The 72,089-nt window shown below is 40.6% G+C and overlaps 1 protein-coding gene across 1 annotated transcript; it reads left to right on the forward strand.

Annotated features, from left to right (window-relative positions):
* Positions 1 to 5,165: 5,165 nt before the first annotated feature.
* Positions 5,166 to 53,775, forward strand: LOC139285091 (leucine-rich repeat and fibronectin type III domain-containing protein 1-like protein). The gene is made up of 7 exons (XM_070905540.1): positions 5,166 to 5,361; positions 6,758 to 6,909; positions 7,073 to 7,326; positions 7,514 to 7,757; positions 7,932 to 8,089; positions 9,344 to 9,724; positions 53,019 to 53,775. Exons 1-7 carry the CDS (start codon positions 5,169 to 5,171, stop codon positions 53,773 to 53,775), a joined length of 2,139 nt encoding a protein of 712 aa, XP_070761641.1. The 5' UTR covers positions 5,166 to 5,168.
* Positions 53,776 to 72,089: the final 18,314 nt, after the last annotated feature.

Genomic DNA, 72,089 nt, shown 5'->3' on the forward strand with positions numbered 1-72,089 from the left:
GGCATGCTGAATAGAAATGCTCTCAGATTCCAAACCCTGGAGTTACTTTTGCATATGATTGGGATAACATAGTCTGTCAGGCCTCAATATGCACGGTTTAATATAATTTAGTGAACTGCAACTCTATGTTGATGAAGCTAAAAGTGTTGAGTCACAGCCTGCTTACCCTCAGTCCTGTTCTTTTAAAACTACTGCCACCCTTCACAGCACACCTATCCCCACTATAAGGTCCCCATCTTCCCAGTCAGAAGTGGGCAGTTTTCCATGTGGGTACTAGCTGTATTAAAAGTGCTGCTGATTAATGGGCTGTAACTAAGTTTGCTAGTGGGTTTCATTGATGCCCCACTTGTGTTTGCCCAAATGGGTACTGAGTAGGTTCTGTTTTGGCTTAATGTGAGGCCACCAGGACAATTTTGTACAATAAGTGCATGTATTGGCACATGACATTTGTCCAACATGGGCACAGTTTGGGTTTTAAGTTGGCAAAAGCTCCATGAAGGACTTGCGTTTGCCACGGAGTTCTAATTATGGCCACAGTATTTTGCCCATACTGTAAGTCACTCACATATGCAGATGAAAGGGACCCTGAGTAAAATGCTCATTCTAAGCCCACATATAAGTGTACCATTTAACTGATCTGGGTTCCACACAGAAAACCCTGATGGCTTTACCAATCAAGCTAAGCTAAGCTTAAACTGTGATTTAACCAGCACCCCTCCGGTATTGATCCAATTCGACCATGTGGTATAATTGTTCATTATCCAAAAAAAATTCTGAAGTTGTGTAAATTTAAATTTGGTAATTACGGCATTTACAAGCAAATCCTGGTGACTTTTCAAATCCAAGTTGTCATAGGGCACAGGCCTATTTGCAGCTGACTAAACCACTGGCAAATACAGCCACCAATAAACATCGAAAGCTAACTTCACAGTCGTGCCACCTTTCTCTGTGTAGTTGTTTCTGGAATCTTTTGAACTGTTATTTGGGCAGCTCTGAAAGAAAGTTAGATGCATAATTGTGGCCAACATACCAATGCTAGATTAAGTCTGGAGGGCTTCCAGGATGTCTGCCACATGATTAATCTATTTTGAGTAATGTTTGTTTCAGCAGTACAGTATTCAAACTATCATGCGGTATGTCACTATCACAGCTGATTCAAACCAGGTGGAGTTTCATTGGGTTTGGACAGAACTGTCAAGCTCTACCAGTTTCAACAGTTAGCATTTGCAGAGCATTAGATTGTCATTCAAATAATTGCCAACAACTATAATGGCCCAATCTGACTGGTAACACGGGCAGACAGCCTGGATCTGTTTTCTCTTGTGTTATTAACTCTCCATAGCTGAACAAGCACGGCGGTGAGTAATGGTGGGTGACTGATCGCCATCATCCTCACTGAATTAAACAGAAAAACCCATACGTCCACAATTGAACAGCCTCAAAAACACACATAGTCTGGATGTGTGGGAGAACCAAGCGAGGTGTGTCTAAATGTTTAAAATAGAGCTGTTATTATGTTGTAAACTGATGCTATACACATTCAAGCTGGACAAGTGGGTGAACAAAGTGAAGGATGTGTGCGTTTAAAATCACCGTTGGTAACAATTTCTGCAACATAAACGCATTAAAGATACATTACAATAAAGCCATCATAAAACTGAGTGAGACAGGGTGAGGGAGGGGTGATGGGGGGGAAAACAGGAAGCGAGCATGGAGAGATTGAGGAAAGGGGCCTGCAAGATAGATGATCATGAGAAAAGCAGGGGAGTGAAAATGAAAGCAAGAGTAGAAATGAGACATCCTCTGTAGGAAATATGCTATATAAATAAAGAAAAAAAGGAAAAAGAGCCAAGATGCAGGTAGGAAGGCAGAGACAATGACAAAAAGAGAGATGTATGATACAAATTGATTGACAGCTATAGACTGAATCATAAAAAAGTGAAGGAGAGCAGGGGTGGACTGACCAGGAGTACATATATAATGAGAAGACTGGGAAATTGCTAGCAAATGGCGTTACATGGTTTGTATAATGTAATGTATTCACATGGGTATAAAAATAGGGAGATGGAATAAGTAAAGAGTGAAGAGAGAGCACAGGGAGTATGATTGAAAAACAACAGGTGTTGTATGAGGGAAATGGGATGGGGAGGTCTGGCGGGGGAATAATCAAGAGTAATGGAGAGAAATATATTGAATGACAGAAAAACGTTGAGAGGGAGTAAAATAGAAAGGCTGATTGAAGAACTGAAGTGTCTGTGTGTATGTGAGTTATAGCAAATCATTGTTTCTGCTCTGCGTTTTACATTGTGGGAGGATGGAGAACATGAAGTATCAAATTACAGCTCATCTATTTTTAGCCGGCTCATAAGATTGCACGCACCTTCATTTGTTTGTTTGTATGTATTTGGCAGATTCGCTTTGCTGGATAAGACGCAGGGAAATCTAAGTTAAAGAGAGAAAAGTGTGTAGCAAAACTGGATATTTTCTTATCTTGAGATGCTGGAGTACATTGTCATACCTTGATAAAAACTGTTCTGTTGAGGGTTTTAGGAGGATCAAGGGAGGAGCGGAGTGAATGAGTAGTACAGGCCTCCTATTGAATACAGGTTCAATGCTATCGATTAGACAGGTAGTCAAACTGGGAAGGCTAATATACTGCTGCCAACTGGTACACACATGTATCACCCCATGAGTTTTGAGTTGTGTCTGTAGTGTTTGAAAGTGGAAATGGTTCCATATTTAGCCACCTGGTTAAACCTTGACAGGTAGAGTTGGATCTTCAGTGACTTTGGTGACACTTTGAGTCCCTTACTCTTTCACAGCAGATGGCATGAAGACAAATCATACTGCAAAGAGAAGGTGACCCTTTCTATCTGGGTAATGAAATTGAAATAAATTCAACGTAGCCCAGGCAAATATATTTTGTACAACAAAACAACTTGCCTTATGTAGATTGTGCTTTGCAACAGTTGCTGACTGCAATGCAAGGTGATAAACCACAAAATTGAATGGATTCAACGAGAGCAGGTGAAATAATTTCAAATGGATGATCCCCTGTGATTGCCTGTTCTTGCTCATTTGTATAGGATGTGCATTACAAGAAATAGAAAGAGTTCGTGATAGTCTCAAAAATTAGGATTTTGAAAAATGCTGTAAGGTATGGCAGTCCCTTTAAAAAGCCAGGTTAAATTTCATATTATACTGAGTAATGCTTACTCATGGTAGCCATGATTTGGGTATGTATAGTTACTGCTCAGTGGTCAAAACATTCTTCACATTTATAAAATTAACTCAATAACCACATTTGTGATTCTAAATGACATTAGAGAACAATTGAGAAAACAAAAGTACTAATAAGAATGTAGTATTTTGCTGGCTGTCTTGACAATCAAATAGGGAGGCATAAACAGCCTATTATTAACCATAATTAGTTTATTGATCCACAAATAGTTGGATTTATTAACCGCTATGGAATTTCATCATTACAGTTATGAGTAGTCACGACTCTGCTCTACCACATCATGTTATCGCTGACAGAGGTCAACATCTATTGCAATTATAAATGTCACGCTTCAGATGCTGCTTTTGCCACATCTGTTGGAAATTAGTAGACAGGTGTTGTGGGAAACACACACTGAGCGAGGAAAGGGATGGCCCTGAGGGGGTCTAAGTGGTGTAAACTGCAGAAAGTTTTGTCTGACATTTTTTGATGGAACTGTGTTAAACTGTGTGTGTCCCCAGTGTCACCATGCCCAGCACTCCTGCTAATTTGCACTGCATATACTAAAAAAAAGAGAAATGACAAAGACTGAGAAATAACAAACCAGTTTGATGGGGATAAGAGCACAGGCTCAGCTCAGTGCATGACTGGGTTTGACAAAGTGCATCACTCAAAATGTGTGACTGCAGACAGAACACAATCCTGCAGCCTTGTGTCAGCTGAATAGGGAGTTAATGAACTTAAAGAAGCCTTCATTCAGCAGATAAGCTGTTGTGGATGAGAGGTGCAAGTAAGACTGTTACAGATGTTAACCTTTTCTTTGCTTTGCTGCCATTATTGCCATAGTCAGAATAAAGAGACTCTGTAGGTGGATTCTGTAGCCATAATGCAAAACTGCAGTTTACCACTGGATTGACAGTGACACTCCACTCCTTGCCAAAATATCAAACAGGTACTAGCGAGTACAGAATCAACAGTGTGCCTCAGGAAAATGCCAGCTCACCATGCACCCCGAGATGGTAGAGCCCATTATGAGCTCACAGTATTGTGTAACTTAGCTCCTGAGCAGAGCCATGATCTAGTTCTCACTCTCCTCTCTCTATCCTTACTTAATTGTAAAGTAAAACATTTTTTTTTTTAAAGGGAGCATTGTGCTCAATATCAGCCTGGCTGTGGAACTACATATTTAGGTCAACTGTGTAAGCAGAAATCACAAAATTGTACAGTATATACCTACACAAAAAATATGCTAGTGGTATTGGTCAATTTTTTTTTTTGGAAAACCTCATAGACATTTATTTTTGCCAAGCATAGACAGGAACTATTCCAATGTGGCTCAGTATGAAAAGGCAAATAAACAATGTGAACAAGAAGTACAGAACCACATTACTCACCAGTTATTTCCTTTGCTGTAAACTTGACTTGGTACATTATAAAGCTTTTAAAACTCTGTATATAAGACCACAGTTTTAGATCAGCTCACATTACTCTTTTAATGTCCCTGTGTCATGGCACAAGTCAAGTTGTTACAGTGCACCGCCAGCCGTTCACCTACAGAGCTATGTTTAACAAGCTAAGTTTGCTGCGGGCTAGCCAATTTACCATGCTAGCAAAGATATAATTTATGTTAAAAAAAGCAATTTAGTGCATGTTACATTTAAAGAAATGTGTACTTTAAATGTGTTTGATGTGGCTTATAGTCTCTTGTGCTGTTTATGTTTCACAAATGCCTCGTACTAACCTCTCATTTAGTTGAGTCCACAGAGGGCTTTATATATCGATAAATGCTTATATGTTTAAACAGTTTGTCTTCTTTGTGGCTGACCAAGTTTCTCTGCAGGTCAGTGATCCCCCCTGCCTTATCTTGAGTGATCCTATCTTTGTTTCTACTTCAATTCATTGCTCCTTTCCCTCTGTCTTCCAGTTGCCCTGTTCCCAGTGGAGGATAATGGAACGGCTGTGGTTCTCTTTGCTGTTGCTGGCAGCAGCATGCAGGGGACAGCCGTGTCCAAAACGCTGTATGTGCCAGAGCCTTTCTCCATCGCTCGCTATCCTCTGCTCCAAGACAGGCTTGCTGTTTGTTCCTGCTGCCATTGACCGACGCACCGTGGAGCTACGGCTTCAAGAGAACTTCATTACAGGTAATGTACCTGCCAGTCTGTCCTGTGTCTCTACCATCAATCAAGACAGGGCATTAAGACATTTTGCATGGTCCAGTCAGTTCATCCTCATCAACCATCGGCTTAAATGATTTCCTCAAGGGGGAATTTACAATCAGTGCCTACAGATGTATGCAGGGTTTGACACAGACCTGATACAATACTATAATATTGAGCAGCAGCACCTGCAGTCACTGTTTGGATACTGAGCGGTGAAACAGCAGCATAGTCACAGCAAAAGAGTGAGAAATGAAATGGCAGGTTAAATATACAGCTGAAATTTAAAGGGCACATTGGATGCAGTGAGTAGAGTATGACACATGTGAATGTAGCAACATGCTATGGTTGGTATGCAAATACTGGCTTTAGTCACAATTCTTTTTTTGTTGGTCTCTACATGACAATAAGTCATATTTCTCATGAATATTTCTTCTTAACTTTAATACTTTGAAACTTTTTTGTTTTGCGGTTCAGTCCAGCAAATCTCATTCATGATTCATCTCCTCCATATATCAAAGAGTTCTCTTGGATACTTTGAAATGTACTTATTTTTAAGAACTGAAGTGTTGCCTTATCCTTTTATTTTAATCTGGATTCCCATTAGCTCCCACCAAGGCAGCCACCTAATCTTCCCAGGCTTGACTTAAAAAGAAATTCTATTCCATGGTTCACCAAAACAAAAGACACACATGCTTAAAAAAAGACAGCTTTCACAGGGTCCAGAAAGATAATTTGATGAGCTATTAACAATATCATACAGCTATAGTTATTTAAGTCACATTGTTCACATCCAAATCAATTTCCGTTTAGCACTACCCCGTGCAACACCAAAGATTCTGTATCTCATTTTGGGGGGCACCAGATTCTCTCTGCTGTCGACTGAGGTTCTTAGTGTATGTTGCCAAAAAGTTAATTTTAAAGGAATTAATAAAGGCACACTTGGTATCATAGGGTCCAGGCTCTAAACGCTAGAGGCTAATTAGGCATCAACTCGTCAATCTAAATATAAACACGATGTGACAGCAGTCAAATGGTTGCCTTGACAAATGTGATCATTTGCAGCAGTGCGTTCAGCAACACCAAGTAAAAGTAGACATCATTTCTGCTAATTGATCTTAACCCCTTGACCTTTTTCCTTGTCTGTCTTATATTTCTTCTCCCTATCCATCTCAGAAAAAGATTTTATAAAAAGAACACAAATCTGAGTCATCCACTTTTTTGAAAGCTCTTTGCTCAGGCAAAGATTTGTGCTTTAAAAGCTATTAAGTGCATGTCCTGACTTCTATTGTTTCCTTAACACCATACCTATGTAATGTATCTGACCACCTGGGCCTAAGTTGATGGAGTCTTTATTTGTGTTTATTCTGCTCACTCCCAGCTGTCCGAAGAAAGGACTTTGCCAACATGACCAGCCTGCTACATCTGACCCTGTCCAGAAACACCATTAGTCAGATTCTCCCCTCAGCTTTCAGTGACCTGCGGCGACTGAGAGCGCTCCACATAGACTCCAATAGATTAACTGTGATCAAGGTGAGACTGATGGATGGATGGCTAGATGGATTAATGATGTTAAATGAATGGAATGAACAGTGAGATTGAATGATAAAGCTACAATGGCAGATAGATATCTAGTACCTTTATGATGATGGTACTGTGATGCATCTCACAGCATTTTCACTTTTTCACCAACCAGGATGACCATTTCAAAGGCCTGACCAACCTTCGTCACCTAATCCTGGCCAACAACCAGCTCCACTCCATATCTCCCCATGCCTTTGATGACTTCCTGTCCACACTGGAGGATCTCGACCTCAGTTACAACAACCTTGCCCAGGTTCCCTGGGACACGATTGGGCGCCTAACCAATGTCAACACCCTAAATATGGATCATAACCTCATTGAAAATGTTCCCCAAGGGGTATTCACCAACCTACACAAACTGGCCAGGTAAATGGATAGATAGCGGAAAGGACGGAGGAATGAGCAGATGATGTGTGTAAAGATAATGTATACTGACTGGTTTACTGGTCGACTGAATAAATTAGTTAATCTAATGACAATATCTGTGTCTTTCTCTTTCTCCCTATCTCCTCTTGTTCATCCTTCATCTTCTCCCTACCCCGTCCTCTCACAGGCTCGACATGACGTCAAACAAGCTGAAGAAAATTCCCCCAGACCCGTTGTTCCTGCGAATCCCAGTTTACGCCAAGTCCAGAGGCTCCCCCCTCTCCTCCCTGGTGCTGAGTTTTGGTGGCAACCCCCTTCACTGTAACTGTGAACTTCTGTGGTTGAGGAGACTGACCAGAGAAGATGACCTCGAGACATGCGCCTCTCCCCCAGACCTCAGTGCCAAGTACTTCTGGACAATACCTGAAGAGGTGACATTTTGAGCTTATCACTTGTGTCATGCAGGAAACTAATAAAAAAGTTGTCTCATAACCCTGAAACCAAGACAGACCTTTAATGATTTAATTAATTAAGACAGAAAATTATTCAGATTTGGAAAGTAAATGTGTCCGAAGTATGAATTAGTATTCTTTTTTGCCCTATAGGAGTTTATTTGTGACCCACCAGTTCTGACCCGGAAGTCACCTCATACAGTGGCTATGGAAGGCCAGCCTGCCAGCCTGAAGTGCAAAGCAAATGGCGACCCAGAGCCTGAAGTCCACTGGATCAGCCCTGAAGGGAGACTTATATCTAATAGCACGAGGTGCTAAACTTCTTCCTGTATAGTCTTGTTTGACCTACAATAAGCCACTTTTCTCCATAGGCCAAAAGATATAGGCCACAATTTCTCAAAATTAAAGGCAACTTAGGCAATATCACACATTCAATGATGTCAGAAACCTGGCAACCCAGTTGACAGGTGCAAGAGAGGAGTTGTTTAAATATTATTTCCTGTACTACTCCAGTTCAGTGCTATGTGCCAATGTGCAACCGAGTCAGAAAGACAGTGTGTCTTACATAATTTTTGTCTTGGCCGTAGTAGTCGGGCGTAGGCACATGACTCGTGTGGGCCAACTCTGAATCAGGATTAGAAGGTAGTTGTTGAGGTCACACCTCTCTCACATTTCCATCTGGAAACCTAGTTGGCATACGTGTCAAATATGTGGGTTTCTAGTTATGGTTTTGAATATACAATATATCAGTTATAAAATCGTTGATAATATCTTGAAATATAATGTCACAGCTCTTTAATTCCTTTCCTACACATTGTTTTATGTGACATTTCTGTTTGCATCTTTACATATTTTGATCAGAAAAGGCTAGTTTATGGATATTGTTATTGTTGGATTTTTGGCAAATACTATTTAGGTTAATGCCTACACTTATGGGGATGATGCCCACATCCAGTCAGCGACATAGCCCCTCAGCCTGGCAGTAATTACATTGAGTCTGGATGCTGGTGGTGGAAGTTGGCATCAGCATCAGGTGCTGTAGGCAGCAAAGTACAGGTGCGACTAAATGGTTTGATAAGGAGAACACTGATAAGCAGTTGGCTCCTGTGTGGGTGACAGAGAAGGAGGGCTTACGTGATTGTGGTGTGAACCAGACGGGAGTTGCCCCTTGATATAAAACTTACAGAATAATGGTGGCTCATTTTGTAACCAGAAGTGAATGTGTCTGGCTCCTTTCTTCATTGAAATGAACGCAAAGTAAAATGGCCTGGCCCATTTTAAAATGAAATTCTAACTGTGCAACCAAAGTTGCAGTCTGCACTGGTAAGAATTACATTCGGATCCTATCCGAATGGCTAAGAGCCAGCAGATGTGACTTAGAGGGGAAAATGAAAAATGAAGGATTAGGGGGAAAGGAATTAACAATAAAAAAAAAATAATCTTACTGCCTGAAATTTTGTAAAGCTCCCTGTATGTTTGTTGTAACATTTATATTCCAGTTAATTTACTGATTGATTTATTGAGTCAATTAACGTTTTGATATAATGTATGTAAATTTGTTTCAGAACTTTGGTTTTCCCTAATGGAAGCCTGGAGATCAATGTGACATCCCTGAAGGATTCAGGAAACTTCACCTGCATTGCCTCCAACGCAGCAGGTGAATCCACAGGGAGGGTGGAGCTAGTTGTCACGGCAACGCCCCATCTGGCAAACAGCACAAGCCGCAGCCGAGACCCGTCCTCTGAAGCAGCCCTCTCTGACATCCTAATCTCCTCGAAGGCTGCACTACCTAACAACGAGACAAGAGGGGTGGACCGGAGGGTCTCATTGGTGGAACTGACAGGAAACTCTGCCCTCATTAGATGGAGCAGTCAGACTCCTACATCTGGAGTCAGGATGTTCCAGGTCCAGTACAACAGCTCTGGGGATGACACACTGGTTTACAGGTCTGTCTATCTCCACTGTCAATATGTGATGTGTCTGTCTGGGTGATTTAATGTTCTACCTATAGTACAATCTCTATGGTGACTTCTATGAATCGCATTAGTAAAAAGCACGTCTGTGACTGTATGAGTGTGTAATTGTGAGTGTGTGTGTGTGTGTGTGTGTGTGTGTGTGTGTGCGCAGTTGTGTGTAAGTTAATCGGTTGCTGCTATGAGGATGGGAGCAGATGATAGATGACACAAGTGGAGATTAGCCAGTCATCCAGTCCTAACAGTCTAATCAACTGAAATGATAAAAACATCTGTGGTGGAACAAAGCCATTGTCGGGTTCGCTGAATGCAAGGAGGCCTGGGCCAAATGTGACGAGTGTAGCTGCTGAACAAGTTTTAATGCTTGTCTGTCAGTTTGCTTCAGTGCTGCAGTGATGTGCTGATGTTGCCGCATTGATTCATTGCAGTTATTTACATTATCGCTCTATAAATATGATAATTTCCCATGTTTTGTGGGGTTTGACTTGACTTGGACATTTGTTGAGTCTTTGTTATTGCTTCGATTTGACTGACTGGCACCCATTAAACTAGCGTCTATCAAACTGCTGCAACATTTGGTAAGATGTAAAAGTTTCAATGCAGAAAGAAGGAACGTTTAATAGATTATTGAAACAAACAGGTAGGTTTTCTGCTTTGTGTGCACAACATGCTACTGCACACACAGCATGCTGTCACCCCAAGTGTAAATAAAATTAAATGAACACCCACAGAATTTCAATGGATAGAAAGAGCAGTTCAAGGTATTATGGTAATTCTCTTGATAGTGATGCGATTGCAGGCATAGAATTCTAATAATGTTATCATTGAAATGAGCCTCGTTTAATGCACAGCATTTGAATACGTAGAAAGGTTATTTTGTGGTAAATCATGTTAATCAAACTTCAGTAAGGGCATTTTAGACTTTTGTGGACCAGTGCGTGAGACTCAGGGAACTTAAATGAATGGCCCAATTGGTGCTTTTGACATATATTGACGAATCAGTTTTCCTGTGCCATGTATCATCATGATGTTCATTCCCATAACAACAGCGACACAAGTATTGTTTTTACACAACTATTGAACAGAAAAAAGCATGGTTTAACTACCACAGAGCACTTGCATATGTTCCAGTTGTCTTCTAAATCTTTGTCCTCCTGGGGAATCTTCCACATCCTCGCTCTGTTCCAAAACCCAAAGCACTGGCAACATTATTGCCTAAATCTCTCGGAAAGCCTGGTAAAGCCTGTTTATTTTCAGTTCTGAGGAGTTTTCATATGCTATGGTGTTGTCAGGGCAACAGGTTAGGAAAATATCCTCCTTGTTATGAGTGACAGGTGGCTTTAATACTATCAGGGATGAGTACTGCAAACTATTCATTTATTTCATAAGTGCAAATGAGATCTCCAAATATATCCCTCTGTCTTCTGTGATTACAGAAGTAAATCATGAATGTATTCAAATCAAAACTGCCATACAGAAGTTTCGGATAACCAATATAGCTCTTCATGGCCCGTTTTACTCTTGATCAACATCTGAAATTGTCTCTCGAGGGACAAAATAATTCTTGAAAGAAGACCCTGTGATAGAGTCCGTCAAATCCCTTCATGTTGACAGGAGAATCTGACAGTTCCTCTAAATTTGTGAGAAGGCGACACTTCTGAGATATGGAAGTGGGGGTCTCTACTGAGAAGTGATCATGATGTTATTTGTAAACTAGAGAGGACACTTGTTTATTCAGACGGTTCAGCTAACAGTGTGTGACAAGCAGCTTCTTACAATTCTAAGCATGGCAACCATTCTCCTGCATAGCAACCGTCCATCTGCACCTGCCCGGTCAAGGTTGGATGCAGTTAGTGGGCACGGCAGGTACAAAATACACTCCTTACTGGTCAAGTGTAGGTGAAAATGTATCTACAAATTTCCTGCATTTATTCGTTTTAACTTTTGCACACTTCCTCCTTGGGAAGGTAACTAACTCACTATGTCCTGCCGTTGTGTGGAAAACAACTTGCACTGCGTGGAGCACCAAATCATATTGCGGTTGCAATTATTAAAAATTGCTCTGCTGTTGTATTTCTGACAAAGTAGCTGGTTACGGAGTGTATGGTGTAGCATTAAACCATTAAAGTTCTCACTTGTTATCACGGTAACCACGAGTGTCGCCAAATCAACCAGGACTAAAATCCTAAGGATTACAACTTTAAGTTTGGAGTTTGACTATTTCAGTGCCTTAAAACCTAGACACTGTCAAACTAAAGAGGATGAGACATTGGAGATAAGACACACATGGAATGTGCTACAGCACAATGTAAAAACATGACACATTGTCTTTGTATGGCAGAAAAACACATAGATGCGTGAGCTACACTGAAGCTTAATAAATGTCTTGCCTATGTCACCGGTCCATTGTCTGATCCTAATCTGCATGTGCTCATGTTGCAGTTTATATGTTGTGACAATAGATTGATTAATAAATAAGTAGGCAGGTAGGTAGATTTAAGTTTTGTAATCCATAATGCTCATTCATATTGAAGAGCTTTCATTCATAAGTATTTTGTTCGCACCATGAAAACAAACAACATCGTATCAGTACAGTATTACTGTTCACCATTTGAAAGAAAAAATATGTATGCCTAGAAAAATGATATCATGTTGCCTAAGCATTATTTATCGTAATCTTACTTAATCACATGAATCCTGACTCTGATACCATACACAGAAGCACATGGCATCGTGAGATTAACATCCATTAGAAGGCATCAGCATTGCACCAGCTCCGTCCTGAGTAAAATAAAAAAATAAAAACAGCCCTGAGTGTGTCTGTGAGCACATATGTACAGTTGCTCTCTTCTGTCTTTCTTTGGTCAATATCCATTAGGAAGGGTGAGGCACAATGCCATGAAGAGAGAGGAGGTGGGGGGAAGAGATGGGGGAGAGGGTACAAAGTGCTGAGGAGCAGAGAGGAAAGGGAAACACATTATGTTGAATGTGTGTTGCCACACAGCATATCTCTAAAACTGATCCATGTCACCCTCTTTGAAGTTTCATCAATGCTACTGATTAGAATTGAAAGAGAAAAAAAAAAAAATCAAAGTGTGTTCCCTCTTCATCATCAGAAGGTGGAAAGATTGCAACACAAGCACTGATGAGAACCTCTACATGCACATTTAGAGTGGTTGGAAAGACGGGTGTGGGACCGAATACTGATTTTCAACATTCAAAAGAAAATAAATCACACTTCTTTTGAAAAACATTGTAGTTGTTATGTAATAATTGTTAGTCTGTATTTATTTATCTTTGTTACACGATATTTTAATCAGATCAGAAAACATTTCATTTTTCTGGTGTTTCAGGCACATATAATGCATTGTAAATTCATGACATCATAATTGAGGAGCCCTCTTTATGCTCTGAGGAGTTCAGAGCATAAAGAGGGCTCTCTGACGCAGTCTCAAAACCCCCTGACTACTTACGATCAATGCCATTATAGCACTGTGTGTGTGTTTGTGTGTGTGTGTGTGTGTGAGTGTGTATGCGTGTTTGCATTTGTGTGTATGTACTTGTAAACCATTGGTTGGCAGTGTATTAGTTAACCCTATGTCTCAGACATGCTCTTCAAAAACCCCCTGACTAATATAATCAATGCCTATTCAAGTGTGTGTTTGTGTGCATCAGTGCATGTGTGATGAGTGTTTATGTGTGTATGCACACTGGACCAGCTGGCTGCTGTGCATTAGCTAAAAACCCAATGTCAGTTTTAGTGCCATCAATCGCAACAGACCTCTACAGGAGGCTTCTCTAAGAGTCTCTAGTGTCGACGTCTGTGTGTGTGTGTGTGTGTGTTATCTAAAGTGAGATCACAAAAGCTCACAGGGATCCTCATGTCTCCTCCTTGCCTTAAACACAACTACATAAGGTACAAAAAAATTGCTTTACTCTGTATATATGCAGAAAGTAACAAGACATAATAAAAGTCAAATCTAAAGATTCAATTCCAGCAACTACAGACACAACTGCCATTTCTGTTAAATGCTTTTCTTTATTTAGTGGTGCACATCACCATGTTTGGGTGTGTTTTCCTTCTCCTAAAAAAATACTTTTATTTTATTACTTTTAGTAATTGCAAAAGAAATATGTTTATTATTCTCATTCTTTTTTGGACATTTTATGCCTTTATTTAATAATGATAGTGGATGGATGATAGGAAACAAGGCAGAGAAAGACCCGACAAAGGTCCCCGAACCAGAACCTTGCAGTTCATGGCCGGCTTCTGAATCTGAATTGTGAGTTTCCTTCTGAAATTGCGTCCCCTGGAGTGTGTTGCAGAAACGCTGAGGCAGTGATGAAAGCAGCAGACAGTTGAAGTCATAATCCCCGTCCACTTTTCAGTGTTTCTTCAGTTTGACATACAGGGTCTTTTTATGATCTAGGTCGGACACAACCATCAGACAGTGGAAGTGACACTAAAACATGTTTAATTGTACAGCAGTACACTGGATAGTCGCCTGAATGAATGAGACAAATCTACAGATAAATCTCCTTAACGTGCCATCTTGTTAAGCTTCCTTTTTATGTTTTTTTTCCAAGTTACGTCACATTTCCTGCCTTGATTATTTCCCTTTCCCCCTCTCTGTTATCTTGTATTTTTCCCACTAATCTCGCATCGCATCTTCCAGTTCCGTGTGTGATTACTGGTGTATTTTTGGATTTTTTAGATCCTGTTATTCAATGTACAGTATGTGTTTCTTAATGAATTGGCCTTTTCAAGAGAGACAGTGCCTGTGCTTTTTATTCTAACTGTGCTCACAGATTTATAGAAGGAACATAATAAATACCTGATTGCAGTGGATTTTTTTCCTTTTTAAAAAAAAAAAAGAACCCTTAAAGCTACACGAAGTACTGGTGATTGTGTAAATGAGAGCTGTCAAACTGGCACAAATATAAAGACCCATATATTTCATTAATGTTTTGCCTGTAACTGTTTCCCCTGAATCATTATGTGTCATTATGTTGCAGTTTAACCTTGTGTCATTTAAAGAGTGTGTTTGTTTGTGTGTGTGTGTGTGTGTGTGTGTGTATGCATGTTGTTGTATGCTGCTGGTTGAGCTTTTGGGACAAGCAGCAATTTTGTTTCAAACATACTGATTTGTGATCAGTCAGAGGTCAAGAAGAATCAATAGCTTAGATTCCACCGCAGGCCTCGCCGCGGATAACACATTATCCAGCCAAACAAGCCTGGCATTAGCTTGGCTTGCACTCTGTGGCTGAACGGGGGAAAACCAAATCCAGAGCTGTATTTGCCTAAAACTATTCTTCTCATTTCAGTAGGATTTATACGTTCCTTTCAGAAAGATCTGAGGTGATGTATTGCTGGGTGTTTACATTTTTCCATTGTGTGGCCTCCCCCCATTTTTTCAATACATCTGCATTACATTTGCCCTCTCTGCCTACCTAACATTCACTCAGTCAGTGTTTGGAATTGACAGTTGCATTTCCTACTGAGAGTTGTACATATTACATGAGCCAGAAAGACATGAGCACTGTGCATATGAACAGGTAAATGGAGTCAGTCTTCATATTGCCGTGAGCAACGCCTGTAACCATGGCAATGCTTAGTGCAAACCAAAGATGGTGCCTTCTGCAGCTTGAGAAAGTGTGTTTTGGTTTTTTTTGTACTTACATGACCTCAACCAACCAGGGTGCGAGTTTGTTTGTTTGTTTGTAAGCAATAATAGCCAGTGAATGCTTCATGTGCTTTTGTTCTTGATGACTTTTCCTACCTTTAAGCCAAATGCTTTAGTCATATATTCACCCAATCTGTGAATTATTGACACCCCTACAGGTAAAAAAAATCATCTAATTGTTGCCGAATGCAAGTATGCATGCATTACATCAACCAAACCTGTAGGTCTGTTTATATCTATAAACATCTGAGCTTCACCATTCAATTTAAAAGTGGCAACTACGTTTAGCTGCAGTGTGAATATAGCAGGTGATTTCTACGGGCTACTTGTGATTCAGAGGTATGCGGAGCCACAATCATAATGCAGACTTGACCACCATAATGGGGATGTGGTCTGGCTCAACATATTGCAATGTGAGCAGAATCTGACTTGGCAGTGTTGAAATCTGCCAATCAGAGGATCCTGTTGGAGGATTAAAACTACAATGAAACCTTTAACTGCAGCATGCATTTCTGCATCTCTACCATTTACAGGAAGTACACTACAATATGTATCATGAGCAGAGCCAGCTGGACCACAGAGCTGAACCCTGCACTGCAAAAAATAAATGCTCACACAAGAACAAGAAAATCAGACTCAAAAGTATGCAAGCACTGACACAAATTTATTTTTATTGAATTGGGTGAAAAGATCTTACCTTATTTGCAGATGTTTCGGTTTGATTTAACAAAATAAATGATTACTAACATGCTAATTACTTTTTCACACAGAGCTTTTTGCAGTGTGTTGTGTCAGCCTTCAAACATAGATGCCCACTCCATCAAGCACACACTTTAATTCTGATGTGGAAGCATGACAGGGTTTTAAGGTGCATTTACAGTACATTAACCTTTTGGCATCAATACAAAGCACCATCATATACGCATGAGCACACACTCACTCCTCACAACACACACAAACACTTCCTGTAAATAGATTTCTCTTCAAAACCTACTTTTAAGCTCACACTTTCAATTCTTCTCTAAATTCACACCACTTTGTCAGTCAGGCATGAGTGACTACATTGCTGAGTGTATGTGGGATAAGATTGTGCGTGTTTGTGTGTGTTCAGGTTGATCTAAAAAATTTTGTTTGCCTCACATTTTTTTTCACCATGCAAGGGCAAAAAAAGGTCAACATGAACCTTTTTCAATCACATAGAAACTCATATACACCCGCAAACACACACGCACACACACACACACACACACTGCAGACATGAGCCCCACTGCCTGTGACCTAACTCTCTCCCCCTTGTCTCTCTACCTTTTCTGCATTGCCCATGGTTTGTGGTTCTTTGGATAATGGACTCACAGACACATAAAATCTGCGCAGACCAGCAGACTCAGGATAAAGTGACTGGAAACATGCATTAATGAGCGTTAGATCACTAGTAGTAGATAGCTGCTCTCATGCCTGTTTAGTAATGATTTACTTAAGGTGCTTTTCCGGGATGCTGTGCACATTATTTGACATAAGCAAATACAAATACACTCTTTGTACCTCGTCATTACTTAGATGATGACAAGCTTTGACACTCACGTCACTCAAGTATTCTCAATCACTTCAGCTCTGATAGGCAGAGCTATTTTCTCCACTGCTGGGGAAAAATGGGATCAAAGATAATTATGGTGTATTTTTAATCCTTTATAATACCTCCAATTCTCTTCTGAATGAACATTCATATAGAATGCTGGAACCCATTAGAGTACTTGATATGATATTAATTGTAAATTGTCAAGCATCATTAAACTGAAATATAAATGAACTGAAGTCAGTGCACAAGCAGTATTTGTGTGCGTGTTTGTGTGTGTGAGTGTGTGTGTATTGGTGGGTGGTTAAAGGGTATTGGGGGGCCATAGCATGGAGCAGGTGATGGGAGCATCTGGAGCAAAGCTGGATGGGCTGAGGTGTGTGTGTGGGGGGAGGGGAAAAAAGAAAAAGCATATGTGTGTGTGTGTGTGTGTGTGTGTGTGTGTGTGTGTGTGTGTGTGTTTGAGCAGGTGGGTGCATGGAGCTTACATATATTTTTTGACATGTACAGTATATGAAGCACAAACAAGCTTGATCATGTGTGATGTGCATCTGTCCATTTTTGAGCATGTTGTGTTTGTTGTGAGGGTTGCAGTTCATATTCTCTAATAGAACCTGTGGTAAATAAATGAAACATGCTTAGGCCGAGCCGTCGATATGCTAATTATCCTATGTCAATCTTTCCTTATATATATTTCACAACTCCACAAATCAGTGAACCTGCCTTTGACAAGCAGTTATACATTTCAACATGCAATTCAATCAGAATTCGAAGGAAATCGATGATGTGGAGCACTATAAGTTATTAAATATGTTGGCTTTTCCTTCAGTGCTTGAAACTCTGGGCATGTTTTTACAAGCTGTTCAACAAGGCTGCTGTTTAAAGGCTTTAAATGTTTTCCGGTTACACAATAGACAGGACATGCACTATGTGTAAACACATGCTTACAAGCTTACAAAACAGCTACAATGTATGAATGTTACAAACATCTAGAAACATCTAGGAACAGCACAGAAGGGAACAATTTTTTATCATTGCAGAAAATGTGAAGGACTTCTCTTTGTATTATTTATGACTCAATTTAGCTTATTTTTCAAAGAAGCAAGCTGGTTACCTAGTAACACTTTAAACTCCTTTGTTCAGTTAAAAAAAGTGGTAGAGTATTTTGATAATATTGCAATAAAAAAGTGAGATTTTACTACACCTGACAAACCTGAAAGTCCTCATGGACTATCTTCACTCATACAGTAATTCTTTTTCATATACTGTACGGAAATAACACCTACTGCACTCTATGACCTATTAAAGACTGATTTAACTGTAGTTGATGCAGCATTGTATCACATGGTTAGTGAATTGCAATTGCGTCTTTCAGATTAATGTGTTTTTACACAGATAGCAACAAAAACAGCTTCTGATATGTAACAGTAGGTAGGCTGCCTACATATTTTATTAGTGTGTGAGGATGAGTTTAGAAGCTTCACTGGACGAGATTGCACTCCACTGACGGAGTACCCACTCTATATATAAGTTAAGCCAAAGTTATAATATGTATAATTCAATTTATTTCTATACAGTTTCTGTCTCATGGCCAAATGAACATATTTACAGCTAAAGTTCAGAAGCACCATCTGTCAATTTTAAACTGCTGGAATTTACAACAGGAAGAACACATTATCCATATCCATATCACTCAGTTCTGTGTTAAATTGAGTGATATGGATAATGAGTTAGTCTTGGTTAGCCCCGTTGCGCACTAAATTACAATTTAATGAGTGAGCCCTGGCCACATACGTTCGACCTTGGAATGGGAAATAATATATTATATGACTCATAAAAGCACGAGGGCCAATAAACCGTTGCTTTTTGTGTGTAGCAGGTTTCTTTTTTAACATCTAGACTCATTTTGAGGAATTTAGTAGATTTAAGCTTGTTTGTGTTTGACGTATGGCGTTTTAAAGGCCACTGCTGACACAAACATCTGTGAACTGAAGCAGGTGATAGTAGTTATTTTGTCCTGATAATTGCACTGTTTTCAAGTCAGACATTTACATGTATCCAGACCCTCCAGTTAAAAGAAATGGAAAACCTACCACTGCCACTATCAATTGTCCACTTACAGTCGAATATTGCAATTGTAGTCAATGTAGGTTAAGGCCATGAAGAATGACTGTAACATTCATTAAATTCACATTAAACATGGTATGTTAGCAAACAAGCTATATATCACATTCTTCATAGTGAATGTGTACAACACCAAAGAGAGGATATTCAGGCTCATACTCGCATAACATACGATACCACCTGCCAAATATCTGCCAAATCACAACGCACACACATTCATGCATGTTCGTGTGCACAGCCCTTCAACCACTGGTGGCAATGAGCGGTCAGTTTGCTGTAGGTCATTGTCATTTAATTGAATGAATCACTGCGTACGGACTAACGAGCCTAAGGGCCTAACAACAAATGACTGTCCGCACACACGCACACGCACGCACACACACACACACACACACACACACACACACACACACACGCACACGCACGCACACACACACACACACACACACACACACCCTTGCATTGCTGGCACCTGCCGTATTTGTGCCAATTAAACACAGAACTAATGAGTCAGATCAGAGAGGTTAAGTTCAAAGACGCTGACGACAGGGTGTATTTAGTCATCTCTCCTTCTTTCTGAAGTCTCTTTCTTCTTTCTTCATGTAAGCTTCTTCTATGTCTTTTTCTCGTCCCCCATTTTGTATTTTGTGTTTATTTTTTGCTCCCCCTCAGTCTGTATCACTTCCCATTTGTTCCCTCTCTTTTCTGCCTCATTCCAACTCTCTTACTTGCTTTTCTTATGCTCTCTTTCGATGTCCTTTTTTGCTTTTCTGTCCTTCTTTTTCCTTATCTTTCCTTGTCTCCATTCCTTCTCCTCTCTGTATTCTTTTATTTGCAGTCTTTCCCTCTCTGTGTCTCCCTCCCTCCATCTCTTCCTTGCTCTGCCTCCCTTCCCTCCTTTCCTCTCTCAGATATTTGCAGAGCTCAGCAGAACGCCATCGGCTACCCGACCCATAATCCCCTTATTTGGCGTCTTGTTGCCGTTTTCACCATCGTCCCAAATCGATGTTTAATTACCCCCCCCCACCCTTCTCTTCCCCTCATCATCCGTCCACTACCCCCCTTCCCTCTCCAGCCCCACGCCCAACCTTCAGATCTTCAGGGATGTAGGGAAGAGTAATTAAAACAACACATGACACACAGTGGGAGAAGGAGAGTGAAGGGAGGGGTAGAAAAGCAGTAAATGAGAGGAGAAAACGGAGCAAGGGAATAAGGAAAGAGGCAGTGGGTCAGAGGAGGAGACTGTGGGGCAGGATGGGGAGGGGCAGAGCAAAGAGAACAGGAGAAGATGAGGGGAGAGTAGAAAAGGGGATTTGGATGGTAAGTAGAGATAAAAGATGAGAGATGGTGGATGGATTGCATCCCGCAACACTCAATGAAATATGAGTAAACAAACTCATTCATTAATGATTGAGTATCCATCATGTGCTTGCACAAGCTTAATATTCAAGCATGGTTTATCTATTTTTTGAGCTGCCAAGTCGTGTTGAACTCAGACTTCCTGATGCGACAGCAGCAGTGAGAGGCTAAAACATCATAACACAGTCCATGATGTCAAATATCAATATTTAGAAAATGCTTTCATTTATTTAGTAATTTATTTATCTCCGACTCGTCCATATTGTGACATTATTTTGCGGACATGTCAAATTATTATTTTAGATCAATAGAAATCCATAACACAGGTTTTGTTCTTAACTCATGCATAAAAAGCGTGTTGTCAGTGTTCTGATGGAGACGTGAGGTGAGGGTTGTGCATGATTGAAGTGAGCAAAACTATGTTGACATTTAAAAGCTCCAGCTGTTAACCTACAAAGTGCACACTGTTGTTGTGACTAAGAAAAGAGCTCGATAAAGTATTTAATTTGCACATTACGTCTGCGTGGTGCGCCCCGCTTTTTCACTTGAATTTGTGACGTACTGCTGAGAAGTACTGAAAAAAAATGGAATAAAATAATAAGTGATTCAATGTATAGAATCCCTACTGATTTTCCATCATACAATTATACTTTAGCCGCTGTGACTATGAAACAGGTATTAAATTGCATGCTATGTAGTATCCTGCAGATACCTCTTAAGTCTAAAATGAATGGAGAGAATAATGAATGGATAGAGAATGCATTTATAGACGTAAGAATATTGTACTTCATTGAACTACTTGTCAATCTTGCTATTATCTGAAATTTAATTTGCAACTTTGATTAAGAAAAAAAAAAACAGCCCGAAAACATCAAGACAAGGATCAATAATAAACAAGACAAGTCTAACCAATTCCAATCAGTGAAACCCAATCCAATATATTGAGTGTATCCTATTTAGTTCAGCAGTAAGCCGGGATGAGATTAACAAAGTATTTGGCATTTCTGTCCTTGTCCTATTTGCAGCTGCTTTGCAACTGGCTTGGGGTGATGCATGAGCATAGGAAATGTAAAGAACTATACAGAACTAATTACAGCAAGTTTCATTATTTTTATTGGGTTAGTTTTTTTCTCTCTTGGGATGTTATGTTACTGACATTGATTACTTTCACATTTATTAGTATCACTCCCCCTCCTGATTTAAGTCTTGTCCTGTCTTATCCTTCATCCATTGGGGTGGGGGGTAAATGTTAAGGTTAAGTAGCTACTTGCTACTAGTCTTGGTATTTGCATAAGCAACTAAATAAAAAATGGGGCTCATCGTAAACTTTCCAAAATAAGAAAAGCAGGCAGAAAGAAACAGCCTTGGTTTTATAAAATAAAGCAGAATACAGAGGCTAAAAGGTACATAATCTAAACTGAAAAACAATGTCTTTACATTTCCTCATCCTCCTTAATATCAACCAAACAAACTTTTATTGTGCAGTTAGTTATAAAAGCCGGGGAGAACACCCACCCCAAACCACCGTCACCACCCCCCACCAGACTGACACTGGATGGACTGAAGGGAAAAAGAAATGACAGTGTAGCTGTGAAAAGTGCATATCTCTTTTAAACCTCCATATATTTTGAGATTAAGAAGGATCAAACGCTTCCAGGGGCAAACATCCGGTATCCTGTCCTAAAATAAAAAAAAGACAAACATCAGAAGTCACAAGAACATGAAAATCCTTTTTAACCTTGTTTGCCAACTTTGCCTGCCTTAATAGCTATTTATGAATACAGTCTGAAACAAAAATCATTAATTTCTTGTATTTTCTGCATCAAAATTCCATTATAGTGTCAGTCGCTTCCTCGCCATTGTTCCAACCTTGACTAGTTCCCTCCCTGTACTTCTGCTGTCAAATCAAACTGCCTTTCTCCTGCTAAATGAAGGAATAAAATGGTCTTTAAAAAAACATTCTTCTGTTTTTAAAATGCATTAACTTGTTCAGAGTAGCAACCACCGTACCATAAATTAGTTTATGTCCGTGCATGTGACTGCAACTACGTGACTACTTGTGTTTGATGTAGAACAAGCACATAAGATATGAACCCATAATGAGGAACATGTCTGTTTGCAGGTCGTGTGAAACATGATTACAACAGAGGTATTGATGTTATGCTCTGTGGATGTGGATATCATGGAAAGATCCATTCTTTTCCTGTTGGTATAGACATGAAACATAACTCTCTAATTGCCTTGCTCTCTCTCTTTCTCTCTCCCTGTCATTATCTCCATTATTCATACCCTCGTCCTCCTATTCCTTAGTCCAGTGTCTTCTTTTATTTCCTTCTATCATCTAATCCAAGATTCCCTCTATAAATAAATAGACACATGCCTCCACATATACATATACACTGATCCGGTATTATCATGTATTGGGTCACACTCTATGCACGCTGTTCCATCGATCTGCACCATCGGCTGTTAGCAGCTGTTGTCTGCATTTAAATCTTTTCCTCTGGACATTTTCTCTATCCATCTCTGTCTATTGCTTTTTTAATCCATTTGACCCCATTAAGATTGCATTGTTGAATTGCTGAACCCCTTAGAACTTAAGCTGCATTGCATATGTAATTGCTGTGTATCGTACCTCATTTTACCATTAGAGCACAATAGAATTAGCTGTACATTAAATAGTCTGACCCAGAGATACTGGGGGCTTATTTGAATAGATTGCATGTTTCGTGTATTAATTTGAGCATCGCCCCACACTGATCTCATTTCATTCTCTCTGATCAAACTGCACTGAAAATACTGTATCTCAGTCATTACATTTACATTTATTAATTTGGCAGAAGCTTTCGTCCAAAGATACGAACAAATGAGGTACAATCCAAACAACATCAAGGAGAAACCTTTGAGAACAAGTGCCTCAAGTGCAGTTCCATGTTCTACCTGACACAAGTGCCACAAGGTTGCAGGTGCATGAAGTAACGCACAAGTGCATAGAAAATTATTTTAAGAGAGGCAGAAAAAAACTGTGATAGAGAAGGAGCGAGTGTGTGTGTGTGTGTGTGTGTGTGTGTGTTTGAGATGGTAGAATTGTGCTGCACTGTAGAAAAGAACCTGCTGGGATTTGAAACAAGGCTCTTCTGTTTACTAGAAAGACGCTAAAACTAACCAAGCCACAGCACCAGTCATCTTATAGATGTTTGGTCCCAAAAATACGTGCAAGATCTGTGCAAGCAGCTTATTACGACTCATTTTTATTGTTAGGTGGTTAGTGGCCGTAGTAATTATGACGGGAGGTCAGGTGTCAGGTGAGGTAGTATAAAGAGCGTCATACGGAGGAGGTCGGGGTGGATGGATGGATCAAACACATGGCTTCCACCCAGGAGACCGCTGTTCGTGTCCCGTGTAAAACCAAAAGTCAACTCCGACTTATTTTAACTGTTAACTATTGTAACTACTTCAACGTGCATTCATATAAAGCTAAGTTACGTTGGTAAGTTACGTGACATAAGTCGTAAGACATGACGTAACTTACGTAACTTCCTAATGTACCCCAACTTATTTTCGTAAACCTTAGTGATGAGAAGACCAGTTCTTTGAAGTAATCCGGTCAGTGTCACTCACCCACCACCAGCAAACCGACTCATGAACGACTCCTTTGGTTCTTTATTATATTTTATCTGTATATCCCTGTGAAATTGTCCTTTTAACATCTATAAAATCAATCGAATTAGGAATGATAGATACCCATACGTGGTTAATGACAATAAAACATTTGAACTGTTTTAGCAGCTCCTTAAGAAACGAACACCTAGCAACCTTGATATGAATATTTTATCAGTATTTCTGAATAATTACTGCGCAGTATTACAGAGCACTAATCCGTTATTTATAACATATGCCTAAACCATGAGTACATGGAGATTAGGGTTGCCATAGGCAGTGAATTGTTTCCACCATCGGGAGCCTGTACACTTCATATATTTGAGTGAAGGGTAGCATTGCTGAAATCCTGCATCGTGTCTTCAATACAAGCCTACACATCCACAGTTAGTCACCTGTGTTCAGCTGTTCAGATGATATTAGCTCATATGTCAGTGTGTTAAAGTGTGATTAAAACAACTGTGCTGAGCTATTTTGTTGTGATACTTCATGTTTAATTATCGACACTTTCCAATCATAAAATGTACCTTTTCTGGCTCTCCCACTGCTATAAAGTTGAATCATGACCATGTTAATTTGTTAAATCTGCTGCGATCATTTTAAGATTTATTCTGCCCTCCACAGACATCAGTCATTGTGCTCAAAATGCAGTGTAATGATCTTCCCATAAAACACTCATTCATTCAACAGCTTAGCAACCCACATACCACCTCACAGATGTACAGACCCAAAATATCTTCAACTCAGTTCTGCATTTCAGATAGTTTTGGTTAATTTTTCCATTTCAATAATACTGATAATTAACAATATTTATAATCTTGCTGCTAATGTCAATGTCCGCCTGACATTTAAATGTAATTTTTGAGCTGCATTCCCACAAACCTCATCTCTATCCGGTCCAAATGACATCCAGCAGGAAAATATAGCTTTCACTGAAGTGTTCTTTGATCCTCGTTTACATAAACATTTTTTTAAGCATTTGCCTGATGCTCGTATCCGGATTGACTTATAATAACTTCAAAGAGGTGCATACATTCATTTTCATTTCACTTTTATTCATTAATTTTCATATTATTGAGATGCAAGGCAGAGAGGGGAAAATAGGGCAGAGGGAAGAGTGAGAAGCAAGGAGGAAAGTACGAAGAGCGAGATGCAAAAAAAAACAAACAAAAAAAAAACATGGGAGGAGTTACAGGTTAGAGTTGAGGACAGATGAAAGAGAAGAGAGGAGAGGTGGGTAGAAAGAGGGAAGGAGAGAATAAGAGTGACTGGGAGAAAACAAAAAGAAAACAGTGAAGGAGTGTGGAAGGGCAAGGAGAAAGATGAAGATGAAAAGTGGGGGAGAGGAGATGGGGAGAAGGGTAAGGGGGAGACAAAGGTTGGAAGGAAAGTGAAAGATAAAAGAAAGATGAAATAAAGGAGCAAAGGAGAATAAGGAGGGAGGGTGGAAGGAGGGAACGATGCCTCATTAGGAGTGAGGACCCTGGCGCAGCTCCACAGAGGACCTGCTTTCAGGGGTCCTCCTGAACTGGCTTTAAGACACAACTGAGTCCTCCTAAACACACACACACACACACACACACAACCACCATCTTTTATTCTTTCAGACTGAGAGAGGAGGGTGAAACAAACTCAGATGAATTACTGATAAGAAAACAAAGCTCTGTACATAGACATACACTCACACGTGCAAGTTATATCAAACTTTTGGAAACACACCGGACAGAATACTGCCGGGGAGAAATAATCAAAAGTTGATGACAGGTTGCTGAGTGTTCACTTTTTCCTTGAATTTCAGTGTATCACAGTGGTATCTGTGTATCGCTGTCTTGTGTTTTTGTGCTACGAGTATGTGGTGATAAGGATTAGTGTCAGTATTATAAAAATGAATCAATTTGGGGTTTTCTCTTGTTGGAAATTAATGAAGAGAATAAGTCTGAATGTTTGTAAACAAAAGGGGCTATGATGCACTTCTGGGTGACCAACGCTATCACAGAACTGGCTTACTGAGTCTGGAAAGATGCCCAGACGCTGGGCTCTAACAACTCCTTTGTGCCTGGAAATATGTTGGGTTTGTTTTGTGTTCCTTAGGAGAAGAGTACCACAACATGAAAACACAAATCTTTTTTGTTTTTATGAGAATAAATAACTTAAGAGAGGGTGACGCCAAGTCAGGATTAGAGATAGCTGTCCTAAAGATGGAAAAGAAACTGTCAACCAGCTGAGCAAAATGCTGATGGAATCTTAAAGAAATGAAGGAAGTAAAGCTTTTATTTCCAAACGATTCAGTCTGATTGAAAGGCATCGCTGAGGATAACAGAGGGATAATGACGGATGCAATTAACTACACCACAGCAGTTTGCCTTATTAGCCGACAAAATAAAACCTGATGTATTATCACTTGTTTGCAATGATAAGTTATTATTTTTTTGTTAAAATGGAATTAAAAGTAGTTGCTATTAATATGTGTATAAAAAAATGTCTTTACGGTTTATTTAACCTTGTGAGCTCCAGGGATGGCCACCTTAGGATCACTTAGGTGGTGATTGAAATATCTCAACAACTTTCAAATGGATTGACAATACATTTTCTATAGACATTCATGTTCCCCTCAGGATGAACTGTAATAACTTAGGTGATCTCTTAACTTTTGATCTGCCACAATCATTAGGGCAAAATTAAATACTAATGACATATATTTATGACCAAACACCTGCAAAACTGTACTTTGTCTTAAGTGCTAATCATCATATGTTAGCATAGTAACACCTGATGGTAAAAACACTATACCTGCTAAACATCAGCATGTTAGCATATTAGCATGCTGACGTTAGCATTTAGCTCACAGCACCACTGTGCTTAGATACAGCCTCACAGTGTCGCTAGCATGGCTGTAGACTCATAGTCTCGATCAATAGTTGCAGAGATTTAGGTACTATTTTGTTCCATATTGTCAGTAGGGTAAAAAAAGATATTAGTGAACACAGGCTAAATGTTTATATGAGGTGATTCATAAAACATGGTATTTGTTGGTTAAGACTTGAAATTATGAAATTATGAAACCACTGTGCTGCTGTGGTGGGAAAATACAACCTATCCCTACAGCACATTATCCTCAGTTTTGGAAGTGAGCATTAAATATGAAGCCTGCCAAGTGCTGCAACAAATTATGTTACAAGATGTCATCAGTATCTTAAGGAACATCCTTAGCACCGCTAAAAATACTAAAGCAGGTGAAAAGTTGCGTGACGTTCTGCCACGCTTTGCATAACCTGTTGCACTTCAGAACAAGACCATTAAGTATATTATGTAATTTACCAGGTACAAATCTTGCCTGACAGGATGGCTTCTTAAATGTTTCAGCAGACCCCATCAGTGTGCTTAGCAGCTGTTCATAAATAAAGGCCCTGACAATTTGTGGCTTAAATAGTAGATCTTTTCATATCGCTACTGAGAAGAGTGTACATGAAGTGTTCGTGTTAAAAGGTCAGGAGTCTTCAAGTCAGCGGCAAGTTCATTTTGATTGTGCCATTTCAAAGCGAAGCATTTTATGTCTCTCTCGTGTCCCCAGCTAATGGCCTCACATGGGCACTGAGCAATCACTGTTAATTGTTGAAAACAGCGTCCCGTCCCTGCTAATAGGCCGATGTCTCAGTAGCGGTCTCTTTTAATTGGCCCATTTGAGTTTGTTATACTCCACTGGGGTGTGTACTGTGTATATGTGTGAGCGTGTGCACCCATGACGCATGTGTGGGGTCTGTCATTCATTACTGAGGCTAGTAATAAGTATTCCTCTCTCACTGTCCTTCATGCTCGAGCCCTTTTTCTCTCTGTCTGTGTCGATTTGTTCTTCCTCCGTCTTCCTTTGTCACAGACTCTCTCTTTTACTCTGTCTATAATTCCCTCTACCTCCTCTCTCATCTCCGTCTTATGTCCGCCTCTTCGCTTTTTTTACGCAGCAGGAAGCTACAGTAATGACTGGCTCTTAAATAATAACCACACACACACACACACACATTCACACAGTTATATGAGCAAGACTTCAACTTACACGCGCTGCCATGGAGGCACACGTGGAAAGGTGTGAGTGCTTATTATGGGGTTCATAAACAAGGAGAGAGCAGGGACAGAGAGGAGGTGAGAGTGGGGTAGATGGAGAGAGGCATTAGTCTGCAGTGGAAAATAATCACAACCTACTAAATTCTTACTGCACTGCCTGTGCTCATAATTTATGTGTGAATGTGTGTGTGTGCGCGCACTCTTCTTTGTGTGTTCATGTGCATTTCTATGCCAGTGTGGGCTGTATACGTAGAGCAGCATGCAGCCAAATAATGACCGATGTAGCTCATAGCCTTATGTACACGCATGTATGAGTGGCTGTTTATGTATGAGTGTGCATATAATGACGGAAGAAATGTTTATTAATTATGTATAAAGGCTGGTGTTTGCATTTGAGTGTGTGTTGTTTCAAGCGTGTGTGTGTGGGCGTGTGTGTGTGTGTGTGTGGGCGTGTGTGTGTTGTGTGTGTGTGTGTGTGTGTGTATATGAAGGTCTTTTTGTGTTTTGTTTGTGTGGATACATTTTGATTTAACAGTGTTATTGCATTTGCTGACACTGCATTTGCATAAGCCAAGTACATCATTTGCAAGGACTGTATGTGTGAGGGTGTAAACATGTAACCAAGCCAGCTCTTGTCAGTGCAGAACATCAGTATTAATATCTTTTTTTTCCTGTTTGAAGTATTCAGCCAGCTGGAAAACTGAGTCTCTCTTTCTCCTTCATTTTTACTTCATAATCTTTTTTACTGCTCTTGAGCTGCCTGTCTCTTCTGTCTCTCTTCCTCTGTACATTTTCGCCGTGTGTCTCTGTCTCCTCTGTTCAACTTGTGTCTTTCTTTTTTTTTCTCTTATGCATACTTACAGGAAGTTAATGCCTTTGAATTCATTATGTTTTAAAGCATGCATTACAAATCAGGGCAGGAATGGATAATCCAAATAAGTAACTTCACATTTTCACAGTATGGGGCTCTATGGAGAGCTTAAAAAACAGAACATTTTCTATACACAGTAACAGCAATGCAGATAATTCAAGTCACTGTCAGTCACTTTGTCCCAAAAACTTCAAAAAATGTATGTATGTGCTTTGCAGGCTGCAGCTGTACGGACTGCAGGATCATTTTGGCTTTAGGTTTTGCAGACTCTAATCTTGAGTGAATAAATTTAGTGCCACAGTTTATCACAACTTACAGTATGTGGTTATCCAAATAGACTGTGTATTGTATTTTGAGTGGGCTTTGCACGGCCTCGGGTCAAGGACCTTACTCAGCACATGAGGGACGGTGCATTCAATTAAAGCTAGATAGCAAAACATTATCAAAATTGGAGTTATGCGGTTTTCATTTAGCACCAGCGCTACATTAAAACTGAAGGGTTTAGCAGGCCTGGATTGTCTGCTTGACTGTATTGAACTGAAAACATGTTTTTCTTGAGCCCCTAAAACCTCCATCGTGTATCAAGTACAAATTGTCATTGAACTCAAAGTCTATCCCAGCCCTTACAAGACTCTTAAGCCATTAACAAGCATCAGCCTCAGCCCCACTCTCTCCCCCTATGGCCCACTTAGATGGATGTAAAATTAGGCTTTAATCCGCCAGCTGAACTAAATACATGCTCCCCAGTGTCAACACCGCTCATTCCATAATATTTCATTTCTCTCTCACATTCTCTTCTACATTTATGTTCCCTCTTTCCCCCTTCTAAAGCTCAAATGTACACTTCTTATCCCTTTCCATATTTCATCTATGATAGATGTGCTAAATTTAGTACGTGCCCCCCACTGTCAACACTGCACTTTAAATGAATTTAATCTCCTCTCTCTGTCTCGCTGCCTTTGTATCTCTGCCTCTCCCCCCCCTCCCCTTTCTCTCTCTCTCTCTTTCCCTTTCTCTGTGGTTGATGGGCCATGGGCGGTTTGTGGATCGATAGTTTTGATAAATGGGAGGAAATCTGACAGTGGCTCTTGAAAATCTAACCTGTAATAGCTGGTTTAGGAGCTAACTGGTTAAGTGTCTGTGTCTGTCTGTATGTGTGTGCGTGTATGTGCCACGGTGACTTACAGACAGGCAGAGACAGACAGGAAGAGAAGCAGAAAGACAGGCAGTATTACTTAGATGTTCAGCTGTGAGCTGATTGAGAGATATGACACACAATCCCAGTTGATACCAATGGCCTGGTTGCTGTCCAGCTGTACAGAGAGGCTATTTGATGATTCTTTATTCAGATTTCTTATAGTCACTCTTGTTTATTCGCATTATTTAGCATTATTTTGTCACTGTTGCACATTTCAAGCATGTATTCCTTTCCAGCTAGCAGGCAAAACCACCAAATTATAAGAGATGAGAGGCGTTGTCCTTGCACTTCACAAAAAATACCAGCACCTTGCCACGTGCTACCTTATTTGCATGCAACTCCCATTTTGTTCTTCAATCTCATGCGTTTCAAGGTCACAAAAATAGCAACATGTACCGCTGCTTGTGACAAAAGAGCCTGCAAAGTGAATTGGACATGCAGAGGGAGACAGAGAGACAGGCAGACAAAGTTAGACAGAGAAAAACACAGACCATTGCCTATGGCATTAAATGTGGTTACATCTGTTATGTCATACAGTGTTGTTTCTTATTTTATCAGGATATACAATTCCATTGTGATGCTTTAAAAGTTATGTCCTTTAGGAGGGAAGTAGTCATATTGGTTTCCATCTCCAGTATCACTGCAGATACCATATCCAAACTCAAGTTCAAACAGTCATTCACAATAAGAACACAATGAAACCAATTCATTCTTCTTTATTGCACTTAAATGCATCTAAACAGGTAAAATAAGCCTCTGTGGAACAAGACAGCCAACATCGCATGGCAATACAGATGATAGAGTTTGCTCTCTTTAAGATCCGAGATGGAGTACGAGAGGATGATTCAAAACAAATATAATGAGCTTCTGGCACGGTAGTTTTATTACTTGGACCCAAAACAAACACATAAAATGGCTAGAGTTATAGAACCGGGCTTCTGGCCAAAAAGACAAGCGTGTTGACTTTGTCCAGCTTAATTTAAGTTAAGAAACTGGGTCAGAATATTTCTTGTCATACAGAGGCAGCACCTGTTTTTTTTATACAACTCTGGACATCAGCGCTCTGCATTTAGCAGTTGTATTACTATTCCTGCCAGCCCAGTACTGATTGTCTTACATTCATTTGTGTGACGTATTTAAAACAGCATGAGTGCAAAGTACAGTTTGAGACCCTTGCAGTAACTGTACGTTCACACCTCAACAGTTTAGATGTCAGTGGACAAAAAAAGCACTTCGACTACAGTCCACCATTGGGTTACAAAGCTTCTGAATGTTACATAAATGTAAGTGGTGACTCATTGGAAGGCCATAGGGGAGCACAGCAGGACAGCTTTTAAAGTAAGTCTCTAGATCAATCTGTGATATTGAACAGCATGTAGAGCATATATATATATATATACAGTATATCCAATAAAAGTCAAGGAAAGGAATATCCAAGGAAAGTTTGATTTCATGCTCAAGAAATAAGCTATTAAATATACATTTTGCAAGCATCAGAGTGTATCCCTGTTGAGGTTGTACAGGTAACAGAAGTAAGGGCTTTCAGTAATGTAGTTCACTTACACAAGAAGAGCAAAGTAATAACAGTCTCCAACACTGTTGATGGACAAACAACAGTGATTTTGGTTGATTTGTTATAAGTTTCATTTTTGTTATGTTCTAGTGTAAGCGCCTTGCTTCCTGACAGCTAAATAAAATGTCATCATCCTCTTCAGCACCATGGACAGCACTGTTGATAAGCCCTTAATAGCCGTGTGATTGCACTCGCTCTGTTTTAAGAAACAAGCTCTAAGAAAACACACTTAACCTCCAATTATCTTTTTTTTGGAATTGGAGCCCAGAATTTTTTGAATTATTATCTCGTTGCTGTGATCTTTTCTCACAATTTGGTAAAGACTGTATACAGTGAGTTGCCTCCATTAAGAAAGAACACACCTCCTAACTCCTAACTCTGTACTGCCCTCTGTTCCATGTTCAAAGATATTCTTAAAACATCTATCTGTAACATTTGTGTGTCTCTGCATAAAATACTAAAATCGGACTGTTAGACCAAATTTCTCTGTCAGGATTTGTTAGCAAGAAAAAGAAAAAATGGCAAAGAAAAAAGCAAGAAAAAATGGCAAAAAAAATCAGCACAAAAATGTGCTGTTTGCGCACAAAAAACAGTATTTACTTGGAGTTTTACTGCATTTAGTCTGAAAAGATATTTGACAGAAGTGACAGACAGTGACACTGAAGGCATGTCGAGCTGCTTTTGTGAGTATCAGCCAGGTGTGACCATCTGACACTTGGCTTACTCCAGATTTAGAGACGAGACGGATATGGGATGAAAAAAGGATGAACTGGAACTTCAATCAGGAGTTTTCTAACTGCAGTAATGTAAAAACTTTGCAACAGCTCTTTGCATATTCCTGATCCTCTTGGGATGCCATTTGTATACAGCAGAGTGTGTTGTTTGCTCACATTCGAATAATGCATGTGTATTCAAGTTAAACTTTCCATTGTTTATATATGCATATGCGCATCAAATATTTGAAAAGATTTGTTCTGTTTTACTACAGCCAACACAATACTGGATTATTGTAAACAAAATGTCTCTTGTGACTCCAGTCACTCACTAATAGTTACCAAAAAAGGAAAAATCGTTTCGGGTTCATTGTCCCATTGAGCTCTAATTGTTTGGCCTGCTGAACATTACATTTTAAAAATTCATCCGTAACTCACTCTCTCTCTCTCTCTGTTTATCTGTGGTACAAGCTGAACTGAATAACAGATGAGACGAGGACAGAGATGAGGAGAGATAAGGGTAGAGGTTCTGTTCATAATTCAGTACAGGCGGAATGACGGAGACGGCAACAGATAAGCCAGACTGCACACTGTAATCCAATGCAGGTCTGCACAGACTGCAGGTACTTTGGTGTCTTCTCAGAGATGTATTCAGTGCTTATGGAAATCCGACAAAAAAACACATTAACAGCAGCAAAGACACTCTTACATTAAAGGTAAATTACTGTAAATAACTAATAACAACACTCTCTATGGCACCTCACATTACAGACATGAACAAAGTGCTCAGTGTACAATAACAACACCAACAATCAAGTGCAACCTCCTAACATCCGCTCAGGCTCAGCTACTGTACTGTTTCACTTATACATACATTATGTACATCCGTGGCTACATTCACCTTATTGATTTTGAGATGTGACATTTTTTCTTCAAGGGTGAATGCCCCCGGACTCCCTTGTTATGGCTCTTTAACTGCCTCTGGGCTGAGCCACCGAACAGCATCCCTGCCAATGACTGTACATTTGCCTATAATCAAGACGGATAGAAAATATCTCCCCTTGCCGGGGCTCTCTTCAAAGCCAGTGTCGGAAAGCCATTTTCCTACTAATGCTAATGTGGCCTATGAATCCACTGTATTGATACCAAAGCTGCTCTTTGAACTATGGACTCTGTGTGTGTGGCTTGGTGGGGACGGCTGAAGGAGGGATTAGGTTTTGACTGTGTTTGTGTGAGTCTAAATCCCTAACAGAGCTAGCTGACCTCAGGGCGGATGGAGAGGAATGAGTTCATCCTCAAGATAAACACACACAGATACCCCAACACACACAAATAGAAATACACGCTCACACACACACACACACACACTTCATCTCAGTCTTTCTCCCTCTCTTTCCCTTTCTCTTCACATACACACAAACAGTTTGGTTGAATAATGGCCCAGTGAGCGGTGTGCCTATGGGGAAAGCTGTCAGTTTAATTGAATCCAGTATTCTCCATTCTCCCTGCCTGCTAATTGATTCTGTCAGGCTCTTCTGCTTGACAAAGAGACTGACATTTTCCCCTGCGTGGTTATGACTGTCACAGTGTGAGTGACTGTGTGTGGGTGTGTGTGTTTGTGTATGCCCTTGCACATTATTTACTTAGAGCTACAGGAACCTGTGTGTGTCTATCGGTGCATTTTAAGCACATTACTAATTTAGAAGGAGAGTCCAGTTGGCCAAGTGTGTGTGTTTGTATGGGCCCATGCTCTATGTACTCATGCTCAGATGGGTATATACAGTTTTAACAATATGATGACTGACCTAAGCAACACCTTCACCTTAGTTATTGTTGCTATGTTGGAAAGTTTTGGGCCAACAATGCAACAATGTGGTTTAGCCCCTCCAATCAACATTATCAGAAATACCCAGTGTTGCAGTTACACGTCCAGCAGGTACATTTTTTGACCATCTTCAAAGTGTCTTAGTAGTTTGTAACATATAGTGTTTGGCTGATGAAAGGGTTTATTTTTGAACTTAGTATTGTATTAATGTACCACATCACCACAAATGAAAAAAAGATGGGAAAAGGACAGGCCAAAGCTATCAATGAAAAAGTATGAGACAGTTATTTCAAATTCTGTTCTGGTTCTGAAAATATATTGTTTTCTCTCTTTGTCTAACTTTGTCTGGCTGTCTATCATTATGGCCAGGGGAGCATTTACCAAAGTGTCAAGAGCACCTACATCATTTTTATTTCATTACACGTCAGCAGTTGATGTATTGCATTCACTTCAGTCCAGACACTCGAGGCCCTCTTTGCTGCCCTTTCAAACGATATGAGATTGGCAGTGGAGAAAATACACATAACCTGTCTGCATACACACAGAGATACAGCAAACACACTGTTTTGACCGATATGCTACCTGGAAATGTCAATTTGACAGTTGGTGCAAAAGGAGAGGGTTAAAGAATTGCTGAGAATATTGTTGTGAAGCAAAAACACAGAAAACCATCAACACTGTCTCATTCAAGAGTTTTCAAAAATTGAAGACATTGACTTTAAAACAATCAACTTCTCTTCAACAAGGACCAGAATCATTTCTCAGTGACGCAAGCCGAACTGTCCTGGTACATAAGATAGAGTGAAGGGAGAATTCACTTCACTTGGAAAGTAGGAATGCACAGATCCAACTTTTTCTTCCTTGATACTGATTCTGATACCAAGGGTTTTCTGCCGATAGCGAGTACTGTTCCAAGACCAGTGCTCTCTTTTTGCCCAAATGTAGAATCTGTAACTGATGGCAGAAACAGTGAGCTTTTACTATGACGTTGACAAAGAAACAGTATGTAATGTGGATCGATCCCATTATGACGTTCTGCTTAATAAGGTCAATTTTGGCACCTCTCCTATTTCAGCTGTTTGACCTTTACTATTTAAGTAAAGATTCTTCTGTTAATGGTACTAATTCAAGACAGCTGACACTGGCATTGCACTGTACACTGAAGTATGGTACAGTAAAACACAAGCTTTATAAAATATTCAACATATTTACTCTATAGAAATACAAACATACAGGAAATGGAAAGATAAGGGTCAGTGAGCATCATGCATTGCCACTTGAAGGCTAATAACAGACTTTTAAAGCGTGACAGGTCGTAGCGCACACCAAGAATAACCAACCAGGTTGCTTGGCAGCCAACTCGACAACCTCTCAGTCTTATTCAGGCAGAGCCACGTGTCATCTGTCTTGTGCCTTCCTGTCTATTCATTGTGGGGGGTTTTTTGTTGTTTTTTTCTGTCAGGCTGACTATCTTTCTGTGTTTGACTCTGAATCTGCCCACCTGTCTCTTTATCTTCCTTCAGTCCGTCCCTGCATGCGCTCTTCCCTCCCTCCATCTGCCTATGTGTCGACCATGAATCTAGCTACCCCAACAGAGTACATACACACAACATACAGTAGACACAACTAATCTCGCAATAATCTCTGCCTAGATTATCTCTTCCTGTTTGCTGGGGTGATGGAATAGGAGGCAGCACAGAGGGAGAGCGGAAGAGAGGGAGAGATTAGAGTTTTGGGGTCAACAACTTCTCCAGTTCACACAGAAACGTCTAATTTTTAGACAGAGTGGCACAACTTGTTATTATAACTTTATCATTGATAAGCTTCATTCAGTCATTGTATTCAACCGCAGTGTGAGTATATCGGAAGAGAGTTTATGTAGAGCTGTTGCTTCTACAAGTATTTTAGATAATAAATACGGCTGAAAAGTAGTGTTTTACATATTATATCAACAAGCTGCTTGGAGAATAGATTAAAGCCGAGTCCCTGCTGTCACGCAGAGGTGGTTGGTGTTGTTAAACCAATGTTTTCACTGAGCGTTTAGAATCAAAATCTTTTAATGGTGCTTGGTGATTTTAAATGAAATGCATACATAAACTGTAAATTAATTCCAGAGTAATTATGGGAATTTTTTTACTAACTTTGTCAGGACTTTCCTTGGGGTTGTGGCCTCATTTATCTTACCTTCAATATGCAAACCATGGGGATGCAAGTAAAACACTTTTGTGTTTTTGTGATTGGCTGAGCTAGTTTTTCTACCAATGTCCAATCAATCTCAGTTTGCATATTGAGAGTACAAAAATCTAGGCCTCACCTGAGGAAAAAGCTGCTGCCTCTCAGGGGTCAGGATTAAAACAGGCTCTGGGTCAACATGTTGAGTTATAGTGTGATGTTACAACACAGGCCATTACTAAAGTACAGTATTAATATAAAAGATGGCATGATGTCATGGCCATTGTCCTCAAATGTGGGGGTAAGGTCACAGTATTAAGTCAAAGATCATTACTGTAGAGCAGCAGCCACAGAGGAGATTATTCTGGTACTCATAGCAAGGGATATTATATTCTATCTTCAAACAACAGGGCTATTCCACTCTTTGCACTGTGCAGTACAGTTTTGTGAATAGAGCCCCTATTTAAATGGCCACTTTCTCTGGCAGCAGCATGGATAAAAAGACCGCCACAGGACCTTGGTGTTTCTAGTCATTCCCCATTCTTTATCAAGACACTTCCTGCCAGGCCTATAGCTGACCACGAACTCTGATCTTTGTTTGGTGGAAAGACATGCAGAGAGGCAATCTCCCTACAGAGATCCATAAAATGTGTCACTATTATAGAGGAACAATGGTTAAGTTTTCAAGAGCAGGGTCGACTTTCTGCTTTATTGCTTGGTATTTCTCACTGTATTTCTCACTGTAGTTAACAAGAACAAACTCAATAAGATTGTGAATCTGTCCAGTAAGACTGCGGGTCAACAACACAGTATGACATCAGGACAGAGGTCACTTGCATTGTGTTGTACTTAATTCTTGATTGTTGGTGATGGTGTTGTGGAGAATTTTGATGTCAAATGTCTGTCTTTCATTGTAATGTTGTTGTGGTTGTGTTGTCTGACAGTTGCCAAAGACACAAAGAGAATTTCTGAAAGGATAATAAACTAAACTAACATACAGTAGAAGAAAGTCTGAATAAACTGAAAGCAGAGGTGAATAGAAAAATAAAATAGACCTCAAAACATGTGTAACTGTTTATCAGATGTAAGCAAAGTATCAAAGTAGCAATTGAGTGTGAATTCTATTTCTTTCATTACATTCAACCCTAACATGTATTCATCTCCATGTAAAGTGTCACAACATCATTCCAAAGGTTATTCCAGAGTATTAACTCAGTAAATTACTTTTGTATTTTCACATAGAGGACATTGTCTCTCTTTGATCACAGGGTTAAGCCATAGGTAAATCCTATATATCTGTATTATTACAACAGATTACTTCTATATTTATCTCGAACAGGACGTCCGCTGACAAAGGGCTACGGCTAGCGGCCTGCAATATATAAAGTGTTTAAGCTGAATGTTAAATCTTGGCTTGGTGTTACAGACAATAGTAACACTGGAGATTAGCGCTGACTTTATCTCATATTGGTTATCCTCTGCCCTCTGACTCAGTGAGAGCGAAGGTCATGCATCTCTTAGTATTGAATCATATGTCTACCAGAGCGTAATATTGATTCATTTTATCTTTAAAGGGCTCAGTATTAATAGTGAAGATTAGCTTTGTTCAAGCAGAAAACACAGTGACAGTACCTGTGTGCATTGCAGTCATATATTAGAGCACGTTGCAGGCAGCTTTTGGAGATTTAATGAAACTTCAGGTGGAGAGCACCATTAAATCAACTGACCTACTTCTAACGGTGCTCACAAGTGCCATTTGTAGCCCATCCCAGTGCCTGTGCCTCCATTGGGCGTATGAAATGTGCGTCAGCCAGCTCCGACCGGCGCAACAAAGACAGTTCCAGTCCACACTTATGCAACCACTTACCTTCCATCCCTCATTCACTTTGCATTGTGCATCCCTCTAACAGCCTGCCCCCTAAGGTCTGTTCCATATTGAGCAGCAAGATGTCATGTTCAACATCTGTCTACCACAGAGGGATGTCATTCTTTTGCTCCTTATTCAAGACATACTGTACTGCACATTCACCTTCCTAGTGAAGAGGGAATTATACATCTGTATGTCTGCTCTTTTGTGGTTTATTGTCATTATCAAAACTACTCTAATATGCATATCCCCTCCCCAAGCACTAAGTCTTTGTATATCATTCTGGTACTTTAGGACTCAGTGCTATTCTTTGTGCGATGTGCTCAGCAGTAAAATAAGGCCACTGTGACCTTTTAGGTGAAAATACTGCAGGCAGAAGGGGCAATTATATTCATTTGAATGGAATATTCAGGTATTGTAGGATGGATGACTTCTTATGGCGGATCATACACGCTTTAGAAATATACGCTTTAAGTGTTTATGCTCAATGAACAAAGAACTCTAGTTATTGCTGTGACGCTGCTGTTAAAATTTTATGGCAGCCATCTTAGTTGTGGCAAGAGAGTTACCTGGAAGCATCAACCACAGTCTATTAATTATTCAAGCATTGAGCACAGTGAGCAAAAAAAAAATCGTCTTTTCTTGGCAATACTTTTTGTACCGAGCACGCTCACTGGTCACGTTAAATGCTGGTTTCATGTCAGGTGTTTGTTACTGCTATAAAAATGTTTAATGCCAGGATTTTTCATTCAAGTTCAAGAGCAGCTATGGCAGGGAAACTTGATAATAGTGTATTCAATGTTCAGATAAAAAGAAATCCCTCTGTGGTCAGTCAGAATTTATTGATATGTACCACGAGAGCTTTGTGGTCATATTTTATTTCACTGAGCAGATATGGGCATTGCTAATCAGGTACTGTAACATTTATGGTCTTTATGAGTCAGGCAGACTCACATCCTTTCTTGTCTTTCTTCACTTCATGTTTGAGGTGCCAACAGGACAAGCAGCAGTGTTCACACTTTTTATACAGCAACTGCTCCTTTAGGGTGATCCCAGTGAGCACTTACGCCAGCTGGAAGCCCCTTCAGCATGCCCCCCTCTCAAGCACGTCCTGGGCCTGTCCTCTTAGTCAGCCGTGGCCGGTATACATTCAAAAGGGACACACACAAGGGGTCGGCATCCCTCTCAGGTGCCAAACAACCTCATCTGGCTCCTCTGAAAGCACAGGAGCTGCAGCTTAACTCTGGACCGCCTGGCTCCTGGCTGTGTCAGGGATACTGAGCCCAGTCAGCATGTGGGTAAACCTCGTTTTTGGCCGCTGGAATCCATAATCGTATTCCTTTGGTCACTACCCAAAACTCTTGACCATAGGTAAAGGTCAAAATAAAAACTGACTGGTAAGTAAAGTTTCATACATTGTGGCTGAACTCTGTGCTGCTGCAGTCCAACACAGCACCTGAACTCATGCAGCTGCTTCTACCTGGCACATCGCCCCATGACCCTTGTTTGAAAGGCAACCAGAGCTCTGATACCGTCTAAAATCCAGCAGCAAAGTGCTCCACCGCACACAGGCTGTTGAGCAAAGGGAGGACATCATTTGTGAAATGCCATCATAATGTCACAGAACTGGAAACTGTCAACCTTCATCTTGGCTTTGATTTCCTATCCTTGTCCGGTGTGAAAAAAGACCAAATGTTTCACCACAAAGTCTGTAATACCACATTCTCCCAATGCATCCTGGAAGCCTCTAGCATGCTATAATCGCTTCATCTATTTTGGCAGCCAGCAAGACAAAAGATCATCCCATTATAGTCTCCAAAAAAGTAAAGGAAATAAGTAAATGTCAACTGGTATTCTGTGAATTTGTAGTAAGTCACCAAAGAAAAGTTACCACACTATTCTCATAAATCTTAATTCTAACGGGTTCCAAAAATGAGGAGATTGGAACAAATTCTCATGATTATCAGCCATGTATTTTGTAACCATCTTTAAACAGTATGCCATCAAGGCCTCTAAGCCTCTTAAACAGAATCAGTGAACATAAGACTTTGATCAAGAGTAATAATGGGGATTACTCATTGTGCACTTTAAAGAGCACAACCACATTGGCACTAGTATCCCAGATATGACGAGGCTGTCTCTGTGTCAGCAATCCTAAAAAACGTATTCATGGAAAGAGATAAGCCCTCATCCCAACATAGTAGTTCCTTGAAAAAAAAAACCAGAAAAATATAATGGTAAAAATTGAATTCATCTACATGTTGGTGGAAGTGAAACCCGCAGGGTATGGTGTTCTAGATAAACATGATATCCATCATATGACAAATTAGGAGATTGTAGGACAGTCGGAAAACAGACATTCCTGGTATTTATGTAAGAGAAAAGCTTTGTTTTTCATTTAGCATGTCCCACCTCAGCAAACTTAGCAGATTTGCTGGAGGTGCTAGATTCCCCTATAGTTATACACAATAATTATGGGTAATAACAGTGTTTAAAGTGTGTGTGTGTGATTAGTCTTCAACCCACAACCCACACTATAATTAAACAAGGACTAAAACAGGGACAGTTGTGTTGTCAAAATCTATATTACCCTCAACCATCACTGCTGCAAAGATCACACTGGACAGACTGGAATAGAGTCAGTATCATCCTTGTTACTGCTGCCGCAGGTGTTTGAAACAAGGTGAAACAGGGAAATACTGGTTTTCTAAATTCTTTGTTGTGAGTTTCCCTGAAAGAGCATCACAAGGGTCTACCTTTAAAAATCCAAGTCTAATTTAAAAATCTCTGCAGACGGTGTCACTATGAAGCAAAGTCAGTTGCAAATTGAATCCATACCTGACTTGGAAGATGAAGATTTTCTCCTTCTGAGATGGTTATTGCATGGACTAATGAATCAAGGACTGCACACTTTATCTAGGTTTTATGTTTATGATGAGAGACTGGGCAGGTTGGTTAGGGGATTGCCTTTGGGTCGGAGAAATCTGAACCGGTGGATAACAAGTGTGTTTAGGGCAGGAGGAGGAGAAGAAAAGAGACGACAGAGTATATTAAGGAAGAGAGGGAAATGAAGAACCAAGAAAAGTAAAAGAAAAAAAAAAAGTCAAAACGAAACATTTTTCTCCAGAGAGAGTGCAGTTACAGTATTCCTCATCTCTTTCATACAAACCCCAAAGTTGCCTTTGGTTAGCCAGATTGTACGTTCAGGTTCTTCCACTATTATTTTGTTACTGCTGTTCTCTTATCGTCCTTGTTAGTGAGCGTGTCAGCTTTCTCTCTGTCACAATTATAGTGCTGAAGTCAGCAAAGGACTCGGGCTCTCAGCACTCGCTCTTGAGACTTTGTGATCGGCTGCCTGTTTTGTTGCTCGTCTTTCAAATGGGGAAATCAGAAAACCACAGAGACGTGAGCTTGTTGTTACTGACTTCAGGAAAGTGAGTGAGTGACTTGTGTGCTCTGTTGTGTATCATAGACAGATTTGATTTTACTATATTTCCCTTTATCCAGACAGTAACAACTGTGTAGTTTCTATTATATAGGTAAAAGAGAAATTTGGGATATCCCAGGAACCCTCTAATTTCTGTACACCAGCAGGATTTATATCTATTTTTATATGGTCAATAAATGATAAGTTATTATACATTTTTCTTTAAATATGATATTTTAAGTCATTAAGTCATGAGCTGTAACATACTAACAGTGTGAAATCCCCACGACAAACAAAGTCATTTGCAAAAGAAAGATTCTGTTAATAATCTTGTGTTATTTTCCATCAACCCCGACTTAATCGATAATATTCCTCTTCCAAAAAACATAAAGAAAATACTAAATTGATTTAAAAAGGGCATGTGGAGTGCAAAACAAATAGTCAAGCCTCTTCCACTGCAAGGATCCATACTTTGGATTTTGTTTTCATCATTCTATGCTCTTCATAATTGATCCGGCTCTATATTGGCTGACACTTTATAGGTTCAGGCCGGGGTACAGCTGGAGTTCACATTCATCAGTGCAGCCTCTTCAATTATGTCTGCAATGTAATGAAATCTAGTTCTTTGTTAGTTCTTTTGCCTCTGCAAAGCGTCATGTGATCTCTGTTGTTTCAAATAAAAAACTACAGTACAATGTATGGATTATTTTATCCAGCATTAACTGCACCACTTTTCCCCTTTTTCCTGCTTTGCTGTTATCTGGAGCTGTAATGCTACAACTCACACTAAACAGTGACATTTATGATATGTCCTGCAGTATGGTAATGCTGTGGGACACCGGGATCAGTTTACATGGGATGAAATTTGGTAGCACTTATAAAATTTTGTGCCTAACAAAATAATTACATTAGCTTGTGTTTCTGATTTGACTCAAGATATTCCAACTGACTTACTGAATGAATTTCTCAAAAACGACAACAATAACAAAAAAAAAAGAACAAAGAACAAAAAACAAAAAACGAGTCCAGCTCTCTTTTGTTTTGTTTCCTCAATAGCAATCCGGGACACAAGATTCATATAAGAGATTGATGGCCTTGTAAAAACCTGTTGAAGTATTAACGTGCTGTTTTGTACATGCAGGGCAAAGGAGGCAGAAGCAGAAAAAGCAGTAAAGCAGAATAGTTAAAAGGGGCGAAATGGAAGGGAGTGTGTGGGTACGGAGGAGGAGGCGAACACGTTTACTGTGAGGTAGAAATCAGGCAGAGATCACTGCTGCAAATATGTTTGATTTTTCAAATGCCTCGGAAAGAAATAGTATTACACATCTGGCCAAGTGGCCAAAGGACTGGAAGCAAAATAACTGATGCTGAATGGCCGAGCATTGCCGTTGCTGGATATCTTTAGGAACCTCACTTTTTTCTCTTGTCAAAGACAATGAAGCCCAAATATCATGAACTACTTGAAACACACCTTCATAAAACAAACCAGTCTTACAGAGGAAAGGCTATGAGGCAAAGCTTTCTTTTCTCTTTTGAACCAGCGTGACATCAATCATTTAGATTCCTGTCTCTCTACAGTCTCTTTGTTTTTCGTCCCAAAACATAGAAAACATTAAGTCTCAAGATAACTACCAACTTTAAGGCTCTCTGGCTGACACATACAAGGTGCAGCCATTATGACCGTCGACATGTCAATAGATTTATTACCCTCTCAAGTTAATGCATGTTGATTAATATTTTTTATGAAGCAATAATTGTATCTCCGGTGTCCTTTGCCCAGGATACTACGCTGTAGGAATGAGCTGATTTTGTACATAAAAGGAAGTGGACTCACACACTAATTTAAATCCATCAAATTATCAACCTAACAGGTTGCTTAAAGACCCCTAGCTGATCACTTACTTACAGTAAAATGTGGTGGATTTAGTAGAAATTGGCCATCTGCAAGGGGTAGGAGCAGGACAGAACCATTATAAAACAAAAACACTGTAGTGCAATGCTGGCTATAAAACCATGCACTAGGAATGATGACCAGGACACACAGCTTTCCTCAACCAATGAAAAACAAAGGAAGTAACGTCTTTCATGCACTTCTTGTGAACTTGAACAAAAATGTGCGTAGATTATTTTAGTGAGAAAAAAATTGTTATTTAACAGATAAATTGAGTCTCAAATGTAAGGGGAGGTTTTTATTTTGAAGACATACAGTAGTCCATTGCAATGCATCTATGAGATGTATGCTGAGAGTTACAGCACACAAAAAAGTAATCATAGTGTAATAGTGTCTGAGAAAGCAAATGGTACAACAGTTCATAACACTGTGACTGCTGTTATCAAAGTTGTCATGCCTGTCAGTGTGGGTGCCACGCTTAAAAACTGAGTTAGTATTAATCCAAGTTTATGCAGTTGGCTCCTAGATTTTTGTCACTGTTAATAGGAAAAATAGCTCATGATTTAACCACCAGTTACATCTGCTATAAAAGTGCAAATGATTTAAGTGCAAATGTTCTTGCAACTCAAAAATAAAAATCAGATCTGTCTAAATGTGTGTGTGTCTGTGTGTGTGTGTGTGTGTGTGTGTGTGTGTGTGTCAGAGAGAAAATGAATAGAAATTATACAGACAGAGAGGCAGAGAAATTGGAGATGATGGGAGAAATTAAGCAGCAGAGGGCTGAGAGAGGCTTACAAAAGGAAAAACAGAGAATGAAGAGGAATGAGAGAGAGATGCTATGATAAAAAAAAGAAAGAGAGGACCTGTGTCAAAACACCAGCAGAGAAAATCTAACAGTGGAACCTTAAAATTACTGAGTCAGTTCCCCAGGGGAAGATGAAGGGGGACGGCTCACCTCCTAAGAGGGGGCGACAGGACAGGGCCCTCAGCTCACAAGGTCCCAAAGGGGAAGTCCACACAGAATGATTAATTATGTGGCACTTATTTTCATAATTAAAGCTTGTAACATCACATTTTGTCCCCTGGGTCCTGTGAATACCTAATGGCTACTCTGTTCTGCAAAAAATGACATGCTCTGAAAGTGATTTTATTAAAAGGTTCACTTTTTCAATAATAACTTATTTCAATAAAAATGAAAAGTCACTTTTTGGCAGATGTCCATGCTAGGTTTGAGAAATCCTGTTTTATGATTTAAAGTTTAATGCAGGTCCACACATCCATCTATCAATCCAATCCATCAGTGTTCAATTCAGAGGCACGTTTTGTGTCATCTTTTCCAGTGTGTCTAGCAGGACGGACAGGATGTGTGTGCTGCAGGGACTTTGCTGTCAACCTTTTGCCCTCCCCTGTTCTGTACTGCCTGCACAGGAGGAATAATTGGCACATTAAATTATTTAAAAACAGCCAGGGCACATTATCATAAATATTCACTTGACGTTCTGCTTAGATCAACAGTCAGAACCCAGGGTGACTTCACGACATCCTGTGTGTGTGTGTGTGTGTGTGTGTGTGTGTGTGTGTGTGAGAGTGTGTTTGTGTGTGCGCTTGTGTGCATGGATATGTGTGTATGCATTTTGAGTGCCCAAGGGCTGATTGATGGACAGTATTTACAAACAAAACGTCCTTCCGTCAGTCAACATAACGAAATGCAGACAGCATGAAAATGTCAGGCTCATGCACAGACACAGATGTGCACGAGAGTATACATATCCGCAGTGGGCAGGGAAATGTCAGCCACGCTCAGACTGGGCACACTCACTCATGAACATGCACACGCACGCACACACACACACACACACAAACACACACAAACACACACAAACACACGCACACACACGCACACACACACACACACACACACACACACACACACAACAGCCCCTCATCAGTCTGCTGTCGTAACAAGCGCCTCTAACAAACCCGTCACTGTTCTCGCCGGAGACAAGACAATAATGACATGCTAACAAAGTAGAGCTGCTGATAACAGGTCTATTAGCATCTATTAAAGCCGTTTGACCACAGACACCGAGGCCTTTGTCAGCATCTCTGCTGTACAGACACAGTGGCAGCTCTTGTGCCATTGTGCATTGAATCCCAAATGAAGTGTGTGTGTGAGTGTGTGTGTGCGTTTGTGCACACAATTTTATTTTATCGCTACAATATAATAGCGTGAAAGGCTAGGCTAAACTGCATTTTCTTTTCTTAAATACATCTGCGGAACAGGTGACTGTGACACCACCAACTGTTTTCTAATGCACAGAGCATTTTTTGCATAATGTGTTAAACTTTGTTTTTGTGGATGCAGCCACACATGTAAACCATTCACTTCTTCTTCTTTTGTGTGTCAGAAGAAGTCACATTAGGTTGTGATGCCAATTGACTGAACTTGAAGTTCTTTATGAAGTCTTCATGTCAAAGCACATCTGCATCTGGTATTGTTCTCTACCTTGTGAGTCTATGTAGTGTTAATATGTCTGTCTGCATGTGGACATCAACGCAACGCAAGATGCAGACACAAAACTTCATAGGTGGGTAGTTGAGCCAAAATAAATGAGGCCGACCCATGAGTACCGAGTACTCATGTAATAATGTAGTAATGACTGAGTATTCACCATCTATCTATCTATCTATCTATCTATCTATCTATCTATCCATCTATTTATGGTCTCTTGAATTCTGCTTTGGGAAAAATATGGTTTGGCTGATCTAGTGTTGTAGAAGAAAGTAGAAAGTATGCAAATGCCGTCGTATTCTCTCTGGGATTTTCCATTGCAGTTATCAAGCAGTTAGATGGTGAATTGCACAGTTAAGTTGTGCTTTGAGGCACACAAGCGAGGAATAACCTGGGGAAATGACAGTCAGACAGTAATTACCAGTCTTCGATTGCAGTGGTGTTGAAAGCAGTTAGAGATGAAAAGCCACGAAAGGAGAGCTGATGAAGGGGGGTGGGGGGGGGTAAAGTGGTAAAGTGTAGAGATACATGAGAAAATAGGCCTGATGGTTTTAAAACACACTGACAGGAGAATGAAGGCTCCAAACTATTTTCTCTGAACCAGATCACCTAAAAATGTATGCAGAGATGGCAACATTACCATAGCTCCTCAGCATTCAGGATGATACATGTGCTGTGACAGATTGCTCTCTGTCACAGCACGGGGGGAGGATGTCTTGCTCCCCAGTTCCAACTGGCCGCTGTGAAATCTCATTGGGCTCTCAGTGGAGGTTAAAATAGGCTGTTGAGATCGGGTTGCAAATTGTATTGCATTATTAACACCAGAGGCCAAAGAGTAAACTGCAGCGAGAACAGGCAACTTAGTAAATGGTAGTGATCTTTAAGTAATTGTAAGTCCATGGAAGTCGGTGTTGAAAGTGAGAACACTTGAACAAAAAGTGTTGATAAATGTATGGGAACACTGTGAACATTGTTATAAACAATACAAACAAGTGTTCAAGCTCAAGCACAATGACAGGAACATACTGAATATGAGTAGCCTGCTCTACTTCCAATCAGATTATTTGAAACAACTGTTATGGCATTTCTATGCATGTAGTGGATGTACTGAATTATGGGCAGGTTGTGTACAGCTCATCATGTTTGTATGAAGGTACTATTTTACTCTTATCGATATCCACAGCAGCTTAGATTTTCCTTTCATTTTATTGAATTCCTATAGCTGTCCCCTCCAGTCACACAACAGCAGTGCGCATTTGTGTAAAGTTCCATGCCTCATCCAGTGTGCACCTACAGTTTTAAGGTACAGTGTACTCATGTGCAATGCATATTTCATACAGTATTGCAATGCTCTTATGTAATATCCACACACAGTGCATCTCATGGACCTCCTGTGTTCCCAACTGTTGTAAACAGCTTTTATTTTGTATATAACTTAAATTCAATTTTATAACAAATGACATGTTATGTATGCTCCGTTAATTCTTTAGGGCCATCTGTGGACTGTTTTTGCGCCATGTGAGATGTTCTTTGCCATGTGCACCGCCTGTTACGTTACATTATTCTATAACCAGTCTTTGATCATGAACATGATGCAGCAGTGCAGATTTATGGGTGTAACTGATCGTGACAAAAAAGGAAAACAAAATGTGTTTAAGCATAATCGGATTAGACACTTTGAAAGGTCAGCAGCAAATGGACTTTAAATAATTTGCACTTTTACTGCAGCGCAAGGTGTAAAATCTGAGCGGTGTGCAATGGCCAAAGTAGCCGTGCCTCAAGGTTTGGTGTCCCTGCTCTGTCGATAGGAAAACAAGGGCTTGCACTAATGCAAAGCTTTTGCCAGTGATCATGTGTAGACAGTCTCAGTCATGCTAAAGAAATAAATAATATGGGGGTGAAATGATTCTTTTGAGGAGTTGTCAGCTTATGCAACCATTTAAACACATTAATCAGGCTATTGTCATGCTTGCAGTATTTTTGTGCATGTGTACACAGAGCCAGATCACATGGCGTGTGCTAATCCGTTCAATTCAAACAGTGAGATAGTTTGATCTGTTTGTGTATTTGAATGAGTCTTGCAGTCTTTTAGCCGTGTGTGGGTGCACGTTCAACTGTATGTGTGATTGCGTGTGTGCCTGTGGGTGTGAGGATAAACCGAGGAGTGACAAAACACAACTGACTGTTGATCTGTTTGTGTGGCGTGTGTGAGTGAGCGCGGCCGAGTCGCACAAACTATTAGTTTTGCTCAGTAGCTCTGTGTGTCTTTGAATCGGAATTGTGGAGGAAAGGAATCCATTAAGCTGTTTAACTCTCTCTGAGTGCGTGTGTGTGTGTGTGTGTGTGTGTGTGTGTGTGTGTGTGTGTGTGTGTGTCCATGGTTGAACCCATTAACTGAATAAATCATCCAGTATGATTGCAGTGTCAAATGGGCTTGCTGAACCATTTCTGCATTGCCCAGCAGTCCTTGTCCTTTTTAAAGTCATGACACACTTGTACAAGACCCCAAACTCTCAGCCGCGGCTAATTATGGACTGGTTGGAAATGTGGCATCGGTCCTCACGCATCTGTGTAAGTGCGGATGTAGAAAACACAAACAGATGCTGGCCAATGAGCAAATTAAATTCCATATATAATCGAAGTTGCTAGGATCTTTGTATATCTGGCAACACCGCAGGAGGGTAAATAAGAACACCCTCCTTTAAGAGGAAGGCCCAGGTTCAATCTCATGTGTCAGCAAACATTCACCCTGTTGAAGAGTCCTTGAGTGAGACATTAAAACTTTCATTGCTCCAAGGTTGTTCTGTAACTGGCCCTCTTTGAAGTTATTCTGGGGGAAATAAGAAAGAAAAACATCTCTAGAAAAATAGGAAAAATACATGTACACAAATGTCGGAGTTGGCATTAAAGCATTAAATCCTACTTGTTGAGGTTTAACAAGGCAGATGGTGGTGGTTTTTTATGTTTTAATAACATCTCCCTCTAGAATTCCCTCCACCTCATCCAACCCACTCGTTCTCAGTTCATGTGCAGCTGCCTTTTAGCAAAGCCTCGGGGCAGTGGAAGTTTCCCGGTTTGATTCCTATTAAGAGCAGAGCGCAGGGGGACACGCCGAGGGGATTTGCAAGCTGATTTCCGCTAGACATGCCCTTCTTGGCGATCGTAAGAGAAACTGTATTTGGAGGCGACGCCGATGGTTGGCAAAGATCATCTGCATAGCGTGAAGGGGTTCACTGATTCAGTCGCACCCAATCTGGTTAGATTAGATTGATCTGAGCTGCTTCACTGACAACATAATTGATATTTATGACCTGACATCTGCACTGGTTCTGATCAAGTCCAGAGGCGTGTGAGTTTTACAGATTTATGCCAAGAGTAGATACTCCCAGCCAGTGTAAGCAAGGTGAGATGTGAGGTGGATACCTATAAGCCATGATGGAAATATTATTTTAAGGAACCCCTGTGTTATATTAAATGAAAAATGAATCATCAGCTCACCCTCACATTGGGCTCTTGGTGTGCTTAGTCCTCAGAAACTGCATCTCACTAGCCATGGCTTTACCCAGATTCTCTTTTTATCAATTTATATCATTATCATTTTATCATTTTTGGATTAATTTGCAGATTGATTGATAGGTCAGGGGTTATTTCACAGCAGTTCCCCTTAAATAAAGTCACAGACTGTGTTTCCTTTGCTTGTGTTTGTGTGTCCAGAAAAGGATGTAACCATGCTGTTTAGTGTAGCCTCGTCATTATGAAATAGAATGAAAATTACTCAAATCATCATAACAAAGAGTTCAGTGAAAAGAAACGTACAGCAAATCACAACTAAGTGGAAAATGTCAAGGACTGGCTAAGAACATAGTGCTGTACACACAGGAGCTCCTTCAGTAGTTTATCTCTGCTATATATTGGCAAAATAATACCTCATACTACCCTCTGTGACAGATTGTCACTTTCTTAAGTGATGGCATCCCATCATTAGTACTTAGCTCATTTTAAAAGAATTGAACCAAAACGTGAAAGTTTTACCATTAAATTCCAGCATTCAAACGGCACTTAAAAAGAGTATTTGTCACTTTAAACTTCTTTATGTGTCCTTAATTACTAACCACTGTAGAAAGTGACGAACCGTTAGCATCAGTGTTGAAAGTTGCTCCCTCTGTCTCCATGGCAATTTAACTATAATCAGTCACGACTACATGTGTTCTGAGTCACATTATTTGGGCACTTTTACACACCTCACTTTGAGTCATGAGAATCACAGCTCATATTCTCACAAACAGCAAAAATATGGTGCAAGTTTAAGCAATAAGTTAATGGATAGCAGTGTGTGTCACACTGCAGATATTGGATTAGAAGCCCACATGTGCTTTGTGGATTTCACTGCAGGACACAGCCAGCACTGGTCTTCTAATGATTTCCCCAAAGTTTCTCCCCTAATAAGACTATGATATTTTGTCACACTGTGAAGATGAGAAGAGAGACAAGCAACCATGGTATCACTTTGTTCAAACACATTTAGGAGACCTCCCAGTCTGCTGTGTTTTTGAAGTTTTATAAGGTGGACAGAGGTGCTGTTTTTTATGTTTTTTTTGTTTCTTTCAATACCCCTTTTGAAAAAAGTCCAGCTCTGCTCTCAAATCAGGCTGTTACCCTTCGGCAAGACACCAGGGCAGTTAAAGTTTCCTGGTTCGATTCCTATTAAGAAATCAGTCCAAGGATCCTTTCACACCAGACTTCCCAACCACACAAGGTCTCTCTCTCTCTCACACACACACACACACACACACGCACACGCACACGCACACACAGAGCTATCTGCCAAGATATACTTCCTGGTGGAGGTTCAATGCCATCGATGAGCTTGGCACTGAGACTAGACCCTGCTGCCCACTGGCTCTCACAAACACACACACACACACACACACACACACACACACTAGCCTCCCAACAGCTCTATTTCACTCTGACTATACTGCAAAGCCTGTCTGTCTCTGTGCAGAGGTGGAAATACATTTATGGGGGAGGGATGGGCATAGGCTGAAAGAGAGTACATTTGGGAAAATATGAATGAAGCAGAAGAGAAATATGATTTAGATCAAATGTAGCAATGACATATGAGTGTTTGACAATTCCACTGGTTATACTGAATACCCCTAGAGAACGCAACACTGAGGTAAGCATAGAGAAAGCATTGATCCTGTTTACCTGGGTGATTTTTTCCCCTCTGGATATGCTGGCAGGGAAAAACTAGCCACAATGTTTACCTTGGGAAAGACCGAGATAGATTGACAATGGCAAGAATCAGGAATGTGTTTGATTGCAGAGTGATGGTTTCTGCAGCTGTGGGGGATGTATCTGTGTGAGTGTTTGTCAGGCTTATGAATTCTAACTCTGTGGGGAAATAAGAACGATGAGGTGGCTGTTGTGCCACAGGCAAGCACTGCATGGAAATATATGATGATAGTGCATGTGTCACCGCTGCAGCTTTCATATAATAGCACACAACAGAATACAAGGAAGCAATACAAGCAGATGTGATCGTAAGTCATTTCTGGAAGGGATGTTCTTGGGGGTTACATGACTCTGCGTTGCTTGTTTGGTTGGTACAGCGTGGCGGTGGATGGACAGATGGAGTTGGACAGAGCAGGTTTGTGTTTGAGTTTCTGATTCGGCTCTATGCCAGTGGTTAATCAATCTGGCTTCTGTGAGAGCAGCCCCACATCGCAATGTCACTGAGAGCACTGTTGCAAGATATTGGAACATAATTTGGCAGGCAACATAATGACGACGCAGTAATTCCTTTGCCTCTCACTGTCACACAATTAAGACGTCTTTAAAGAGTAACTTAACAGCCCCTGGAAATCTTGTGTTTGCTGACCTCCAGTGATTTAACTTTTCACCTTGTTCCAGTGTAGTACGGGTGACCTCCAGTGACACTGGGTGTGGTCAGAGGTGACACAGGCCTGAAACTTTCAAAACAGACAAGGCAGGAAAACACTGCTTTTCAGCCTGGTGTTAAGTTACTGTTTTTGTTACTAGTTCAGTAAAGTAAGTGTGTTATTCATTTAAACCCTGTGTATGTTTATCTGTAAAGATATACTAATGAAGCACCTCAAAAGAAAAATCAAAGTGAGGAGAAAAAAGAAAACAGCACGGGAAACGATCAGTATTAAGTAGTTATTTTGTGAAAGAACAGTTGCGCGATTGTACACAGCATTGCACAGTAGTGCTGCGTTCTTGTCTGGTCCATTAAACTGAGCTGTCCAAATAGTAAAAGGGTCTATTTAACATTTTCTCATTTAACTCTTGTGATATCTCAAAACCTGATTTTCATTTCCATTTATTCATTTGTAATCTGGCTGAACCAGCTATTTAAAGTAACTGTAACCCTTTCTAATTGAAATTTGGCTTTCCAGATACATTTGTTTTGGTGTTCATGCACTTGTGTCTATGTATCTCACTTAAGGTAACTTATGATACAATTGTCCTTTTCTATGTCCGGTTAAAAACAGACATATTGTACATCTTTGCAAGTAGCAAGTAGTGTGAATTAATTAGAAGTCCATCAATTGAAAACGTCTCTTTTTTCTGATAATTAAGACCAAAAACATGTTTTGGAAAGTATTAGGAATTTATTCAAAACTTATGGATGCATAAAATAAGGTTTGTTCTGATTGATGTTTGTTCATTTGTTTAAAGTTATTACTTTTCCCGACACTAACATCTTTGTTTCTTTTGTCTTTGCTTTGGCAGGATGATTCCGTCCAGCAGCAATGACTTCCTGGTTCGGGACCTCGCTGCTGGACGCAACTACGATCTTTGTGTCCTGGCCGTGTTTGATGATGTCATCACATCGCTGACTGCAACACGTCCTTTGGGCTGTCTGTCGTTCACCACAGACACGGAGTTCAGTCAGTGCCAAGCGTTGCACAGCCACTTCCTGGGTGGTACCATGATCATCATCATTGGAGGGATTATTGTTGCCTCCGTGCTGGTTTTTATTATCATCTTAATGATAAGATACAAGGTTTACAGCAACCAAGGGGCAGGCCACGGAAAAGCAGGCATTGCGGCAACTGGGGCAAGACCGCAAAGCAACGGACAAGGAGGAGGCGGACAGGTCCAAGTCCTCCCTCGCTCTGCCTCAAAAATGCCTGAGAGTCAGGACGACCAGGCGCTAGCGCCATCCAGGGCCATGTCGCCTAGCAACACTCTGAGAGACACTGTGGCATTGGTCGAGGAGGAGAGCAGTGGACGGAGCATAATGACAAGGACTGACTCCTTGGCCAATGAGGAGTTGCTCTCGCCCACCAAGGCCCGCTTCTCCTCCAGGGTCGCCATTGAGATGAAAAGCAGACCGCCATCTGTCGCCAAAGAGCCCACCTCCCCCAAGGAACTGGCAGGTAGTAGAGAGACAGATAGAAAGCAAGAGATAGACATAGGAGAGGCATGCAGCAGAGCAAGGAGGAAGCATTTCAGAGAGGTGGAAAGAAAGACAAAAAGAAGTTGACAGAGAAAGAGCAGGGGGGGAGACATACGGGAGAAGAAGGGAGAACAAAAAAAAACAGTCAAACAAAAGAGATGGAGGATGAGAAACAGACAATGTGCAATTGAGGGTGTGAAATTGAGCAAGATAATAACGGAGAGTGGAACAGTGAGAAACTGAGTGAGTGTGAACGAGAGAATGAATACGGGAGATGCCATCCTCGTGCACTGGGAAGATAGTAAGAGAGACAGAGGGTGAGACACGTGTTCAACTCTCTGTCTGCAGAGACTCTGAAGAAGCATGTAAAGATGTAGTTAACGCTCTTCTCTCTGACTGTTGACAAATTAGATCATAGCTTCTCTCACTCTGTAAAAGAAAGGTTGTTTTGTTTTGCTTTTTCACATGAAACTAAAAATCTTCAATTAACCTCCCCATAGTCTAGTGGAATTAACCTCTAACCTTAAATCCTCTAAGCTCATTGATTTTTGTTTTCTGCTCTTGGCAATTACCAGGCTTCATTTCTGAACAATGCAAGATGAGTACATGTTAACTAAAAGGCTTCAAAGCTGTTGAGAAGTTTAAGAAACTATTGAGTTGATTTTGTTTGCTCAAGTGAGTTTTGCTTGATGCTGCGACCTTGGTGCCAGAAACATCTGCACTTTCTGGGACTTTTCCCCCATTCAAAGTTAGTTAGACTGTGTCAGCGGCAAAATAAATCTTTGCAGGTTGGTGTGAGAGGAGAGAGGGGTTTGGTAATGCAGGTGGGATCACCCATCGCACCACAGCGAACATTATTCAGGCTAGCGTTCCTTGTGTGTCTTCCATTAGGGTGCTACAAACTATTAGACTTTAAGCACCCTGAGAAGGCTTGTTTTCCATTAGGAATGACACAACCAGCGCACTTAAGAGTGAAAACGGAAGGTTACCTCAGTACAAGAGAAAGGTGGCTGAAATTCAATAGATTCAAAGACATCAAATCCTAATTTCCATTTTATAAAACGTTAACATGTCTTGATGAAGTTATAATTTCAAAATGTTTGCACTCTTAAAAAACTGGACATGTGTTTTTATTCATCAAATCTTTGCATCTCCATTGGAACAACAAACATTTGTTGGACGGTGTAAAAGACCCTGTAAAGTTCATGCTTATAAAAGCATTACACATCAGCTTAAATATGTGAATATTTTATATATATCTTACATCTAAAATACATAATTAAAATAAATGAGTTAACAACAGTCCATTTTGACACCCATAACCCCATGATGAAAGCACTGTCTTCATAAGATGTAACCTTTACTACAGTACATGAGTTAATGTTTATACAGCTGTATACACTTACAGTTCAGATTCTGCCCCCTTGGCTGCTCTCTGTATGAATCCAAGCATGTTGATTTAGATTCAGCTGCAGTGTAATTGAACCCCTCCAGGGGTAACAAATCTGGCAGACACATAATTTAGAAGGAATATACTATGCATAATGCACAAGACAACTGATGTGGTCACAACTATAATTAATGTATATACTGCGGTATAAGAAACTGTAAGAAGAGAAGGCTGTGATAATGGAGGGGGAAATCAGTGTTGGGGCTAAGACGTAGACCAGTAGTGGCAGTGAGCAGTGCAAGCACTCAGCCAAAGCCAAAAACTGTAAGTAAAGTTTATTTATACATCATGCATATTTATTTATAGTTCTTCAGAATGATAAGAAATGCCAAAATACACAGAAAAAAAGAAGGACAAGAAAGAAAGGAAAATATCAATAAAATGCTTTCACTCCAAACGAAGGCTGGATGACCTTGGACCGTGTAGCCAAGATTCGTGATGAAAACTTGCCTCTCTGACACCTAGAAATGAGAAAACCCACATCTGCGCTGTTACCAAAAACGAATTTCTGAAGATGTTTCAGTGAGTGTAAATGACAGCCGAAAGTTGAGCACAGTCGCAACCCAATTTGCTGCACTGAAATTGGTTCATTTCCAGCTTCAGAACTATTAGTACTACTTGAGCTTTAGGCTTTATCTCTTGATCTCTTGTCTGCTCATGGATCAAGCTCTTGTGCCAGCTTGAATGCAGTGTTTGTAGTTTCTACGGTAGTGGCTACTGGTTTACTGACAGAGAATAGCTGTCAGAAAGCTGGTGGACAGTAGTAGTAGTGCAAAAAGCATGACAGTGAAAGCACAATGCAGCATAGTGATATACTTTTGCTTTTATGTAACTCAGTCATTGCCAGCAAACGCTATTAGATAAAACCTATTTTTTATGTAATCAGGCCCCGGTTCCCTCGATTCAAAGTTTTAAAGTGTCGTGCACATGCTCACAAAGATCACTTGATATGTTCAATAGTGCTATAATAATAGGAATCCACAAGAGCATGAGAATTTTCTTTTTGGGTAGATTTTCCCTGCACTAAGCTCCCTCCAGTGCACTTCGCCTTTAACACTAATCCACTCAGGAAATTGGGGTTTCATTAGAATGAATAAATGGAGACACCATTTCACATGAGTGGCTTAAATAGCTGAGTCGAAATACGTTATCAGTGGCTGATATGTCATTCAATTGGCCTCCCTGAATGGGTTGAAATGAGGTGTCATTGAGCCTCACGTTGATAGCAGGCAGGAGACGAGAGATCTGTGCAGAGCACAGCAGCTTAGCCAGCAAGTTCAGGGAAAGTTTTCACCTTTGTGAACTCTGCTGGATCGGTAGTCAGTCTGATATTTATCACACAATTCAATGTGTCGGACATCGCTCGCGTCACAGTCTACAATTATTTTATGAAAAAAAGAGTTTTTTGATGGCGTCAAGTGCCATACTCAGTAATTGGCTACCCTGGATATTAACTGGCTTGAGACATAGTAAAACAAGTTGTTTTCTAGTTGTTTTCCTCACTCCTGAAGCTATATGAGGGAACATATGTGCAGATGTAGTTCAGCAAGTGTTCTGAGAGGTTGATGGCCAAACTGGAGTTACAAAGGAGAGGAATTGAGGAGGGCTGTAACAGGCTAGAATTTAGCAAACTGGGATGAAGAACTTGCTGAAATTTGACTTTGTTGTAGCATCGAGGTGCCACCATATGCACAAACTCAAAACATTCCCCTACAGGCCTAATTAACAGCTCTAACCTCCTCTCGTCCTTAACTGAATGAAGTGTGTCAGTCAAAAGGGGCTTCCAAAGAGCATCCCAGACTACAACAAGACAGCCAAACAAGACAATTATTATAGTTTTTGTTTTGACACTTCACCCTGGAGGAAAAAGTTACCGCTAGCCTTTGTGTTCTTTGTTTCCTCTCTTTGATTCCAGGTTCGTTGGCACTTTGAGGGCAACCTACAATGAGGGATAATACTTGTGTGTTTGTACAAAGGCTGTTGGGGTTTTCTCAGGGTGTAGCTGTGTCTGTGATGTGTTTCACTGGTTGCTGCATTGCAGAGAAAGGCAACATTGATCTGATCAGAGAGAGAGCCGCAGTGAGTCAGAGCGCCTGAGGAACAGAGCAACTGACAGATACACAGAGAGACCCCATTAAAGGCCCACTGTTGTCAAAACTGTGACCCAACATGAAAAAATAGGTGTATTGTGGGTGATAGTTTTCCTTTTATTTGTTTGCTTTTCATAGACTGTTTAGTTCCCATTCATATGTGTCAACTGGATACATAATTTTGAATTTTGAATTTTTTTTTTGTAGTTTAAATGCAATTGTTACATATTACTTTTTCCTCCTCTTGCCTTTTTTGGGGAGGGAAAATAGGTCTTCTTAAAGTTACTTGACAAGAAATTGGCATTTTGCCTTGAATAGGTGAATATATTTTCAAGTCTATCCTAACATGAGACACTCATATTGAAAGAGTTATTAGTTTTTGTAATCATGTGCTAAAGTGATCCCTTCCTTGACCGATGTAAGAAATAGGAGACAGAATCCACATTCCTCATTCTCTAACCAAAGTTAATATGAGTTTTCCAGCAGACTAAGTTGGACAAATCAAGAGGGTGTCTTCCAGAGTTAGTCTTTTCAGTAGGAAATTCTGTCTTTGTGTTTCTACTCAGAAAGAAGACACCCCAAAGACAAAAATCCTATTAAACAGACAACTTCTGGATATAATAACAATAATTATACAATTTATATATAGAGCACTTTACATAAGTCAAAATAGTAATAGAAAGCACCACACTAAAAACATACAATACACAACATTATCACACATTAAAGCAGTTCTAAAAAAGTGAGTTTTGATTAGTGATTTGAACATGGACAGATCCGTGAAGTCTCGGATGTGTTTGAGGAGAGACTTCTGGAGGGAGGGGGCAGCTATGGAGAAGCCTCTGTTGCCCCAGCTCCGGTGCTTGGTCCTGAGTGGTGGGGACAGGGGGTTGGCATCAGAGGAGCGGAGGCTGCAGGTAGGAGTGTGGTGGTGGAGGGGGCTGGTGAAGTAGTAGAGAGCCCGGTCATGGATGGCTTTGTGAGTGGGGAGAAGGACTTTGAATTGGATCCGTTGTGGGACAGGGAGTCTGTGGAGGTTCTGGAGGACAGGGGTGATGTAGTTGCGGGAGCGGGTGAGCAGGCGTGCAGCAGAGTTCCGGATATACTGGAGTTTATTTAGGACTTTTGATGATGTGCCATAAAGAATGCTGTTGCAGTAGTCACTTCTGGATGTGATGAAGGCATGGATCAAAGTTTCAGCAGCAGAGAAGTAAGTCATGGGCGGAGACAAGCTATGTTTTTAGATGGAAAAAGGCAGTTCTGGTGATTTGACTGATGTGGTGTTCAAAGGACAGGTTGCTGTCAAAAATGACTCAGAGGTTGCCACTGTGTGGGGAGGTAGACATAGTGGAGTTATCGATGGTGAGGCGGAAGTTGTGAGTGGTTTTTAGATTTAGGACGGATGATGATCATGTCTGATTTATCACAGTTTAGTTTGAGGAAGTTGGCTTGCATCCATTATTTAATTTCAGTGAGGCAGTTGGTTAGAGTGGAGTGGGTTGCAGTGGTGTTGGATGTAGTGGAGATATATAAAGTGGAAGTGGAGACCATGACAACGTATGATGTTGCCAAGGGGGAGCATGTAGGGGCTGAACAGGAGAGGACTAAGTGTGGAACGTTGAGGGACGCCTTGAGAGGAGCGGTGGAGGAGGCGCAGTTGATGCTGACAAACTGTTGTCTGTTTGTGAGATGTGACTTTAGCCAGGAGAGTCTAGTACTGGTGATGTTGAGGGAAGATCCAGGAGAGAAGAATGGTGTGGTTGATGAAGTCGAAAGCTGCAGTGAGGGATGAGAAACCGGATTAAAATGGTTGGAGATGGGGTTGGCGTTGAGTTGAGAGGTGTCAACACGTTCGACTATTTTTGACAGAAAGGGAAGCTTGGAGATTGCTCATGATACCAGGGCTGAATATTTTTTGGAGGATGGGGGTGACAGCAGCCAGTTTGAGTGTTTGGGGATTTCTGGGAGACCATCCTTAACAAGATTGAATGGGATGGGATCCAGAACGAGTGGAGCTTGTCATTCCTACTGTAAAGTCAGACAGCTCACAAGGGAGAACTGAGACAGGATCTGAGTGGTAAGGGGGGGGGGGGGGGGGGTTGGCTTGGGGGGCAGGTGGTAAACAACAGGAGTGGGACCAGAGAGTTGGTGGCTGAAAGATTGAGCATGGAATGGAAATGGTGGTTGTTTCAATGTTCTTCCTGTATACAGCAGCAACACCACCTCCCCGCCCCTCAGGAAGAGCTTTATCAATGTATGTGAATGCAGTGGGAGTGATCTGGTTCATTGAGAAATAGTCCAGGGGTTTATGCCAGGTTTCAGTGAGGCAGAGAAAATGTAGGTTACTGTCAGGATATACTCACTTGATCTGGCTAACTCAGACTGCGGAAACCTCATCTTCACTTCCACTGAGCACTTTAATGCATTTTTGCAGGAAGGAGGGCTATGGAGTACAGTTTACAGTACAGTCGCACTAGGAGGGAATCAGCAACGACAGCACTAACTCATATGTATGGGTATGTGAGTATTGTACTAACATAGACTAAAAAATCGGAACCTATCTCTTTATCAGAACATAATAAATCAATTAACAAACACACAGTGTCACCTTGGAGCTTGAGATCGAGCTTGTGACAGGATGCTGCATGTGGATTCAGAAGTAGCTCTTTAAGCTGAATACTAAGAGGGGAATTTTCTCTCCGGATTAGCAGTAATTATATGCTTGACACAAACATATTATGATTATGTCAAGCAAAGTGCTATTAGTTCAAGAACAGCCAACCAAACATTGAATGCGTGAGTGTGTGCAATGTATTAATCAAGCTGTGGGGACAAAAATCTCTTTTCACAATCACATTGCGGAGACACAAAACATGTCCCCATGAGGTAAACCATTAATTTCAAGGGGTTTATGCTTACATTTTGGTAAATATTAGGGTGAGCCTAAAGTTAATGAATGCAAGTCAATGCAATGTTTTCACAGTGACGAAAAGCGTTTGTGTGTTTGTGGGTAAACTCAGGGTCAGCTACCAAATCCCTGCAGGTCTGTGTATGCATTTGTGTGTTGTTGTGTACAAGGTTTAACCGCCTTGAGCCAGTGCAAATTCTCCCACAGGCCAGATAGAAGAATACTCCAGGATAACACTAGGATGTGTGTGAAGTGAAAGTGTGTGTTCTCCCCATGGCCCATCCATGACCCTGTAGCCTGTCTGTCCTCCGTGTATTTTAATCTATCATCACTCCTTTCAGTGTCATCCCGTATGCCCGGCCTCATTCTTCACCGCCGTCTGTCTCTTTGAATTCATCTCTCGGAATCTCCCCCTCTCTCTCCCCACCTTCCGCTGTGTTTCTCAAGCTCTCTCAGTCATTTCCTCTCGTCTTTAGCAGCTTTCTGACTGTCCCGACATCTTTTTTACGTCCTCCCCCTCCCCCATTTTTCGGTGCTGTTTTGCTGCATCTGTGTCAGAGATTTTCTCTGTTTCTCATTGTTTCTCTCCATGTCTCTCTCACTCTTTTGCTGTTTCTGGCTCTGTTTCATTCTCTCTTTCTCCATCTCTACTCTCTCTTTCTGTCTCTTACACGCCTCCAGCAGCAGACGACAGGCGGCCTCATAGTGTCGAATGGAGGGACTTTAAGATCTGAAGGTCTCTTGGCCTCACAAAGGAGCGCACTACACACAAAGAGTAATGACTGACACTTAAAACTTGAGCACTCCTTGGTTTTTTGTTCCTATAGTCTTCCTACACTTCCACCCTTTCTCTCTCCCGTCTGTCCCTACTGCAGCCTCACTCCTGTGTAGCACGCTGCCGTCTGACCCTTTCTTTTGAGGTTTCTTGTTTTCTGGTCAGGTCAGTTCACACAAATAACAAAAAAACACATTTTGTTACTTTCCTCTCAGGGTTTTGGGTGTTGAGGTTTTGAGATATCCATCCTTGATTCCTGCCTAAATCCTAAAACGATGAAGCAAAATGGAATTTCATCTGTGGTGCCAACAGCATAGAAAAACTACAGTCAACAGCAACATTTCTTTCTAGAGCTGCAAAAGCAAAAACAGCAAACATTTCATCAACACTCCCAGCATCTCAAATACAATTTCAATAAGATTTCATGCTTTTTTTGATCATATATGATAGTAAACTGAATATCTTTGGGTTTGGACTGCTGGTCACATAAAGCAAGCAATCTCAATGTGCCAGAAATGACAATAAGTTATAATCAGCTGATTCACTGATGATGAAAATAACTGTTGCAGCACTGACAATGCCCCCCCCCCCCCCCCTCCCCCCCCACAGTGAGCATTTTTCATTGTAACGTTTACTGAATAGTTCCTATGAAAAATGTGGAAAGGTTCTCAGGACTATCCGGAGGGACACTTTTTTTTTTTTTTTTTTATCATTTTGCTACGAACAACACAAACAAATTCCATTAACCTTTATTGTATTTGGGTCGAGGCAGGAATCCCAATTTATCTTAAAATCTGAGCAAATTAAATCTGTCTGCATGGCTAGATACCACTGGAGGAAGCAACTTTTTTGTAATGTGGGTGAACTGATCCCATAATTCCATTTATTTTCCTTTCTCATTAGCAGTCTCTTTCATTTGTCCTTTCCCTCTCTCGTTCCCCCTCTTTCCTGGTCCCCCTCTATCTTTATTGATTATCTCTGTATATTTCTTTCATTCACCCTATATTTCTTGCATTGCCATTTCTATTCTTCCCTCCTTTTCTTTTTAATGATATCTCTCCTTTTATTGTTTTAACGTCACAATTGTTTGCTCCTTTCTTTTTCCTCCCTTCCTTCCCCTCCCGTCGTTTCCTTTCTGCTGGCACATCCTTTTTCTCTAATGCTCTGTTTGCAAATACTGTTTATTCTTAATCCCGTATTTCCTCTCCTTTCCCTGTCTGTTTTCAGTTTATAACACCTTTTTTCTGTGTAGCTTTTTTTAAATTTCATATGTCCTTTCTATCCATCTCCTCACAACTCACACTGCGTTATCGTCTTCACGTACTGCCTTCTCCTCTCTCCTCTCTGTATCACCCCATCTCCTTCATCCATCTGCATGGTACAAAGAGTGATGGAGGAAGAAGGGGGAGAGGAGTGGAGGATGATGGAGGAGAAGACAGTGGAGATGTGCAGTGGTTGTGATGGATGAATACAGACTGAGGCATTAGGAAGACTCTGCTTCATTCTTAAACTGACACAATAAGCACTGGCTGTACATAAATGCAGTTAAGAAATACTCCTCCTGACAAATACAGTTAAGAAATGCTCTCCTGACAAACACACACATTACAAATAACAGCTGGGGCAATATACTACCACAGCAAGTACAGCTTCATCACTCTCCAAGCTATCACACTTCTTTGCTTTCCCTTGTCAGCGCACCTTGCTTATGCAGGCATTTGTTATATCTCCCGACTGTAAAGCAGTTGCACTTTCACACAGCTCTCACAGAAAAAAAGAGAGAGATTCTAACACGTTCAAAGAGTTTTGATTGAATTTTCTTAGGAACATATGAAAAACTTTTTGCTACGTAAAAAGTCAGTGGACATTTCAATTCCATTAGTCGCACACAAATACAATTTAATGCTCAGTGGCATTTGGACAGGGATCCAGACAAGCCTCTGTTAAGCTAAAATAAATCTGACTAAACAAGTCGAAACATACTGAATTGTGAGCCGTGTCCTTTTCATTTGTTTGGCTCCGAGTCAAGTCTGATGTCACCACAAAGTCAGCGAAAAAACATGACATTTGAACTTTTCCTTCCTCCAGTTTCATATCATTTCAGTTTCTACTGTTTTCCCTTAGGAGGTAAAATTCTCACAAAAGTACTCAAGTTTTTTCAGTGAATATTCACTTTTCTTAAACTTTTCATGGCTGAAGTTATGAAAACAAGTGAGACAGCCCTCTTGGATACATGTATAAATCAGGCCTGCGGGTAGGATGGAGTCTAGTTCAACTTGGGACACTGAATAACAGAAGTTTAACGTTCAATTGGTGGCAGTGATAGTCTTAATGTTCTGTGTTATTAATTTTCTAATTGGTGTATTCCAAATCTCACAGGTGCTAAATTGTGTCTTCTCTGCTGTTTTGAATATTTTGTGCCCAGAACCTTGGTTTTCTATCCTTTTGTTCTGATGTTCTACTCCCTGATGTTTCAATTGTCTTTTTAACCCCCTTGTTCTAAATATCCCCTTTTAGAACACAGATGTTGCCCTCGCCCTTAATGTCCTTTGCCTTCTAGCCTAATACAGCATCTTTAATGTTCAACTTTCAAACTTTTGCATTCTTCTCTCCTGTTTCCTAGAGCCCTGATGATGTTGTTCTGAGTGGCAGATGTGGAGAATGAACGTCACCACCAGTGAAAAAACTGGTGAAAACTCTGAAGAAAAAAGGCCCTATGGCTCCTCCCCCGTATCTCCCGTTTACTGTACCCATTCTTTTGTTTCCATGAATATCACGGAGTTATAGACCTGAACTGTCTGGTTTACTTTTAACTGCTAATCTTGGTTCTCATGTCTGGATTGGACGGCCGCGTCAAAGCACCAGTGTCTGCTTGGCTGTTGATTGGCCAGTTGCTGCAGGATCCAGCTGTCAGCGTGATCATCTTAATCACCTTTAATGGAACAGCGCACTCTGAATGCTGAATTTTACAATTTGAAACATCTGTACGAGTGTGGAAGTGGACACAGTGGGCGTAGGTATTTTAAAAAGCAACACAAAGAGGCATATGGATACATCTCAACGTAACTACGGACAGAAAATGTGAATGAACTTCTCACCATCTGGAGCAGCATCAACGTGCACGGACAGATACTGAGTGGATGGTCACAACAGTAAAACTTGGATGCATAGATAATCACACTCAACCTGGATACAATTTGTTAGACTGCACAAACAGAAAGGGAATAATATCACACAAGCGTCTGGATGGGTCTGTTTTTTTGGATATGAACATATGATAAAAACTCAAACAATAATGGCTCACTGTTTCTGCAACTAAACATAAGGGACTCAGACACGGCTGGCTTTACGCGGCTCCACTTCATTAACCCATGTGGAATAATGCAGTTCCGCTAAACCGAACTGAGCTGAGCTGATCCTAGCTGGGCTGAGCTGGAGCTGGATCTTAACCTTGACTGGACCCTGTTGTCTCTCAATCAGAAGTCTGTTTTCTGGAAAGCACGTACAATACGAAAGAAAACCTGAACTGAACCGGTTTGACCCGGACAGACCTGAAAAAACCTGGACCCAGTGGAGCCTGAATTGGATTTGCACACTCATAAAGGATTCAGACTGTGCAGTGATCCGATGCAGACAAAACTGGACTAGACTAGACGGGCCTGTTATCAATTGGTCTGGTCTGAGTATTCTAATGCTGTATTGCTCTGGTCCAATATCTACTGCTTTCCAATGGGTGGGACTGGTGAGGACCTTGTGGACCTTTACCAGCCTCTCTCACCTCTCTCCAGGCCCACTTAAACAGGTGAGTAATCCGCTGATTAGCCCATTAACCTATCCAAAGAAGCAGCCAAATGAGAAGTTCTGCCACCAAAAGACCCGGGCTCATTAATTAGTGTGACATATGGTAACCCACCGGCAGTCACCTTGGCGGATCACCAATTTCGGGTCCTGCCCCATAGTTCAAGACACGTTTGCACTATGCAGTGTCTCCCTCCTGCCGCGAGTGGTCTGTAACCTAATGAGGGCAACACTTTAACGAGCGCCATCTAATTGCTGTCAGCTAGACAATTAGAGAGCCACCTTGGCTAAACGATCTGCATCGTTACTACTCTCCACTGACAATATCACAACAGGCGACAGGAAATGCACCCCCCCCCACCGGTTTGTTTCTCGCTCTTTTAGTGTCTGAGTCACTCCTTATCTCACACTCTCCCTCTCTCCCTTTCTGTCAATCAGACTTCTCTTGTTTTTCTGCTGCCTGCCTGAGGCAGTGATCGAATAGTGGTGGAGAATATAATATGCTGGGAGAGGATATGGTTATGAGCTAACACCACGGCCTCAGGGATGGACTTTGCCTATACAAGGGGGGGTCAGCAATATCTCTTTAGTCATGGGCAGAGGCCGACATCTGATGCTGCAGAATTGCAGAACTCCCCAAGCTCCACTGTCAAAAAGAAGTTACACATTTATTAGAAGTAATCAATAGCATATTCTGTTAAAGCTGGGGTTGGCAGTTTTATTTTGGCATCATTGGGGAAAAAATACATAATAAGCTTTCAGTATATTTTAATTCAAGTGGTCTGTGAGGAAACTAGACTTCTGCACCTCCTCATGGCTCTGTTTTCAGGCTTCAGAAAATCTAGCTCTCTGTTGGCTTCAATTCAAACATTGGTCCAATCATTTGCTAATCAAGGACTCAAGGATGTTTATCATGAATTACTCTCATCATGCATGGATATGTTTCCCTTAATTGCAGCAGTTCTGTGTAACACAAAATCTGAGTCATTGTAGTGTTGAATAACTGTAAGTACAGGTAGTTGATTTTTTGTTCCCATTATTACTTAACTTCACTTAACAGTTTCAAAATTTCAGTTTGGTCAAAGATAATTTATTCAGCCTGACAACCATGAATGCACACCCACATAAAGAGGATGTTTTTTGAATGAGAAAGTGCTGAGAGGGAGAAAAGGAAAAGAGGAGAAGATGATTATGCAAATATAACCTCAAAAAACACACAAAATAAGAAAAAGGAGTCAAGTCATCACCTATTATTTCATCATTTCATATTTTTGGTTTGTTTGGTAATTTCATTTTGATGTCTGTCACCAGTGGGCTCATGCAAAACATCCTAGTATGCTGAAATAAAATCTGTAACATTCAAATCAAAGATAAAGTACTGATATAACAGTGAAACAAAGACATTATTTCCTCCTATAAGTGATGTTGACAAGATGTTGCAGGGACCAAAATAATGACAGTTGTCTCCAGTTCAATCAGTAATAACAGCAGTGAATCACTCAGTCAGTCTTTCTGGTCCTGTACGCAGACGCAGGAACCAGAGTGGCTATCAAGAGCACTTCTACAGTTATCTCTTTTTATACATTTCTGACTGTACAACTAGGTACGTGTGTGTCTGTTTTTGTGTGTGTGTGTGTGTGTGTGTGTGTGTGTGTGTGTGTGTGTGTGTGTCTCTGTGTGTGTGTGTGTGTCCTCACAGGATACCGTGAACAGTATGAGTATGATTGCAGATGTCAGGCACCAGAAGCTGTTTACACAAACAAACATTTCCTCTCTCCGTTGTTGCTGGTGATTGTTTGAGCCATCTTGTCCATTTCTTGCACGCACACACACGCACACGCACATGCACACACGGCAGAGAGAGAGAGAGAGAGAGCGAGAGAGAGAGAGAGACAGCCAACATGAGACAAATACACAAACTAAAAGCATGGTATAAAAATAGATTGCATATAAAAAAAAAAAAATAGTTCCATAAAGTGCCCTGAGTTGTGTTTCAAAGTTAAAGGAGAATACCAGCCTATCCTCCAGACTCTCTGGTTGCAGTTGTTTTTATTCTCAGTAAGAGTGTGGATGTTGCATTTTACATTTTGTGCCAAGCTCATTGGCTGGTGGGTAGGTATTGTGATGGAATAAATAGATTTTCTCCTGTAGCGATTTACAGTATCTAACTTTTCATCACAAAATAATGATGTATTTTGTTACACCGCAGGGATGAGGCAGCAATGGCAGAACAGGTAGAAAGGACATTTGATTACTGGGATCTCCTTTGCCACAATCAATATGGCTGCCACGCCAAGGACAAATGTATTCATTTCATTCCAACTTTTTTAGAAAGTTTTAAACGTTGAACCCATCTGGCACTGTAAAAGTTAAAAAACCCTTTCCGTGTCAGAGCATTACTTTGTTTTTAACTTGTCATCCTGTTTGATTCAAGTGTGGCTAAGTGAGAAAATACGTCAAGTTAACATCAAGATCTCTTTGCAGCAGAAAGAAAATCTGTACTGTCACCTCCAGAAATAAATCCAGGCTTTATTTCCCTTTCTGTCTCTCAGCCATAAAAGTGAATGGAGCTTGCTAGATGATCTGCAGACACCTTGATGATGATGGTGATGAATAACTGACACACTGTTCCCTCCTCCCTGACACTGTTCATTGCTCTCCTCCCTATCCGCAGTCAAGTGTAGTGGTCACCAAGGCACATTAAGAGCTTATTATCTTGACTGAAAGATGTCCATCTTGTATGATTACAAATATGGGGAGTGTCAGGAGGCCACATGTGCACCAATTACATTTTCATGAAAGTTTCAGTTAGCATGATCCTTTTGTACTTTCTAGGCTCTGGAGGGAAAACTACTTAAAAGGAATTCAACATTTTGGGAAATGCGCTTATTCGCTTTCTTGCTGAGAGTTAGATGAGCTGAACAAAAACACTTGCATATTCATCAAATATATGGCCACAGCCAGCAGCTGGCTCGCTCAGCTTAGCTTAGCATGAGACTGGAAACGGGGGAACACCTAGCCTTCACAGAAATGTAAAAACGATAATTTGAGGTTCTACATGGGGTTATGGGCGGGACTATTTCTTGGTAGGGCGCAGGCAGTCACTACCAAGGTAACTGTTTCCTCGTTTTCAGTCTTTATGCTGAGATGAGCTCACCAGCTGCTGGCTGTAGCACTATATATTTAAGGGACAAATATGAGATTGGTATATTTCTTCTAATTTAAGAGAATAAGCACATTTTCCAAAATTCCTTTAAATATGCTCACAGAATGTGTGTTATATTGTTCTGCCGCAGGCAGATTTGTAGAGAAAAGTTAATTTTTGATGTCTTTCAGCCTCCCAAATCCACATGGAATGATCTGGCAATCACTTAACTTGATGATGTGAACAGACACGTGTTTTATGTGGCACCATGTCTCTTCAGTTAAACAGTGCATGCAAACTGTAGCAAGGTCTTGTTTCACTTAATGTGACAGCTTCCATCTGTGGCCATTTTTCAGCAGCATTCATGAGTCCCTCCTAGCAACCATTCAGTTTATTTCATTTACGGAGGCTAAAACGGTACAATAAGGAACATATAGACTGTAGTTGTTATTACAACCTTAATGTAGAGGAGATGCAGTGCGCGCTCACTCTATGTGGGCTGATGGGCCATGCTATGACTTCAATTTAAGCAGCATGCCACATCTGGCAGCTGATATGGCAGTGATGTAGCTAGACGTGGCCATGCATACATTACTGCATTTGAATAAAACTGTCCGACATCTCTCTCAAACACACACACACACACACATATACACACTTCCATATCTAAAAATGACCCTGAGTTCTCAACACATCGCTGTTGGATCGAGCGCTCATTACGCATGGCTTTCCAGCTGTGTGAGGGAGAAAGGGGAGAAGAACACATATGGAGCCTGTATGCAGAGAGTGTGTCTCCCTACAGTATATGTATGTGTGTGTGTGTGTGTGTGTGTGTGCGCACCACAGTGTTGTCTGACCTGTGGTGATGTAAGATGAGTGTCCTACAAGAACATGACAAGGTGAACAATGCCTGAGATAAGGAGGAGAAGAGAAAAAGGAGGAGAGAAAAGATAAAAGTAGAAAGGAAGCGCAGAGGGAGGACATGAAAAGGGGAGGGGAAGAAGGAACAGGGACAGGTTTAGATGTACTGGGAGGGGAGGGAGGGAAGAATATGGGGAAGAAATGTTAAAAATAGATTATACAAGGAAGATAAAGAAACAGAGGAGGAGTAGGGCTCAGTGAGATAATTCAAAATTTGCATAAACGCGCTTGTTCAGGAAGGTTGACATGGTCTTCCGGTGCTCCAGCGATGATCTTATTGTGCCAATATGGCTTCTTGAATTAAACTGTTACGGAGAAGAGCGAAATGGGGGAGAGAAGCCGTACAAGATAAGCAGCTTCATAAATAAGAGGAGGTAAAGGAGAAATGGAAAAGACGTGGATATGAAAGAGGAGAAAGGAAGATGCGAAGACGACGGGCAAGAGTAAAGGAGGAGGAGGAGGAGAAGTAGAAGAAAAGGAGAGAAGAGGGGAAAACAGAAAATCAGCGAGTGGGATGTGCGGAGGATTACTCAGTGTGTGTTGAGCTCCAGCTGTATTGTGCTGTGAGGTGTCTTTGGTCCCTCAGAAAGAAAACATGTAGTATGAATAATAGATGACACAACACGAACACGTACACACAATGCATGTTTATTTTTGTGCGCGTTTCTTGTGCGACGCCTTTAACCCTTTTGAACGCTTGAAAGAAAGATCTGTCCTTGACACACGTGCACATATTCAGCAAGTCAAAAGAGATTTTTCGTGGAAAGATCATGCGACCTCCCATTGGCACGTGCGTGTTTGGGAGGACAATATGGACTAACTGAGCATGTGTTGAGACTTCAGCATGAGTGAGCATGTCCCTCTTTGGACATGCGAGTTATTCAGCTGATGGATTCATGTGTCAGTCATACTAAAAAGTTGACATTTGTGCCAATCTGGAAAGCTGTGAATACTAAACTACACTGAAGTAGCTTCAGATAAAAAAAAAAAAAAAGAAAAAGAAAATGCAGCTTTCTGGGCAGTGAGTAAAATGTGAGCACCGCTGGGATTTGTTCTGCAAAGGATCTTGCTCTCAGTGTTCCAGCGTCAGTTTGTGAAGGTCAGTAGCACAGCATATTCAGCTGATGTCAGTTTGTGTATAATAAAAGTCTACCCTTATCCCATCAAATAGACTGATCAAAATATGAAGCTTAAAGCCAAAAACATGAACTCTGATGATTATCACATATTACTTTAGTGTACTGATGCTTTTATGCTGATTTCTTAACAATTAAACAATACTTAAATGATAAAACAGAGCTGAATTCATTGGATGTTTTTGTTGGCTCTTTTTCCATTAGAGCACATCTGTCAGATACATGCACACTGCAGCAGTGAAAGTGATATAAACCTCTGGTTCAGCACAGCAGACTAATCGTTAATTGGCACTAAGAGCCTGTGATGCAAATGAGGGAGCAGCGATTATATTTATAACCATTTTATAAATTTTACATGATAGCAGCTGAAACTGGCTGACATTTAGTGATACACGGACTTATAAAAGTCAATTGTGTTGCAAGTCAGAGGATTGTGTGTGTGGGTGCATGTGTGTGAAAGACAGAGCAAGAGAGAGAGAGAGAGAGAGAGAGAGAGAGAGAGGCGGTATAGCAGCAGCGGCTTAAAGAGAAGCTATAATTGGATGCTGCAGATCTTACCACTCAGCATTAGTTGATATATAAAGTTCATATCTATAAAACTCTCTCTCTCTGCTCTCTGCCATACTGACCAGCTTTATCCACATACAGAACTGGAAGTGTTTGATGCATGGTACACCTTCAGGATACAGATGCAAACAAATGAAAAAAAGAAAAGAAACGCACTTTTCAGCAGGTTGCAAAATGATACAGCAAGACAGAAAATACCTTGAGCCATTTACATATAAATGGCTGCAGCTGTGTTTTCCCGATGCTAACTGTAAACTCTTATTTCAGGGATGAACATTTTCAAGGTTGTTACTGCACTGTGTCGGGTACTTTACAGCAGAGGCCCAGTATATAGTGTAGCTTAGTAATAGAAAGTTTAGCAGCCTGTATTACTGCAGCTCATAACGTATAATCAATTTAACACGATACTCACAATAGAACATTTTATGCATTTTAAAGCAGTATGACATGAATTAACCTAGTTTAACTTTAATATTGAGCTTTATCCCTCACACTTTCTCAAAACTGTGAAAATATACGTAGTGTGTTCCAATTTGTCTCATAATTACATCCCAGTCTTAATGTGCTTTTTCTTGTCTTGTGATGCCTTACAAGTGCCACAAAATGTGAAGTGTTAATGGAATGCCCACAGAATAAATGGTAGTGCAAGCATTCACACGTCTATCGACTACAAGGACTTTGAGTTAGCACCCTTCCATTTATCTCTCGCAGCAGAAACCCATTTCCCACTGCAGGCAGGAGAGAAAATGGAACTGTTGTTGGATTAAAATCTTGTGCCGGTTTTAGGTTTTAGCTTCAGACCGGCCCTTTGGCTGTTATATTGACAGCTTTACCCCGAAAACGCTGATGCAGTTTATTTGTATTGGGGGAGAATGAAATGATAGTGAGATTTGAGAGTGTTGAATTTGGAGATTGGTGTTCTGTAGGCCCTATTGGATTATTAGCGGATTCAGAGCTTTACGCAAATAATGGTGTCAGGGGTAACAGAGTGAAGTTAAGTATTGAGAGACAAGGTTTTGTTTTAAAGCGTCAGGCTGAACAAAGCCTTGGAGTTAGTGCTTTGTTGCTGCTAAATGCTTAGTTTATTACAGGGCTGGTGTTGCAGTGAAAGGGGAGGCTTGGTGTTTCGTTTAGGTTTATGGGTGAAGATGTATTTTGTCAAGACATGGTGAATGTGTATTTAGCATTAAATGTTAGATTTGTCACTTTTTAAGGTGTTTAAGGGATTAGTCTTTGGTAATCTGCTTTATTTGTCATTTGATCATTTTGTCTATGTATGGAGCAGTTTGGAACAAACACTGAATGCATTACTACTTCACATTTTAAAGAATGCTTGCTGGTGCTTTGAATGAAAAATATGCACCAGAGAATTCCATATAATGCCAAATATTGCTTTACCCTGTGGATTGCAGTCTGAGATGCAGACATTTGCTTTGAAACCACAGTAGTGTCATTTTATTCAAGTCCAGATAGGATTAGACGTCTTTTATCATCAGTGGAAGTTCAAGTATGATTAAAATACATGTCGGATGAAGCTGTGGTTCACTTTAACTTGTAGGCAGTAATCAGAGAGTGCTTGCATGTGTCTGTTTGTCAGTACAATTAATGCAC

Source organism: Enoplosus armatus, chromosome 5 (genome assembly GCF_043641665.1).
Source record: "Enoplosus armatus isolate fEnoArm2 chromosome 5, fEnoArm2.hap1, whole genome shotgun sequence".
NCBI classification, from domain to species: domain Eukaryota; kingdom Metazoa; phylum Chordata; class Actinopteri; order Centrarchiformes; family Enoplosidae; genus Enoplosus; species Enoplosus armatus.

Coding starts and splice junctions, on each gene's coding strand:
- LOC139285091 (XM_070905540.1), top strand. CDS start 5,169: ATGGAACGGCTGTGGTTCTCTTTGCTGTTGCTGGCAGCAGCATGCAGG. Junction 7,758..7,931: donor TCTGGACAATACCTGAAGAG/GTGACATTTTGA, acceptor TTTGCCCTATAG/GAGTTTATTTGTGACCCACC. Junction 8,090..9,343: donor CTTATATCTAATAGCACGAG/GTGCTAAACTTC, acceptor AATTTGTTTCAG/AACTTTGGTTTTCCCTAATG.